Source organism: Zea mays, chromosome 8 (genome assembly GCF_902167145.1).
Source record: "Zea mays cultivar B73 chromosome 8, Zm-B73-REFERENCE-NAM-5.0, whole genome shotgun sequence".
Classification (NCBI taxonomy): domain Eukaryota; kingdom Viridiplantae; phylum Streptophyta; class Magnoliopsida; order Poales; family Poaceae; genus Zea; species Zea mays.
Window position 1 is genome coordinate 168,051,357 of NC_050103.1, and position 69,720 is coordinate 168,121,076.

Genomic DNA, 69,720 nt, shown 5'->3' on the forward strand with positions numbered 1-69,720 from the left:
CCTTGCTGGTCCTCTCCAAAGTTCCTAATCATCAAAACATCCATGGCCCCAAGCGTAAGCTCTGAAACACAATTGACTAGGGTAGAACGTACCTGGAGATTTAGCTGTCGTGCACGCGATCGTGTTATCGGTCCATTTATTGTATGTATAGAAGTGATGTCCTCATCACATGGTTTCATGAGGACTTTAGATTAATAGAAGTACTCATTCTAAATTTTCTTATTGTCATCGGTTCTGTAGTCTTGTTGTTGTAGTTGCAAGATTTCTTGTAAAGCAGACGCTCTCACTCAGGTTTCAGCACCAGTACTAATAGTATTAATATATAGCTGTGCATGATTTGACAATGTTCTCTAACCTACTACTGCCCTGAAACTGATAAGCTCCTCGACCTCAAGTTAACGAGATAAAGTTCACATCCTACAAGTCCAATTTAACTCACTAATCAGGTCTAATCCTAGTGCAATATAAAGTTCATATTCTACAAGTCCAATATATTAACTTTAAACCCAAGTATTTTGAACACATAGCTTTTCATTTGACCAGGTGACTGTTAAACTTTAAAGCCAAGTCAAATATAACTTTAAACCATGTGCTTTAAATGCAGAGCTTTTCATTGGACCATGTGTACTGTTAAACTTTAAACTCAATTCGAATATAACTTTAAACCATGTACTACATACGCAGAGCTCTTCATGTGACCAAGGTGCGGGGATAGATATGGCAATGGGTAAATACCCACCGGGTATTACTACCCTATACACATACCCACGACAAAAAAATAATTTCATCGGGTCACCCATATAAACTGGTGGTTATAAATTTACCCACATACACGTGTGGGTATAGGTCACCCATCGGGTAACCCGTATCCACAAAAATTAAACATCTATCAAAATATTATATTATACAAATATCAAGTATATCCATCTAAATATCATTACAAAATTTCTAGCACCATTTAACCATCCATTCAACACACCAAAGATAATTGGATAAAGCAGTAACACTAGGACAGTACTACATAGCACATTATATGTTCTATTATATGGTCATTAAATTGTCGTTAAGCCTTTTATGACATTATGGTCTAAAAGATGTTAAATAGTAAAAAAGATGAATGACTAAAGTCCAAGTTTATATTGGGTATTTTATACCCACGGGTTAACGGGTATAGGTGAAGGTGAAACGTTCTAATACCCGTTTACTCATTGGGTGAAGATTTTTGTCCAATAACAGACTCACGAGTAGAATATTTAGCCCATATACATACTCTAATGAAGTAAATACCCATCGGGTATCAGGTACCCATTGCCATCTTGAGGTCACTCTTTGTTCAAACAACCTTGAAGGGATAAAAATTTATCCTGACATATTTTAAACCTCCTTTTCATTCTACTTAAAAACAATAAAAACTCAAATCTAAAACAAAAAAACATTTATAGCAGAAGAAAATCAAACAATACCAACCAAATTTATTATGAGGTTGCCGACTATAGCACAATTTGATTTTGACTTGGTTCAAAAAAGGTGGAATAGCAGAAAATTCAATCAAAAGTCTGTGCAAATTTATATTTGACTTGGTTGGGGCGCGCCAGGCTTGGACAGTAGTGCAACGCCCAAGCGACACATGAGGACCTCAGTAGCAAGCTACTGTGGTGAGCCCTCCCCCACAAAAAATAAATTTAATATCGTAGTGAACACATGGTTCACATATCAGATATTAAACTGATAAGAACAGATACTACACTTGATCTTAGCCAAAAGGCCGAGAAAGGTATGATTTGCTATAAGGTCCAGGGTCGAATTTTATAAACCTCATCTGGCTCCGCTCGTCCAAAGCTTTCAGGGTGGCACTAAACTGAGGCGCGCTCCAGCCTCCAGTGCTCCACGCACATGCAGGGACGTCGCGCGCTATTTTGGTTAGCGGGTCGCTGTAGAAATATGCTCGCCATGGCCCATCAATAGCTAGCCCACTGAAGAATCCGTCGGGCCTGGAATTCACTCAGTCTCCTCGATCAGGCTTCGTCAGAGTTTGAAGCGGCCGTGCCTGATTGATCCCGCCTCCCAGACTCCGCGTCCCGCCTTCGCGCTGCAGAGTACTCCTCTCACGCCTCCGCGCGTGCAGCTCCGCCCCACTCGCGTTCCTGTGCCACGCACACCTCCTCACCTCGGGCCACCTCGCCGGCTCCCCGCTGCGGCTATCCAACCTCCTCCTGCTCGCCCTTGCGTCCGTCCCGTCGTCTTCGCGCGCCTCCCGGAGCCCGCCGCTCGCGACCTATTCCTCTGGAGCACGTCTGTCCGTCTCCACGCCCCCGCATCGCGCTGCTCTGCTTCGCGTGTGGCCGGACGCCTACTCGTTTCCCGCTATCCTCAAGGGTCAAGGCTTGCGGGCGTGCGCCTGGATGCAGGGCCGGACTCCTGGTTCACGCCGAGGCCGTGAGGAGGGGGATGGGAGTGGACATCTTCAGTCTTCACGGTGAACGCGCTCATCAGCTCTGGACCGGCTCGCGGAGGAACGTGTTCGACGAGGCGGGCGGCGCCTCGAGGTCGTGGAACACCATGGGCGCTGGGTACACCGGGTGTGGGAGATGGGGCTCGCGCAGGAGCTGTTCGACGAAATGGAGCTGGGAGACATGTTCTCTTGGGGGCCTTGATGGACGGGTATGGTGTGAAGCAAGCTGGTGCTGGTGTGGACCGTGCGCACGAGTTGTTTGATTAAATGATCGAGAGGGATTTGATGTGCTGGAACTCGATGTTCAACGGTGATGCCAGGCATGTCAGGATGAATCAGGCGAGGTCACTGTTTGAGGAAACGATGGAGCGGAATGTGATCTTGTGGACCATTTTCATTGATGGGCATGTTAGGTGCTCGGGGGCCAAGGAGGCTTTGGAGTATTTTCAGAGTATGCTGCGGTGTGGCGTAAGGCCTGATAGGGTCGCTGTCGTGGGGGTTGTTAGTGTTCGTGCTCAGCTGAGCAATTTGGAGCAAGGAAGATAGCTTCACTTTTGTTTAGAAAGGTGTTTGTTCTTAACCTCTTGGATTGGATGGTAGTGCGCTGATCTTAATATAAAATCTTGCCAAAAATACCGCTAATAAGAACATCTTGCAATAAATACCTTATATTGTTCTTCTGCTTCCTTGAGACGTTTCTTCATGCCCTTGAGTTGATAAAAGTCGACTAGGGGGTGAATAGGCAAAACCTGAAATTATAAATTTTAAACACGCACTTCACCCGATGTTAGGATTAAAAATAAATAATCTTGAATTCGGAGTGCGGAATATAGTTCCTCTTGCTATGAGTTGCTCAATCAATGCGGATAACCCTGAGAGCAAACTCCAGACAATATGAGCAAGGAAACTTTAGAGAGAGAGGGGGGAGGGGAGAAACAAATCGAGTGAAGATCAACACAAACGAACACGGTGATTTATTTCCCGAGGTTCGGTTCCAAGAAACCTACTGCCCGTTGATGAGGCCACAAAGGCCAGGTCTGTTCCAACACTTTTCCTCTCTCAATCGGTCACTTAGACCGGTCGAGCGCTTCTTCTTAATCGCATGGGTCACTAAGATCCCGCAAAGATCACCACATAATTAGGTGTCTCTTGCTAGTTTTACAAAACACTTAGAAGAATTAGAGTGAGAAGAAGAAACCAATCCAAGCAATAAGAGCAACAAGGAAAACACAAAACACCATCTCACAAGTCACTAAGCACTTGAGTTGATTTTGAAGCTTGGAGAGGATTTGATCTTTTGTTTGTGTTTTGGAGTGTATGATTTTGCTCTTTTATTGAATGATAAGTGTAAGAGGCTTGGATGACTTGAATGGAGGTGGTTGGGGGATATTTATAGCCTCCAACCACTTCCTAGCCGTTGGTTGAGTTTGTTGTAGATAGGCATACCGGACAGTCCGATGGTGCACCGGATATGACACTGTTTACTGTCCGATGCGTGCCATATCAGCCAACCGTTGGGGTTTGGAGTTGTTGATCGTTAGAGTCTGTTGTCCACTTGCGGCACCGGACAATCTGGTGTGTTCTGACTTTGCAGTTCTGACTTCTGCAATGTTCATTGTTCCTCCCATCAGCGCAGTCGACCGTTGACAAAGTTGGTCGTTGCTCAGTTGGCTCACCGGACAGTCCGGTGACTTATAGTGGACGCGCGCTGAGAAAACCCGAGAGCAGTCAGTTCGTAAAGTGCCTCGGCCTGAGCACCAGACAGTGTCTGGTGCGCCATTGCCTGCACCATTTATTGTATTTGCTCTAAACTATGTGGAGTTTCCCAACTCACTTTCTTGTTGGTCTATGTTGAACTTTATGCACCTGAGATAAACAAACAACTAGGCAAACTAGTAGTCCATATGGTTTGTGATGGGCGTCAAACACCAAAATTGATTATAGGAAATGTTGAGGGCATTTCCTTTCAGTCTCCCTTTTTTGTGATTGATGGCAACACAAACCAAAGCAAATATAAAGTGTAGAAATGTAACTAAGTTTGCAATTTGATAGATGTGCATAAGTTACTTGAATTGAACCAATTGAAAGTATTTCTAAGTATATATGGTTGTTTTATTCTAGTTTGACATTTTGGACCATATTTGCACCATTTAGCTTGTTTTTGCAAATATTTTGGAGATGTCTTTTTCAAAATATTTTTGCAAATAGCTAATGGTATAAAACTATGATTTCAAAAAACATTTTCAAGATTTTGAAAATTCTCCTTCTATTTCAAGTGCTTTTCCTCTGGCTAAATAAAAGTTCCCTTTGAATAGGTTCTTCTCTTAGCTGTCAAGATGACTTTAGACATCCAAGGCGGACTTATATATTACAGCCACTTCTATATAAACATAATTTCACTTACTTAATATACACATACTTTTTTATCAATAAAAAACTTACATAATATTAAATATATATCAAATATGTACAATATCTTAACAGTTTCTTCTAACACTTCTTGAAACAAAGTCATCAATAATGGTGTTGATATCAACCTTAACTAATATTTTCCCAATAAACAAAAGTTGTCAAATCGTCCTATCATTCTTAGCCGTTGTAGATATTAAATAGTTATTTAATAATTTTAAATTTAAAATATTTCTTTCAACTAGTGTCACTGTTATAGACATGGTAAATATGATCGGTACGTAATAAATATATCCGGATAAGAATTCATCTTTTTATATACTAAAAATTTTAAATAGAAGATATTGATGTTTCTGACAAACTTGACTTTAGCTTTTTCTTATTTTAGATTTTTTAGAGGACCAAAATTAAAGTATATATGAAGAGGACATGAGAAGGGGACCATCCGATTTGGGGGCCAGGGCGACCGTCCTGATGGCCCTCTACCCAAGTCTAACACTGCGAATCTCTACTAACTATTAAGAGCAGAGCGTAGACCGCCCCCGCCTCCGCTCGCCCGACCTCCGGGATTTTCGCCCCCGCTCGCCCGACCACGCTCGCCCCCTCCCAATCCTTCCGCGAATCGCGCCGCGTCCCCAACAATCCTGAGCACCCGTCGCAATCGGTCGGGCGGAGCGCGACCGCCGCATACTCCGCCGCGCTCACGTAGTTAAGAGCCGTGGAGAAGGGCCTGGTGCTGGAGACGGAGCCCCTGGACGCGGCGGCGAAGTTGACTGCAGAAGCGATCTGGAAGGGAAATATTCCCCGGAGGAGATCAGACGATTAGTTTGGAGAAAATGGTGGGAGTAGGGATTGGGCAGAGAAGATTAGGACTAACCGGAGAGGAAGCTACCCAGCGGCCGGCGGCTTCCGACGCAGATGCGGAGGCGATGCCGAGGAGGCGGCGGGCAGCAAGGCACGCGGCCGGTGGCAGCATGGTGGCTTGGCCGGCTGTGGGGGACGACAGAGCGGGTGAAGGAGGAGGTATCGGCGTGTGGCCGCCTTGCGAAGCCTGCGAACCTGCGAGGCCAGGTAGAACAAGCAACCTGTCTTTCGCTTTCTCCGCATCGCTGAGACACAAGCCCTACAGGCCCAATGGACCAGATCTGGCTGTCTGGCCCCAGTTTAAAATTGGGCTTAAAGTCTCTGGGTGTTGTAGACTGTTAGGGCCCGATACGGCTCTGGTTTGAGCTTGAGCAGCAGCTTCTGCGTAGAGGGAAGGGGTCGTGAACACTTTTTTAAAGAAGGAAGTATTTTCTGGTAAATGATATAGAGTAATAAGAGCCACTTTTAGTTGAGGAGCCGGAACTGCAAAAATTGATGGAACCATGTGTTTTCTCCATCTCTACTAACTATTAAGTGTCTAATGTAGACCACAGTCGTGCTCTCGCTCCATCCTCTGCGTGCATGCAATCCTTTGCGCGGCGTCCCCCTGCGTGGCCACGCATGCAGCCGGTCTCAGTCTGCGTGCAACCCCTAAACCCGCACACGCATCACGCATGCAAGTATGCACTCCATGAAAAGCTTGTGCAAATATGTAAATGTGAATGTCATTTGAACCATGGTTGTTTGCTTTAAACTCACGTCTATCTAGCCAATATGACACACATATTTTTAATTTTATATTTTATACTCAAGTATAATATAGACTTTTATTAAAAAATAGGGGAAAAATTAAAACTGGGTCGTGTTCCAGCCAACCATGATACTTTTTACATGGGTTTTCTACATCGATGGTTTGTATGATTTTCTTTGCGTTTAATATCAATTATAACTATGATAACTAATTTTAGTCGTTTTGTACCGAAAATATAGATTGGTTAAGTCGTTTAGTAAAACAACATATCACACATACTTGCAAATTGTTTTCACGTCATAATGAAATATATATCCATATGCAAATTAGCAAGTCAATTTTTAGAATAGTTCATAGCCATCCGTTCAGAACTTTATGCGAAAGAATGCTGGCTCTATGTCTGCTTATACGAAAGAATGTTGTCTCTTCCCTTTACTAAAGGAGGGTGAAATAAGTTTTACTAGCAGCGTCGTACCGGAGGTGCCAGTAGCCTTAGTGTGCCAGTCGCTCCTCAAGATGGCCTCACTGGCAACAAAATGTTCTCTGATGAGTTGACTCGCGTGCTTGACTGAGATTGTACTTTATCTCTTCTGTCAGCTAAGCTCTGGTGAATTCCTCCGGCATCAACGTTAGCACGATGGTTCGCCCAACCGAGCATGTCCCCGATTCACAAAACTATATAGTTGGGAACCTCACAGTTAGATTCATAGTAGTTAATAGTTTGCTTAAACAAACTGACGTGGTTGTTTGATCTATGCAAAAGATGGCACTGGTTGTTGGTTTTAATAGTGAAATATCATCCTAACCATTTAACTAGCTATGTCCAACATATTATGTATTTATTTCTCTAAATATTGTCAGCTGCTCTACAATACAAATTACATGGTTGCCTCACTATCCGTTTCCAACAAACTTTTTGGGGTAAAATCAAACTGAAATTCGGCGATGGCTCGTCCCCTTGCAATCGGTCTTCTACCTTTCAGTTTCTCCTCCTTAGTGTGGCTTCGCATCAATCTATGCAGAGAATTAAAGCAAATGATGTCTCCTCTGATCTTGAGAATTTTTTTGGATGACCTGACATGTTATAAGCTAAACTTTACCAGCATTTTATCTTTTCATCAGTTCCTCTACATGTAATTTCATCTCGCTACGAAATGAAGGAGGCGAGGAACCACTACCACACGCGGGGCTCCTCGCGTGGCGGCGGCGGCACCGCTACCGAGCACGACCTGGTGTTACAGTGGGGCAACCGGAAGCGCCTGTGCTGTGTCAAGGTGCAGCGCCGCGATGAGGCCGCCGCCATCGCGGCCGCCGAGAAGGCCGCCATCAGCCAGCGCCGCGCCGCGGCCGCAGCTGCCCAGCACCACCCAACCGGCCACACCCACCAGCACCACCGTGTTCTCAGGTCTGTGCCTTTCTCTAATTTGTTTCTTTTATATCGTTTCTGCCTCGTGGTGTCGATGTGCCCATTGCGTGTGCCGGCTCTCAGCATGATTGCTTTGTTTTGATGGCTACCTGTCTTTATGTAAGTAATGTAGAAATCATGCCAAAACACATTTTCCCACGACATAATAGATAAGAGGGACATATTGTGAGCAAAAATAATTTTGATAGTCACAACTCACCATCTCCTTTTGATAGGCTTAGGATCTTCTTTTTATAATTTTGACCCTATAATGCAAAATTGTTCTATGGAGGTCATGGTATATCATCATATCATGTATTCAACTTAGGGTTTACCTATTTCGATTAATAGTTACATTGAACCAAATTTTGGTCGTTCAAAATAGCAGATTTTGATATTTGTTATGATTGTTGAGTTGATTCTTGATAGCATCACTAAACAATGATCTATATGTATACAAGTGTCCCCCGTTGCAACGCACGGGTATATAGCTAGTAAACTAATAATTGGGTTAAAAAATCCATTACATTGCTTACATAAAAGTTGTCACACGAGCCAAGAAAAGACCAATGTGAGCTTAAAAATAGTGTAACACATTTATCATTAAGTTATATTTCTATATGAAAAAGGTAATTGGAAAGAAGCTACACATTACGCAGTGCAACGACCGACAAAATGTCTTGTACGCCTCTGGAAGACTCGAAGGCGCCGCGTCGGACTGGTGGGATGCCTTTAATGCGACACATGCAAACACAGATAGGGCTGGACGAAATACTCGTGGCTCGTTGGCTCGCTCGGTTCATGGTCAGCTCGGCTCGGCCCGGATCGACTCGTTTGAATTTTTTCATGAGCTGAGCTGACATCCTAGCTCGGTTCGTTAATGAGCCAGCTCGGTTCGTTAACGAGCCAGCTCGCGAGCTAAACGAGCTACCATATTCCAGCAAAACGAAACTATATGCATATCATTTACAGAATAATCGATGAACATGTTATATATACGTGAGGTGTCTATGGTCTATGAATTAAATTAATGATTAATGAACTATGTCTATGTGTTAATTTGGTCTATGCAAATATAATTATGGGTTAAACTGATGAAATGTATGTGAATTGTAAATTAACGAGTGATGAATTGTGCTAATTTGGTGTTATATTGGCGTGGTTTGTGAAACTATAAGTATAATTACTATTTTCTATTGTTAAATTAGTTTGAAATTAACTAAAAAATAATTATTATGTACATTTTATTTTATGAGAACTTGGTCCAAAAAATAAATACTTTAATGGTAATATTTTTGGTATAATTATCATGAATTTTAGAAGTAATTAAAAATATATTTATTTGTATTTTGGGATATAAGGATAAAAAAATAAGCCAAACCAGGGGGCCTCCCGGCCGAGCCGCCTCGCTCGCGCCCGACCCCTCACCTCCCCGCGCTGGAAACCGCCGACTCTTCCTCTCCCCACTCATTTTCCCACTAATGGAGCTGCCATCACTTCCTCTCCCCCATTCACTCTCCCCTTCTGTAACTCCCGCCATCGATGGAGTTATGGAGCCGCCGCAACCCTCCCCCCGCGCCCTCTCACCTTCCTCCTCCCCTCTATAAAAGGCAGCCATGCCCCCTCTCTCCCTCACCTCACCTCTCTCTCTCCCTCGCAAAACCGGCCACCGTAGCTCGTTGTACCCGGACGACGTGCTCACGTCGCGCCGAGCCCTCGCCCGAGCCCCTGCCACTCTCGGTCGCGCCTCGCCCGAGCCCCGACGCCCTCGGTCGCGCCTCGCCCGAGCCCCGTATCCCTCGGCGGTGCCTCACCCGAGCCCGCCGACCCCGTCTGCGTCGCACCGAGCCTCTGTCGTTCGCATCCCGGTCGAGCTCTGTCGTTCCGCGCACGCACCAAACCCCAGTTGTTTCGACCGCGCCCCACCTCCACGCCGTTTGTCATCACACGGTTAAAAAACACGGATATTTTTATTAATTTTTGAAATCACGTTTGAGTTAGTTCATGAATTTTGTAATCATTGTTGTAATATTAGAATGTTGTGATTTGGAATTCATGTGTGTGCGAATTATTTGGTAGATGTATATGCGTGAATTGTTATTAGTCATGACATTTGTTTACAATGATTTTAGAATATTGGATTAGACAGAAGTATGGCAAAATTTGATATACATGTGTTAGTAGTAAAAATACTAGATAGATGATTTCATAATTCAGTTTACGATGAATTTTATAGTTTACCTAGAAGTTATAATCAAAGGTTCATTTCGGCTCACTAAATAAATAACGGGAACTTCGTAACACAGAATTAATAAGTGGTGTAGAATTCATCGTAATACAAGAATTGTAGGTTAATCAGCAGTTTTAATTATTAAAATATTTTGACCTCTGATTACTATAATGACATTTTCTTTTAGAAATAAAATATAAAAGTAAAAGGAGACCATTGTTCATAATATAATTAATTAATGTATTTATGTAGAATTGGTTAAATCATTACATCTATGCTAAGTTATGTAAAATACTTTCGTAGTCAAAAGTTCATATAGCTTTCACTAGTAACAATCCAGAATAGAGTCTTAGTGGATTAATAAAATATAGATTGTGTGGAATATGCTTGTTCATGTAATGGTGCATGTTTATTTTTTGTTGTATATTTTCTTTTGTATGTATGATATGCGAATCGATATTATAAGTTAACTGTGTGGTAGAAGAACCAAACACGTTCGAAGACGACCCGCATGACACGTTTGAGCAAGTCAAGTGGATTCTCCCTCTGCATTTCTGTTTGTACCCAAGTAATGCATATAATAATGTTTACTTTTCGGATATTTTGCCTAATTTGATGATGTTTTCCTAAATAGGATTTTCTAGAAATACCAACCCTATTTCTTGATTACCCTGGGATAAGTACTATGCTTAACAAATTGTGCTACTGCTCAACTTGATAATTATGATGAAACTCTTTAATGATACCATTGTTCCGAGAATGAAATTTATATTATGATGTTAACCCGATGGTTAAACAAGATCATTTCATATTAGCTGAAACATGGAGTAACCACCCAGTATAACAGTGCAACCATGAGTGCTATAATGGCTTTGCTTTGGTAATTAGGTTTATAGACTTAGTGCTTAGCAACCCTAGCTGAAAATGGGCAAGAGGGGGCGGCAATGGTTTGGTGGCAGCTCATGTTAATATGGGTGGTAGTCTTGGCTAAGTTACCTCGCCCAGAGGACCATCAATACTGACGTGAAACCTTAGCGGGTAGCTTTGTACTAAGGATATTTTGTGAAAGCCTCATAATGGATCCCAAGCCATTTATCTCGACACTGTTTACGGGTCCATACAACCCAGTCTAGATGGAATACATGGCTTGTGGGTAAAGTTGTACCACCTTTGCAGAGTGTAAAACTGATATGTCAGCCGTGCTCACGGTTACGAGCAATCTAGACCCTCACATGATAATTGAAATTAAAGATGGAAAATAAATCACGATCCGATGATTCATAAATAGTTTTGTTTAAATGGGTTCACTTAAGTGTTTGTGAGATATAATTATGTACTTATGTTTAATTGAAAATTTTGTTATAACTAGTAAGCCATCGTTGTTAATAAAATATTGAACAACTAAAATGCTTACTGCTTAACCATAGCCTACCTTGTTAAACTTGCATTTCTCCTCCCACTTGCTGAGTCTCGACCATAAGTGAGCTCACCCCTTGCTAATATTTTGATCAGAGGGTCATGAAGAAGACTTTGTCGAGTATGTTGATGAGTACTAAGTCTAACGATGTGTCAGTCATATTTCTGTGGAAGATCGCGCATGTTTAATCCGTTGTACTTTGATGATGATACTATTTAAGACATTTATGTCTGGATGATGTAATAAAGTTATTCTACTCTTTTTTATGCATTTATTGCACTGTATTTTGATATATTACACTCGTGACGTCAACATATGTGTGGAAAATGGATCCTGACACACATATGTTATGCATTCGGTTTTGCCCCCAAAATCGGGTCTGACAGTACCCGACTCGTGAATTATTGTGGGTAAAAAATTACGGCATGTACCCGTCCGATGTATTGGTCGGGCCGGGTCGGGTTTTTTCAGATGAGTCGGTTCGGTGGCCCATGATCAAGTCTACATACGCCACTACATAATTGGATAGAGGAGAGGAGATGTTAGACATGTCAGTTCAGTAGCCCATAATCAAGTCTACCTAAGCCACTACATAACTGGACGGACGAGAGAAGGTGCTAGGGAACGTGGCTACCCTTGACTGTCCCAGTGTCTCAAACCAAACATAACCTACATTTCACATTTGCATAATTCTTCTTCACCAAGGAACATCTACATTTACATAATTCCTCTTCAAGGAACATGGTCATAGTAAAAACACGACAGGCGTGTATTGTTCCTCAAGCCAAGAAGGTGGGGGCTATAAATGTAATTTTCCCGCGCATCTCCTTCGCTGGCGTTCGGAAAACCCCCTTGAAGCCTCTCGATTTGAAATCCCACACCTCAAAACTGAAAAAAAGGGAAAAAAGGTGCTCTCGATCTAGGGAATAGGGATCCCCTTCCCGGCTTCTAGTTCCCCTCCTCGTCCAAAACCCTAGGCCAGCCTAGCGGCGGAGCCCGCGCGCCCGCCTCCAGGACCATGGCCGAAGACCACTTCTCCTCCGCGCCGTCCGCCCCGTCGGCAGCGGCGACAGCGGCGGCGGCGGCCGCCGCGGCGGTCGGGTCCTCGGTGATCCCGATCGTCAACAAGCTGCAGGATATCTTCGCGCAGCTGGGGAGCAGCTCCACGATCGACCTGCCGCAGGTTGCCGTGGTCGGGAGCCAGAGCAGCGGCAAGTCCAGCGTGCTCGAGGCGCTCGTCGGCCGCGACTTTCTCCCGCGGGGCTCGGACATTTGCACGCGCCGCCCCCTCGTGCTGCAGCTCGTGCACCAGCCGCGCCGACCCGCCGACGCCGAGGCCGATGAGTGGGGCGAGTTCCTCCACCTATCGGGGCGTCGCTTCTACGATTTCCGCGAAATTCGACGCGAGATCCAGGTCCCCATCCCTTTGCCTCATTCCATCGTGCGGGGATTGTGCCGGAATAAACAGTCGGTTTGGCTGCCCGTATTCAATGTATAATTATTATTGGTCGGGACTTCAGTGTTAGTATATCATATTGTTCTGGACACTTAATACTCCTGTTGGTTTCGAGGAATCATTCTCCACAGGTGGTTTCGGATGTGTGCATGGTCTCAGTCCATGCATGCTCCGTTACAGCCATATAATCTCACTAAATTACTCACAATAGACAAATATACTAGCTTGAAGTGGTCTTATATTAAAACATCATGAACGATGAAAATCATAAAATACATAATGGGATTATACCATGTTCATTTTAAATTTTAGGAGTGGCTTTAGTGGGGCTCTATGGTTTGGGAGGGGTAGGGGGCTCGGGCCCCACCTGCCTCACCACTAGAACCGTGAATGCTGAGTCAGTCAGGTGCTGTCGTCTCTGGTGTTCAGTGCCAGGGGTAGGGCTACGCGATCTGTGGAGAGTATATTTGTGAATTGTGAACCGGAATTTCAAATTTGAAAAGTAAGGTGTGAATAAGTTTAGTTGGGACCCAGTGTTCCAGTATTTTGATAGAACACCAATATTATCTATCTGAGTGTTTGGTATTTTGTTTCACTTCTTTTCTTTAGTTAGTGTGGGCTTGAGTTGCCATTAGTGCTCCACAGACCATTGTTAAAAGACTCTGCATCTATGCAGGCAGAAACAGACCGAGAGGCAGGTGGTAACAAAGGTGTATCGGATAGGCAGATACGATTGAAGATTTTTTCTCCAAATGTTCTTAACATTACTTTGGTTGATTTGCCTGGAATTACTAAGGTGCCAGTTGGTGACCAGCCAACTGATATTGAAGCTAGAATACGGACTATGATAATGTCATACATCAAGCACAAGACATGTATCATCTTAGCTGTATCGCCAGCAAATGCAGATTTAGCAAACTCTGACGCTCTTCAAATGGCTCGGGTTGCTGATCCTGATGGTATGTGTGCCCTGCATAATTTATGTCCTGTCCACTAGAACATTTCAGTAAGAATTGGTATCTTACAATGATCATTTATTATTCTTGCAGGTTCTCGAACAATTGGTGTTATCACAAAGGTTTTTTTTTCCTCGCCTTAATTTCTATGCTACATTTTGGCCATCCTATCTCTCCTGTGCCACTCAATGCAGTCTTGTCTGATGTTGTGTTTCTTCCAGTTGGATATAATGGACAGGGGCACTGATGCCCGGAACTTTCTGCTGGGAAATGTGATCCCCTTAAAACTTGGCTATGTTGGTGTTGTTAACCGCAGCCAGCAGGTACTTCTTTCTCTATCTTGGTTAAGGTTATTGGTTCGCACAAGTTTGTCGAACTGAAGGCCTCATCTGCATCAACAATTATAGCGTTTCCATCTTGTTGAGATAATTCATTTGTGGTATAAATTTACCGTTCTAGTGGTTCATAACTTATATAATTGTAATATTCAGGTGATTGTTTGTTGCATTCCTGTCTCTTGGCTGCTGATGTAGCGCAAAGTAGTAATAACTTCATCAAATTACCAGAGAACTCTGTATATTTGGTTAAATCAGATGAACAATCAAGACCCAAATCCTGCTTTAATAATAAAATACCTTCATTTCTTTGGTTTGCAAAAGTTTTTTTGTTTAACCTAACCTTTATCTTTTTGATAATGTAGGATATCAACTCTGACCTCAGTATCAAGGATGCTCTGGCTCGTGAAGAAAAATTCTTCCGTACTCAGCCGGTATGTAGATCTAAACTTTTGTTTTTCCATATTCCTTTTCCATAATAATGGAATTTGTTTTCTCCCCTGCTTAGGCATATCATGGTCTTGCACAGTACTGTGGGATACCACAATTAGCAAAGAAGCTAAATCAGGTATGGCTGTGACTGAGATGCCCATTCTAATGCAGGTTATGGATGTTATGATTTGAAACTAATCCATTTATACGGTTTCAGATTCTGGTCCAACATATAAAAACAGTTCTGCCAGGGCTTAAGTCACGCATAAGCAGTCAATTGACTGCTGTTGCCAAGGAGCTTGCTGTGTATGGTGACCCTGTTGATTCAAAGGTCTGTTTTGCATTAATTTTATTTTGGGTAGTAAAACGATAAACTGTATAACCTGAGTCTTTTTGTTTGATGCATCTTAAAGCCCGTCTGGTTCATCAGTATTCCTGTTTTTTTTTAATTTCTTTCTGATGGTCCATCAATATGTTTCGTGGTTGCAGGCTGGTCAAGGTGCTAAGCTTTTGAACATACTAGCTAAATACTGTGAAGGTAAATATGAACCATGTCACTTTTTCTAAGGAAACTATGTGTGCCCCAATAATAGTTAGAATTGCCTATTACTTTCATGTGTCTTTATATTTTTAAACATTAAATAACCTATGTATACTGTAGCTTTTTCGTCAATGGTGGAAGGAAAAAATGAAGATATATCGACAACTGAACTTTCTGGTGGAGCGAGGATCCATTACATTTTCCAGTCTATCTTTGTCAAAAGTTTAGAGGTGCTTAACCGCACAGTTGTTTTCATTATACGTTAAGTGTTATCATGAGTATATGAAATATATGTCTTCACAGGAGGTTGATCCTTGCGAGGATGTTACAGACGTAGATATCCGCATGGCTATTCAAAATGCAACTGGTCCTAGAAGTGCTCTGTTTGTACCTGAAGTAAGATGCACCTGCCTCTTATTGTGTGCATTATTGAGGCTCAGGCTCACAGCAATTATCATTGAAACATTTAGCTGACAATTCTTTGCTAACAATCACTTAAAGGTTCCATTTGAAGTCCTTGTACGTAGGCAGATCAGCAGATTGCTTGATCCAAGTCTTCAGTGTGCACAGTTCATATATGATGAACTTGTAAAGGTATATACTCTCTCCATTATTTTTTGCCTTCCTCGAGCAATTTATATGCCTGTCTTGGCGCAGTGGTAAAGCTGCTGCCTTGTGACCAGTTTCGAGTCGTGAAAACAGTCTATTGCAAATGCTGGGAAAGACTGCATACTATAGACCCAAATGGGTCTGACCCTTCCTCAGACCCCACGCAAGTGGGAGCACATGCTCCGGGATGCCCTTTTTTCTCGAGCAATCTGTCAGCCTGTCTTGGTGAACAGAACATCACACTACATTTCTTAACTTTATGTATCTAGATGGCGTGAAAGTTCCCTATAATGGGCCAAGCCAATTGTAATTTGTCGGGAACTGAAACCTGTGCTTGTTTGATCACTTTATCTACAAATCATTTAACTTATTGCCATACTATTTCTATTGTTATTTCTCATGACTTTACTCTTCTGCTGTATAGATGAGCCATCGCTGCCTTGCAACGGAGTTGCAGCAGTTTCCTATACTCCGCAGAAGCATGGATGAAGTCATTGGGAAGTTTTTGCGGGATGGACTTAAGCCAGCAGAAAGTATGATATCACACATTATTGAGATGGAGGTGCACACCCTCTTTCTTTATGGTTCTGAATTTATCATTTTCCTGGTAGCTGTTTGACATCTCAACTTGCTTACCGATCCTGGATCTGAAGTTCCAAACCTACCACCGAGCTAATTATGAACACATCAAATTTTGTGACTAATTTAAGAATAGGGGAAAATCTGTGTGATTTCAGCCATCCTAAATTTCTAATTCTAATGTACTGTTTGGATGAGGGATTGGTGTAGGAACTTTTGGGATTTAGTTCAGTTTTGTACTGAATCCTAGGAAGTTGGATCTTAGAACCTTCCTTTCAAATCGACTAAGTTTATTTAGTCATTTGTATGATTGTTTGCTCGCATTGACCTTTCTTGTTTTCCGTATTCATTCACTAGCAACAATATTAATTGTGCAGGAAGATTACATAAACACATCGCACCCAAGTTTTATTGGTGGCAGCAAGGCTGTTGAGGAAGCACAGCAGCAAGTTAGGTCTGCCAAAACGTCTGCAGTGGTAGTAAGAAAGGTATGCATGGTTATGTCTACTGTTATAACAGATTTTTTATGGTAATGAATGTGGCCTGATGGTAGAATGTGTCCTGGCTGGAATTTATTTGCCTCACATTTTTGGCGTCTATGATTTGTACCTTTCAACAATTTTGGAATGGTTCATGTTGAGGAGAAGAATAGTCTCTTGTGCTTCAAAATCATAATGGACATATCTATACTTAATAATAAAGAGGTAAAATTTGAGCCCATTTTTTGGTCTGGTCTTACCCCTAATTCTGTGCGCGCTTCCATTGTTTTATTGCATTTGGGCTCGAACTCAAACACATGTCACCCGCCTCCTGAAATTCTGGTCGCCTCCATCCGCCCCATACAAACTGCAATTCATGTTGGTCACAAGCCCCAATCCAAGCAGATTCGTAGGGAGGCGAGGGGCAACTGGCAAGCGGAGGAGGATAGGGGCAAGGGGGCGCCCGTGCACAGGATGTGGCCGACGAGCGAGTAGGATGGGCCATGTACTCCATGTTGGCGTGCTCTGCTCTGGCATAGCATGGTGAAGAACCTGGACTCTTGAACTGCTTGCTTCCCGTTGAAGTTCACAATGGGTGTGATGGGTGGGAGTGGAATAACGAGCTAGTGATTGGAGTAGTGCGGAAGGAGGCTCGGAGTCGACCACCCAATCGGTGGGAGGGAGAGGGTGGAGAAGCCACAGGGTGCGCGGAAAGGGACAGGGGAGGGGCTGTGACAAAGTCACTAGTAGGGGAGGGAGACAATAAGGTTTCGATCGCCAGGGAGGTAACCACAGCTCTAGGGAAGACAAGTGACCTAGGCACGTGGCGACCCGCATGTGGGTGAAGCTCGACGCAGCCACGAAGGACAGGTCTCATGATGCGATCGAAGGCCACGAAGGTGCCCCAGACAAGCTGGTTGTCGTGGAGGAGGGCACACAGCGAGCCCCGTGGAAATGGGCGAAGCCAGGAGGGAGTCGGGCAAGCTAGGAGTCACGAGAGCAGCCGGCGAGGCAAAGCTTATGTATGGCGGGGGTGAAGCCATGGAACGGGCGAGGAGGTACGACACGGTGCCCAGGCGAGGGGACATGGTGCGACGAGAAAGGGAGGCCGCGACGGCTGCTAGCACAGCGGCCGCGACGGGGGCGGGGCTGCTCAGGGAAGTGCCGCACGTCGGCGGGGAGGCCAAGCAGGGGCTGTGGGCCGACAGGATGAGCAGGGGACCTCGCGCCAGCGGCGGCGGCCAGGCATGGGGCGAGCCCGGCGGCGTGACCGGGGGGCGCGGTCGGGAGGCGGCCTGGCAGTGCGAGGTCGCGCTGGCGAGACGGGGGCATGGTCTCGGAAGTGCGGGGCGGCCCGGGGGTGCAGACTGGCAGCGCGAGGTCGTGCCGGCGAAGTGCATGCCGCCGGAAGAGCACCAGGCGGAGGTTGCCGGCGAAGGGGCTGACGGCTGGGAGAGGTAGCCGTCGGCCAGGCAGTGGGTCGGGAGGGTGGGGAAGGAGAAACTGGCTCTGGTACCATATTGAGAACTGGAACTCAGTGTATTGCATAGAGGGGTTACAATATATAGAGACAGGCAGCCCAACATTGGTGCCGGCCCACACACAGAGAACACACTGTCTATATATATTGGTGCAGCCCAACATTAGGGTTAGGGTTTCCTGTGTCCCTATATATTGTAACCCCTCTATGCAATACACTGAGTTCCAGTTCTCAATAACAATGGCCTTGAACTGCAGCGCATGGTCGGGGCCATCCTGCAGGCACGTGTAAGCCGACAGGTTGAAGCAGCTCTGCTGCACCAGCTCCTGAACCTATTATGCAGAAATCTTGTGATGCTAGAACAGGAGGAATTGGAATTATGACTTTGGGATGCTGTTGCAGAATGTTTTAGTATGGCCATGCTAGAACTTGTGATGCTAGAACAGGAGGAATTGGAATTATGACTACTTGCAGGTTCTTGTTTAATGGGTAGGCCTACTGTTTATCTTTGGGACGCTTCAAGCAAGTTGTATTACTTGTATGAAAATTTTGATCCTCTTAGTCTGCTACTACTTCACATTTAAGTCCGGCATTTTATTGTGGGGAAAATAGTTTTTGTCACATAGTTTGCGAGTTAATTCAGTCCAAACCTATTATGCACAAGTATGAAATATATGTAGTAATATTGAATTGCAGGATGGAGTGGATTCACAGGTTTCTGAGAAAACTCAAAAATCACGCCCGATATTGGGTAGAAGTGGTGTAAATGGAGTAGTTACTGACCACATCCAGGTTTTCTCATCACCATCTTTTAGTAATTGGATGTCCATTTGGTGGATTTTTTGTGCACTCGTATCATGACTTTACCCTTCCTCTGTTTTTGTCGTACATTGTTTACCAGGGGGTACGGCCTGCTGCTGAGGCAGAGAGACCAGGATCTTCTGGTAAGAAATTTATTGCAAACACAAGTGTAACAGTATGTATTTAAACATTAGAGAATTTATATTTATGAGTTTTTCCATTGTTGAGTTTTGTTTTGTTTTTCGTTATGATCCCTGTGCATTTTACCCATCTGATGTTTTTGCAACCATGTGTTAAGTTCAATTACCTGATACTACTGTTTTAAAATATATGACCTTTAGTACAAGGTAATGAGTTCAAAACTCATTAGCTTGCCCTAAACTTAGAAATGGAGGGTGCGCCGGCTTATTGTTTATCAGACAATGTATCTCAGTCCAATTGCCTTGTCTTTTTGGCCTAGTGTTTCTGAAACCATGCATCTCAGTCCAATAAACTATTATTTTTAGGTAGTGGAAGCACATCTTTCTGGAATCAAATATTTACTTCCAATGAGGATCGAACACATGCTCCTGCAAGAGATAACACAGCAAACAAATCTTATGCTATGCCTGCCCCTAATCTGGATCATTCATTCTCCACTATACAGTTAAGAGAGGTGAGGTATCTTATCAATTTTCTCATTAACGTGATTCAGATGCAGTGAGTGTTTGACAGAGATCCTTTTCGAACAGCCACCAGTCGTCCTGAAGCCTTCAGAACACCAGTCTGAGCAGGAGGCACTTGAAATAGCAATTACAAAGTTGCTATTGAAGTCATATTACAATATTGTCAGGAAAAATGTGGAGGACTTCATACCAAAAGCAATTATGCATTTCCTGGTATGAGAGATTCTTATCCAATTGTCCTTTATGTGCGCATTCCATCTCTGTATGCAATCCTTGTGCTACTTTTAATGGCATGGTAGGCTTAGATGTCAGTGCTAAACTACTAATGAACATTGGATTTACCATTCTTTTGGCCTCAACTACTATCAAGTGTGGTTACATACCCTATAACACTGCATTTCTCTTCGAAACACTTAAGCAAGCACTATAATTTTTTTTGGATTGATCTTGCAACCATATGAAGGGCGGGCCTGGTGCAGCGGTAGAGCCTACCGTCTGTAACCGGAAGGTCCCGGGTTCGAGCCCCAGCCTCTGCATATTATGCGGGTAAGGTTTGGCGCTTAAAGATACCCTTCCCCAGACCCCGCACAGTGCGGGAAGCCTACGGCACTGGGTACGCCCTTGCAACCATATATATCAATTCCTCTTTCTTGAATCAATTGGTTTTTTCATCAGTGCTAAAATTGCATTCTACCGAGCAGACATGCTCAGATAAGTTCCCAGCTTTCTTCAAGAAAGAAAGCTGAGGGATGGAATGGATTTGTTAGACCGCTTGCCACTCTTCTCTGTTTTCTTGACTCAGCTTTATATGTCTGCCGCGGGTAGGCAGGTAGCTGAGCAGATTGTCTTGTAAATCTACGTCCTTTTCATTTCACCAATCTGTGGCATTGATTCTGTTGCAGGTTAATCACACAAAAAGGGCACTGCATAATTACCTCATAACAAAACTTTATAGGTGAGATTACTTATTTTTACTCTTGTTTAGAACACACCCTATTCCATTTATTTACTCTTGTTTAGAACACACCCTATTCCATGTAAGCAAAAGATGATTTGTGCACTTACAACTTTGCTCCAACCTCTTAAATATATTGCCCAATCCAGAGATGATCTTTTGGAAGACTTGCTCAAAGAACCTGATGAGCTAACCATAAAGAGGAAGCAGATACGTGAAAATCTTAAGGTCCTTCAACAAGCTTACAAAGTATGTTTTCGCAGTTCTTTAATTCGTACATTCAGAAGTCTTGGCACCACTTCATCTCACCAACACTAGCTTATCACCTCACGTTTCTTCTGCACCATGCAGACTTTGGATGAGATACCACTTGACGCAGAGGCAGTAGAGAGGGGTGGTGGATACTCCCTCGATTCTGATGCGATTGGTCTACCAAGGGCTCATGGGCTTTCTTCATCCCTCCACGGATTCAATGATGGAAGCTCATCATATTCAACCCCGAAGCAGTCAAGGTCAAGGAGGCCAAACCATTCTGGCGAGCAACTTCCTTTCAACCCCGCAACGAGTGGCAATGGTTTTTGATGCCACCCTACACGATGGCCACCCAGATTGGTTATGGAACCAACCATTGCAGCAAGCACACCTTACTCTGCTCCAAGTTTGTTGGCACCCGTAGATATATGTTATTTCTAGTTAAATTCTTTGCAGCGTTGCGCTGATGAAGCCTGGCATGGTGCGAGTTTTGTCATTTCGCCTTTTGTACAGTATATATCTTTGCCCAGTCATTTCGTCTTGAAATGGTATCAAGTGATAGGTATACTTTTTCTTCGGACCCAGGGAAAGCAATGGAAAAAGTTATACTAGGTGCAGCACCCAGCGTCTGAGTGACTTGCCACGGATTTGCCTTGCAAAATAGACATGGTTGGTATTGTGGTGGCAATAAAATGTGGCATGAAATAGTTTCCGTTTCGTTAATGTTTTGTCTTGATTTAATACGCCTTTGTTAATAGTTGTGCATTTGTACATCAGCATTAATAACTGTGGGATATTTTTTCGTTCATTTCCCTGTTTTTTTATCCAAGCCCCAGGGGTCTCAGGGGCTTGTTCGGTTATTTCTATCCTGTGTGGTGTGGATTGAATAAGACTGGAAAAAAATTATGAAGGATTTTGATTTATTTGGGATTTAAGCCCACTCAATTCCATGCAATTCATATGGATTGAGAGTAAAATAAACAAGCTCTAATAACGGGCTAAGCTTCTCCAAAAAGAATAACTCTCAATCAGCTAAACATCTAAAATGCTAACTGACGAACTGATTTAAATAACGATTAGAAGAGAATTATATCTCCATTTAAAAGTAGTGCTCTGCTTCCTGGTGTGAATCTTGTTTCTTGTTATATTCTGGTGTGCAGATCTCCACTCTTATCATATTACTTAAAAAGTATATTTCCATTATTCAGATGAGGGATGCCTATAGTGGCAGTCAGGTTATATTATTGGAAAAGTATATTTCCATTATTCAGATGAGGGATGCCTGTAGTGGCAGTCAGGGTAGTACAACAGCACACCTGCAGTTAAAACTCTAGCGATGACATATGTTGGGACTGGACCGAAACTCCGAGAACATCAACGTAGAAAGACCTTTAGTGAAGATGTTGGTTCATCGAAACATGGACTCAAACATTATCAATGGTGATACACTCACGAATGAAGTGGAGAGGTCGATCTAGATATGCTTCGTCCGCTAGTTGCTAGACATGGTTGGTGGAGAGGTACACGAAGTTTACATTGCCACAGTAGACGAGGGTGCTCCTAGTGAGGGGATTATGAAGCTCCATTAGTCGCTGCCGAAGCTAGCACGTCTCAATCATATTGTTAGCCACGACACTCGAGCAGGAGACGACAAGTTGTCGCTTCGATGACCAGGATACAAGGCTGCCACCCAGGAACACAGTATAGTCAAAGGTAGACCTACGCGTATTTAGTCAACCCATCTAATTAGTGTTGGTGTATGAAATGAAACGAAGTAGACGACAAGGAACATTGGAGAAGGTTGTAGTCGAGGGTGCTCTGGAGGTACCGAAGAATCTACTTCATAATGGTGAGGTGTAGCTCCCGTGGATCATGCATATATAAGCACACTTGTTCAATGGTATATGGGATATCTAGACTGGTGAAGATGGGGTATTCAAGAGCGCCAATGAGACTCCTATAAGCAGTGGGGTCACTAACAGAGGCGCCATCGTCAGAGGAGACCTTGGAAGGTGTATCCACTCAGGTGGAGCAAGGCTTGCAATTAGCGATGCTAGCCCGCTCAAGGTTATCCAGAGTGTACATTCACGGAGGAACATGTTGCGAGACAGGTGCTCAACTATACTTAGAGGTGACAATGAACTCTAAATTTTACACTATAAGATTGAAGGATCAGATCGGATTAGGAGCGGACTATATTTTTATTCATTTTAAACTAAAATTTACTTAGAGCCCAACATTTTATGAAGAAACATTTAGATCACGATACATTACCACCCCTAACTATAATGCCCAAGAAATAGTGAAGCTAATTCAGACCCTTCATAGCAAACTCCCGCTGCAAGGCTGAGATAGTGCGTTACAAGGGCGGGACTAGAGGCCGTGAGGACAATGTTATCGACGTACAGAAGTAGACACATAGTGTCACCACTGGCGATAGATAAACAACGATGAGTTCTGACTTAGCCTCATCAAAGTCCAGCGAGACAAAGGAAGCAAAGTGACCATACCAAACTCAAGGTGCATGCTTCAGATCATACAATGACTTGTTGAGTTTGCATACAATGTTCAAATGAGCTGAATCTACAAAAACGATCTGCTGGTTGCAATACATTATCTCAGTCAGAGTGCCACGAAGGAAGACGTTCTTGACGTCCAATTGATAGACAAGCCAAAACCAGATAGAGCCATAGATAGAACAGTGCACATAGTGGCTAACTTCACCGTAGGACTGAAAGTGTTATCATAGTTAACTCCAAGCCACTGACCCGCCAAGGATCTAACGAGACTTGTATCGGTGGAAAGAGCCATCGGCGTGCAGCTTGTGTGCAAACACCCACTTGCCTGTCACAATGTCACCACGGGTGGTACGCAAAACCAAGTCCCCGGTATGATTAGCAAAAAAGACCCTTTCATTCCGAGCCGACGCTTTTGGACGGCTACATTTTGAGTGACTAGAAATAGAAGATGAAAAGTTGAAGATTCATCAGTAGAATAAAAGGGTCCACGAAGCATATCAGAAGAGTCGTCTAACCATTGAAATATGCGTGTTTTCTGTTTATTTTTATTTCATACTACAGAACTGAAGTTGCTGATCTATGATATAATTTCCTGTGCAGGCAAAAACTTGGTCTAGCTGAGAAAGTTTCTGTAATTACCCTGTGTCATATTGGTCACTTGATTGGTTCGGACGATGCAAAATTCCTCATAACAGACATGAGCACTCATTCTGAAGTTCTGGATCAATGCCTAAGATTCACAAAAATACAAAATCCGCAAGGTGGATCAGCCTTTTGTTAATCTACTTAGCCTTCTTTTTTGCTTTCTTCTTTTTCTTTTGACCAGCTTCTGATTCCCGTTTGAAGATAGCCAGAATTTCAATGCTGCATTAACAAACTTCATTTAGTACAATTCAAAGTAGACAATATACACATCATAAAATAGATTGGTTCGGTAACCAAGGGCAAACTTCTTTAAAAAAATTCAGAGTACAACACAAATGAATGATCAATTTTACTAAAAAAACTCAAGTATGTAATGACACAAAACAACTGCCAATTAGGACAATCATAGTAATTTTGAAGTTGAAGCTAATTTCTATTCTTGCAACATAACTTGGAGAAATGTATAATGACATTTGTTGCAGTAAAATATGCCTTGGTACTTTTTAGTCAAATATGCATTGGTACTTGTCGGGGATGATAATTAGGGGTACCAAACACTGATTTCAAGTCGGGCGACCAGCTAGTCGACCGACAGGACCGACCAGGCGCCTAATCGCGATTAGGGCGACTAATCGGCCGACTAATCGGTTTTGGTCGGCCTCTGGTCGTCCCTAGTCGTCCTATGTATATTCCTAGGCATATAAGCCATATATATATATGTATATATGTATTTCTAGGCATATAAGCCATATAGAACTGAAATTAAATTGGAAGTTCTTTGCCCACCTTCATTATTTGCTTCTCCAACAGATCTGCCAACATATTGGCATTTGCTACCTCACTTGATGCATCAACAGAACCTAGGAAGTATGTCCCTGCTGGACTGTTGGCAAGGAAGTTGATCAAATGACGTTGTCTTGTGTCGGTCCACCCATCTGACATAATTGAGCAACCATATTCCTTCCAAGCCTCTTCGTGCTTATCTCTCAATGTCGATGTTCTCTTCACTGCCCTTTCAAGCCAAGGTACTCTAGCCTCATGATACGATGGGCCATGATATCCAGGACCGTACTGACCAATAGACTCCAACATAATCTCCCAACTTCTTGAGTTTACGACATTCAATGGAATCTTGTTCTCATACAGAAAATCAGCTACATGGTCGTCAACAATTTGCTGTGCTTGTGTCCCTTTCTTTGTGCAGTGCTCAAGGGTGGACTGAGAAGTTTTGTTTTTATGCCTCTCTGCAACTACTTCTTCTGGAGTCTTGCAGAGCATGGCACTCACTGATTTGCTTGCCTTCTGGGTACTTGGTTTTGGAGGAGCAGATACAAGAAATGAGGACATGGCAGCTTGGGCAATTTTCTTTTTTGTTTGCTTGTTTTTTGTCCCAGAACTTGGTTCAGGACCTTCATCATCTCGCTCTTCTCCCTCTTCACCTTCTTCAGTATTAGCAGTAATCACAAGTCTCATGTTCCTTTTTAGATACATGTGCATTTCCTTTGAAACCAGTTCTGGTACTCTAGCACACTTCATGGTGTCACCAAACCCACCGGCAAGATGCTGCTTGAACCTTTTGATTCCGGAAGGAACAATCTTCGAACAGAAAATACACTGAACAAAATCCTTCTTCGTTGTGTCTGGCCACCACCCAAACTTCCATCCTGGGTCCTGTGACCTTGCCTTTCTTTTTGGGTCAGTTGCTTGTGCACTAAGCTCAGGAGGGAGTGCTGCAATAGCCTTTTCAGCAAGGCTTTTTGAGTCTGCAGCAGCTGATAATGCCGAAGCAGGGCCTGTGCTATCAACATTTGAGGTCACGGGAGGAACAGAATCACTTGCAGTTGCACTGCCACTACCAACCACATTGGACCCGGGGAATAAGACCTCAACATTAGCACCTCTTCGTCCACCGGCAGCATGAAACTCTGAACATGTCAACAGATAGAGGTCAAGTCAATACTAGGCACTAGATATGCTGCTGCTGGGCTGATGGAAACTGGTTGGCAGAGATGAAGCTAAGTACTATTGAAGTAAGGCAGTAGAACATAGAGGTATAGAACACTAGATGAGCAGGGCCAGGGCAGACTGCGCAGAATGCAGATTCCTGGCAAAACTGTCGTGCTGCGCAGAATGTAAAACTGCAGAGTGCAGAGCGCAGACAAGGGGGAAGGAGGGGAGCAGGGATGACCTTCGGATGACGAGCTCATCTTGTTCCTTGTAGATGAGCAGGGGGCAGGGACGACCTTGAGAGGGGCAGCCGCCGGCGATGGTGGATGGTGGAGACTGGAGGCTAGAGCAGCAGCCGCCGGACAGAAACTTGAGAGGGGCGCAGGCACAGGGAGGATTTAGGGTTTAGGGCGCCAACAGATGTATGCACGATGCGGCTACTGGGCCAAAAAAACGGTGAAGCCCAATAGCACAGCCACATTTAGCCCACGCGCACTGGTCGACCAGAACCTAGCTAATCGGACGACTAATCGACCGATTTGGACGATTAAGCGACGATTAGGACGACCAGGAAACCTGATCGCGTCGTCCCTCTGGTCGACCGCTTACAGGCGACCAGCCCGACTAATCGCGATTAATCGCGATTAGTCGGACGATTTGTAAACAGAGGTACCAAACTACAACAACAAAAAATGCGCTTAAAGCGGACACCCTCAAAGTACGTCCTCCGAGGACCGAGAATCAAGAACTCCGCCTCGCCCGAAGTCACCCTCGAGGGTCTGCCCAAAACTTCGCTTTGCCTGAGCCCGATCTCGGACAGGGCGTAAATGCGAGCAGATCTCCGTCCCGACCGAGGATCCCCTACACCTGAGAAGCTATGTCCGCCTCGCTCGAGCCCATCTCGGGCGAAAGGGACAAGACCCATGGCAAGTCTCCCGAAGGTCACCAGGGAACAACCTCATTTAATGCGCGCACCTACCCTGCACAGGGTTGCAGGTGTACAGTGGTAACAAGACCATGGTCTTGTCAAAGATTCACCAATATGATTACACACGCGCCGCTGTACACGCACGCCGTCTGCCAGCCTCTGACGGGACATGTAATACGACAAAAAAACGGACCAGCCCTCGGACGCAAACTCCGCCTCGCCCGACGTAGAGCTCGCCCACAGACATAACTCCGTCTCGCCCGAGCTCGACCTCGGCTACCTGCTCCCCCGCTAATCCTGTGAAGGGTCACTCCTTCGAACTGTGGCAAGCGTCAACGAATCTTAGGACGGGCTCGGTCGCGACCTCGGACGGATCTCCGCCTCGCCCGAGCCTGGTTCTGACCTCTATATCTGTGACGGAGGTCACCCGGGTACGCGACCGAGCCCTCGGCCTCGGTTCTGAGCGGGAAACAAGTAGGCTCAAAGTCAACAATGAAGTATAAGGCCATGTTGTCCACAGGACATGAATACACTCCCCACAGTAGGAAGGCAGCCCCTTCTACAAGGTCACGCTCCCCTTATGCGTATAAATAAGGTAGTCCATGGCTCCTCTAGGGGGCAGGCGAACACTTGGCAGTCTTTTCCTACATTCGATATTGGAACTTGCCTCAATCATATTCCGGGACTTGGGGCATTCTCCTCTCCCGCACAGCTTGTAACCCTTACTACAGGCAATTCGGTGCGAGCAATATAAGCTTCATCCTCCCTCTGCTCGAAGTAGGGCGTTGCATTGCCCGAACCAGAATAAATCGCTTGTGTCAACTCGCATCACCATCTGGATCCGGGACACGCGGCATCACTTTACTAGTTGGTTAGGACCACGAGTCCAAACACCGACAATACTTTTTAGTCAAATATGCCTTGATACATTCTAGTCAAGGAGCAGAAACAGTTACCTATCTGTGCCAGGGAAGAAGTTAAAAGCATGAGCATTTTCCAACTGCCAGGCCTTGCTGGATATCAAGCTTTTGCAGTCCTGCACAAGAAATGATTACATATATCAGAACCCGTTACAAGACTGAGTTCCAAAGGATAAAAGATTGGCGGCTGCATAAATGAGGTTCTGGGTCTTAATGAAACTTAAGCATTCAGTACCCTCTTAAAACTTTCCCATCCACAGCTAATGTATATGAGAGTTTCAGGCCACGTTTCATTGCCCTCTTCAGTTGTTGTATTATCAACATGAACTGCAGCCTCCCTTGCCCGTAAGATCCATGGTCTCTTCTCATCCTTAACCTTTGCAAGCGAACTGTGTTCAGAAAATGAATATATTATTAATAACAAGGTTACCACAAGAAGGAATTCAGAAAGAGAAGAAAAAAAAACAACAGCACAGACATATCTTATTACTGGAAATAAAAGCAGGGAAGTACAGAAACAATATAATACTATAAGCTACACCTTTTAGCCTTGTATGCCTTGCGCTCAGACAAAGCAACTTTCTGTAAAGCGCTGATAACAGATGGGTGCAATCCTTTCCTTGGTGGATCCACAATAACAACACTTGACCCTTCAAGCCAGTGCGAAGGTTCCTGGTACCAGGACACAGAATTGCATATTCCAGTGAAAGCCAAAATAAGATATAACCACAGTATAAACACAAAACTGATTGCTTACAACTGAAGCATCGGTATTGTGCCAAGTAATGGTGCAACCCAGGTTCGCTGGAAGTCGGCTTGCTGATGTCTCAAAAGACATCTTTGACTGTTTGTTAATCTCGATACATTTCACAGACCTGGAAGTAGAATAATTTTCATGAAAAATAGCTGGATAGGCAAGCATGCAACCTTAAGATAATATGCCAAAAGTAGGCATGTCCAGTTGGATATGGACAGCACCAAGCTGCAGCATGAAGTCCATAAGATTTTTTTATAAATACCAGATCTTTCCACAAATATTTCTTAGGAAAACTAAAGGAAAAATTCTACATAACCCCCTCACCTTTAGGACTTGTTCGGTTAGGCCGATCCAGAAAGGGATTGTAGGGGATTAAATCGCTCCAATCTCCTTCTGGATCGGCCTAACCAAACAAGTCCTTAGAGGGTAGTCTACTTCACCCCCTCACCTTCAAAACTAGTTTAATCCCCTCCGTTTTACAAAACTAGACAAATAATCTCTTGGGCTGTTTTTGTGAGTGGTGTCATTGCAGTTCTATGATCTAGCATTATCCAAAATTTATATAATTTTGCACACAAGTTGATAATTATATATTATATTTGCCCTATTTTTTATTTTTCAGAACAACAGTTTAATTACTAAAAATAAAAACTACATGAAAAGAGCTTAATCTTGTTACCTAGATTCAACTCTTATCTTATGAGGCTAAAAAAATTATTAGAGGTAAATAACAATACTACTAAACTATTAATATTTTGCTTGATTTTATTAAGTTAAGTGACCTTTCTTCTAAATCAAGTTAAGCAACATTTCGTCTAATTACTAACTAAATCAATTTTACATTTTTTAGAAACACTTAGCAAACAGTAATAAAACAATTTTCAATTTTTACACAACCCTTCTCTCAGTTTAAATAACTTACATGAATATTTTTAGAATTTTCTGAGGACTTCAAATATGAACTCATAACTTACACAAATGTTTCTTAAGACTTTATAAGGGTCCACATTTAAAGTCCCCAGAAAATTCTAATAATACTTGTGTAAGTTATTTTAGCTGAGGGCAGGGTTGTATAAAAACTAGAGACGTTTTATTACTATTCGCTACGAGTTTCTAGAAAAACAAATGTAAAATTGATTTAGTTAGTAATTAAAAGAAACCTCACTTAACTTGCTTAATAAAATCAACCAACATTTCAGTAGTTTAGTAATAGTATTAGTTACATCTATAATGATGTGTAACTCTCCTGCGTGTTCGAGAAAAGTATTAGTTCCATCTATTGAAGTTTGAGCCTCAGAAGATAAGAAATAAATCTAGGATAAAAAGATTAAGCTCTTTTCATGTAGTTTTTTTTGTAATTAAGCCGAAGCTTTAAAAAGTCCAGAAAAATTAGGGAAAATATAATATTTGATTGCCAACTTGTGTCCAAAATATATAAATTTTGGATGTTGTTAGACCACAGGACTGAAATAGACAAAACTAGTGCCACAGTGACAATGCTATGTCAGTAGCCAACGCACCACCAGCAGTAGCTAGAGCGATGGTGGCAATGCCACATCAGCAAAACCACACACTAAAATTGTTCAGGGGGTTATTCGCCCGGTTTTGTAAAGTTGAGGGGTTAGACAACTGATTTTGAAGGTGAGAGTGTGAAGTAGACTGACTTTTAAAGGTGAGGAGGTTATATAGACTTTTTTCAAAACTAAAATTAGTTTGTTCCGTGCTTACAGCTGAACCAAAAAAAAAAAGGTCGCTTAGGGCCAAATCACATAGGACAGGACCAAGACTTGGGCTCTAGGCTTTGCCCTTTTCATCCCAGCCTTTTGCAAATCTAGTCTGGGAAAGGCCTACGATATCAGTGCTGGTATTGGCTTGCTTAGCAGTCTACAACTAGGGGTGGTAATATGCTCTAAATTTTACACTATAAAATTTAAGGATCGGATCATATTAGGATAAGACTCTATTTCTATTCATTGTTGAACTAAAATTAATTAATGGCTCAAACGAATCGTGAAGGAACATTTGAATCGTGATCTGTTACTACCCCTATCTACAAATATATATAACACCATGTCAAAAGATTTCAACCAAGAGACCATATTGAAGCAAAAGCTCTTAGAATCAATGCATGCATTAAGATACTGCATCGGGTTGTAGATCTTTTAGTATGCAAATCTATTGCATCTGTCCTCACCAGCATATGTGAAAAATAACATCCTCTTAGCATGCATTTATCTGCTCACCTACATTTCCTTGAAGCAGCAACTGATAGGCCAATAACACCAGCCCCAGAGTACAAATCAACAACTGTTGAACTACGTGGTACATACTTGTTCAGCTTATGCAACAAAGAGTTAAATGACTGCAAAAAAAACAGTGTGATAGCAAGGAAATGGTACGAGAAAAATTACATGAGATAGCTAACACTAAATACACTAGCTTCAAACACATTTTAGATCCTTGCTCGAGCACGCAACAAAACAGGTGGCACATGTACTCGGGGGTATCGAGTAGCTTGCAGCCAATTGAATTGTCAAGATTTTTTTCTTGAAATTTAGCACGGTATATTTGGTGAAATTGTACATGAGTATGGGTAATTTAAGTGCACATACCAGAGTATTAGCCTGGCCAAAGCTACAAGGATCCAGAGAAATATCAACTCCCCCATAACGCTCCCACATGTCCCTCTCCCCCTTAAGATGTCTCCATTTATGCCCAAAAATTATCTGCAAAACGACACATTGTTATAAGGAAAGAAATAAAAACATGTTCCTTACAAGATAGTTTGGAGTTGGTTGCTCAACAGATCTGGTAGCTTATCTTTGACCAACACAAACAGTTAAAAGTAATAATGACAAGGAAGAACGACATGGCCGTACACGTACATCATTCATCTTCCGATCAGAAATACAAGTCCATCTAAGTTTATCGAAAGTCAAAATATTATAACTTTAACCATCTATATAGATTGTCAACACAAGTTTGACATTACTAAATTCATTATGATTTTTTTTCATTATAATAACTCTTTTCATTTAAGATAGTACATTTTGTGTAGATATTGCTAGTCAGAGTTAAAAGTGTGACTTTGGACAAACCTAGATGGACTTGAATTTCGGATTGGAGAAAGTACCGTTTGCATACATGTGAAGTAGAATGTAGTTATCCTATATATGACAAAGAAAAGTGATCTTGGTACACCTGCAACACCAGCTCCAGCCCAGTGCACCTTCACCCAAGGACACGAACCTACTCCAGCGGAAGCACGAGATACAGCATTGCTGCTTATATGTGGGGGCAACAAGGCCTGAATCTGTTCATCTGCTGACACGTGCAGTGGTTACCACATGTCTATATGGATTATTGACTAGTCCTAACTTCATCTGCAAACCTGGTAATCGCTATGCCAGTAGCTCGAAACAGAATCTCAGCATCACAGTATGTTTTATTGTCTTAATTCCTTTACACAAAACTACAACTATTTACAGTAGCTGTAATGATTGTTAGAGTACCCGCTTAGGGTTTTGGGGTTAGCCCCTTGTAACTACTGTCACACCCTTGTGTAACGGGACAGGCCCATCATCTATCAATATATACCAGTCCCTACCCTAGTTAGGGTTAAGGGGGTTCATTCTCCAACTATGATAATGCCAATGAGTTGTGTATTTTTTACAAGAAACAATATAAGTATAGACATGGTTTACATCACAAAAAACTATGATATGGATAGCTTACGTTGCTGGTTGATGTCTGAAAATTGGCCCATATAGAATGAATGAGATGGACACTACTTTTTGGCCCACCATTTGTCCACAAGTACTGTCACAAAAGGTATATTCACAATGATTTAGTGATACAGCGTGCAAAGCAGTGGAATGTGTTGGGACAAAGTTCTAACAGAAAGGTGAGAAGTACTCCATTGTTGCAGAACCTCAGTTTCAACAACTTACTTCTATTATTGAAGTCAGCTTCTCTGCGTTCTGGGAGCGCTCGTCTCTTGAATTCCAAACCAATGAAACTTGAACTTTCCCTGCATGGCACTGAGATTTTCTATCACTTTGATCATGGGGATCATCACATGAACAGTTGAGTAATAAGGCTAACCTTGCTCGTATCTTTTATCAACCGGAATAGATGTGTTATATGTTGTCACGGCCATCTGAAGGACATGGCAAAACAAATAAATTTCATGGCAGCAGGGAAGCACTACATGCGATAGGTATCTGCACTCTCTATTAGAAGATTCACATTCTCACTTGACACTGTCAAGTGTACATGCTGTCCCTAGAAAAATATAAAGTTCCATTCAAGTGGTTATGTGTTACTTTAAGAAAACTAACAATTACCTGAACATATCTGAGTTCACCAGCTCCAGCATCTTCATCAAATGGCTGAATACTTAGCTCAGTTATACCTACAAATCCAATATATTAGGCTTCACTGATCAGATCGAAGACAATACTTCTGCACACCCATTGAAGCAAAGCATAAAGCAACAACAGAAACATACCTTGCCTTAACAACTTAACAGCAGCATTAATGCTTGGGTGATGAGCTGAAAAAAAGGTGAAAGAAGAAACAAGGATTATAAATTGCAGTTACCATACTATGGTCCTGTTTGGAAACAAGGATTCATAAAAATGTAGCACGTTAGAATCCTGCTATATGGCTAGGATAGATAGATCAATCTCTATTAGGCAAGGATTTTCCGTGAAGTTCTCTCACTGGCCCTCTCCCGTTCTTGGCCGGTTCACCACCAACTTCCTCCCCGAGTTGAACTTTATCCTTGAGCCTGACCCCATGACTCCCTCTAGTCAGCCACATCTGTTTTTTACCAGCGGGTTCACCCGCGCTGCACCCGCCAATGGTACCCCCGCGTCGCCCCTGTTCATCCAGACCTCCTTCGACCTGCCCTGCCGCCCTGTATCAGATCGCGTGTGCTCCGTCGGGCCACTAGTAGCCCCAGCGGCCCTGACTTCGACCCCACCCTCGCCACCGGGGACCTCCACAGTGCCCTTATCGACGTCGGCATCTCCTAGCTACGTTGACCTTGTGCACGTCTATCAACAACATGCACGGGCGAGTGCACCGCCCCACTCCTGGGCCGAGCCGAAGGTGTATCATCCCCCCCTTCTTCATCGTGACACTTGCCACGTCCACCCTATGGACTCAACGCTCAATGGGCCATTGGGGTTCTTCGTCCCGTAGACCGTCTTGTCCTCCCCCACGACATTCTCTTTGTCAGTCTCTCCCGTGTTGTCTTCTAACCGTAGTGCTCTCGCAATCCTCGCTAGCGTCAAACTATGGAGAAAGAGTATCACACCCTACTTGCAACCATACTTGGGACTTGGTTCCTCGTCCCCTAGGCGACAGTGTGGTGACTGGCAAGTGAGTTTGGACCCATAAGCAAAAGGTGGATGGTTCTCTGGATAGGTACATGGGTCGTTGTTTCTCCGGAGCTTCACTCAGCGCCCTGGAGTTGACTATGATGAGATGTTCAATCCAGTTTTAAAGCCTGTTACTGTACGTGCAGTTTGCGAACTGGCCCTCTTCCACTCTTGGCCGGTTCGCTCACTAGAATAGATAGGTCGATCTCTGTTAGGCAAGGATCTCCATTAATAGATAGATCAATCCCTGTTAGGCAAGGATCTCCATCAATAGATAGATCGATCTCTATTAGGCAAGGATCTATGTTGGTTGGCTCTGTTTCTATAAACCCTACGCTATCATTGTCTATATATGTGTAACATCATATCTCCTATAACACATCGATAGCCTTTTTATCACAGCATACCAGAAGTGACACGAATTTTGACGAGTTCCTTACATAAATACTTAGAATTCATGATAAAATAAATCATCAGCTAACCTCTGCACTCTGGAATATCTATAACAGCATGCGTCCCTTCCTGGTATAAACCAATCAACGGGTTCTCTGGTGTTCCACGAACAGCTAGCTTTGCTCGGCACCGCCATTGGGACTGAAAACGCATGTGTCACATTTAGCAAGGTAGTTGGTCAGATAATACACAAATACAAGCATGGATGGTTGGACGAAACGTTAGCTTCAAAATTAGAGGTTCTAACAGTAATGTACTAGTAAATTATAAACTACACATCGACTAACCTAACCACGAAATTGAGGCAGAGTATAACAAAACGCCCAAACAGCGTATATAACTTTAAAGGAACTAGGACGGGATGCAGCTAGAATTTTTAGAAACTACACAGTTAGATAGGGTGCACGTACCAGCCTGCCCCTGCTGAAGGTGAAATCTCCGACCCCGTGTCCCTTGAAGAAATTCGCCACCTCCTGCAGCACCGGCGGCTTGTCGAGGTCCACCTCGTGCGTGCACCCTGAGCACCTACGAATTGGTCGAACATAAAATTAGTTCGATCACACGCACGAGAACTCCCCCTCTCTCTGTGAGTCTGTGTGCGGGTTTCGGCGGAGCGCGAGACGCACTTGCCAAAATGGACGCAGTCGAGGCAGGTGGACGAAGAAGACGCTGCAGAGGCAGTGGAGGGAGGCAGGAGTGTGGCGACGGCCGCTGGTTTTGGCGCAGCGGGCTCCAGGCGGGGCGGCAGTGGCGTCGTAGCAGGCGGAGGCGGAGGAAGGCGGACGCGAGTGTAAGGTGGAGGCGGCGGCCGAACGTGGGTGGTGCGAGGAGGAGGCCGCGTCGGGGTCGGGGTCGCGAGGCGCGTGGTGGACGGCGTCGGCCAGGGGGGCAGCCCCGCCGGGGGAGGCATGGCTCACCGGCGGTGGGTGTACCACTGTACCGTATGCAGGCGGGAACCGGGAAGTGAAGAGGGAAACGTGGGGAGGGGATAAGGATTAAGGAGGGAACGACAGACTCCAGATATTTACTACAAACCATCTTTTTTAAGATTGACGAAGTTATTTTATATGCATATTCTTGCTGGGTATTGGAGGCTTGGAGCAGAGGTTATTTTCAATGGGCTGAGGGCCCAAACCGGTCTTCTTCGGCGAGATACAGCCCAGCAATCCTGAGTCTTCGAGTTGCCGGCTCCCAACATGAGCCATGACATGAGGTGACACTGACAGAACGCACTCCAGCACCACGGCACCACGCCATTTTATTGTTGTTTGCTAGTAGTGTATATATAATTACGGTTGATGTCGCCTTGTTTGAGTCTTCAAAGGTTTTAAATAACCAGCTATAGCGGTCGATATATATATATATATACACTATATGTATTTAGAGCCCTGGGCTCTATTTAGCTAGAGGAAGCCCCAGCCAAATATGAACGCACGTGCATTCACAGCCGACTGACCTTTCGGTTTCCATATAAATACCGACGTGCATCCCGCGATTAGCTCCTTTGCTCCCGGCTCAGTTTCCATAACCGCAAAACCCCAACCCCGCCACGACTCCGGGATTCTCCGGCGATTCTTCCATCCCCGGCGACTCCGCTCCCCTTTCCGACGACTCTTCCAACCCCTCGCCGCTCGCTGTCGATCCAGTCGCAAACGACATTTGAGCGGCGCGTCCTCGGTGTCCCCAATCCTCGCTCCAATATTCGCCCCGCTGCGTCCGGCGACCGGCGAAAACCCTACATTCTCCGGCGACGCTTCTGCTCCTTCGCTCTCCGCCGACCCGACTGCTTCCACGCTCTCCGCCATCCTCAACATTCGCCGCCGTCAACGGGTACCGCTCCAATTGGTAGTCCATCCCCAAACATTTTCGGTCTGTTCTTCCCAACCCTAGCTCGCGCGCATTTCATTGGATCGAGTTCGACCGTCAACAAACTAGTTGTTTTTTGTTCATTTTGCATTGTGTGGATCACGGCTAGGGTTGAAATTAGTTATGCAGTTGTTGTATTACATTTACGCACATTTACACAGTTGGTTACGCACACTTACACAGTCGGTTACGCACATGTACACAGTTGGTTATGCACATTAGGTTACATGTTTATGCACATTAGTTAAAGTTTTTTGCATCATATTATGTTCAATTGGTAATTGGGTGGTCATCTAGTTGTTTTTGTGACTGCATACACTTATTTATTCCATTATTGTTATAGTTAATACATTGTGTGACAGCATGTATTGTTTTATTGGATCATATCCAGTTTTTTATTATTTTAAAACAGACATTATTTATTAAACTAGTTCACAGTTAATACAGATTGTTTATAGCAAGTTTTGTTCTGCTCAAACATATCAGTTTGTAGGCAAATTGTGTTTTATGTTTGCAACTGTATGCAATGGTATGCAACATATTCAGATTTTTATGAACGTATAACAGGACAGAACATATATGCTACTGTGTTTCATGTATGCATCTGTATGCAACATATTCAGTTTGTTATGCTGGTATATCAGGTCAGAATATGTATGCATCTGTGTTTAGTAAATGATCAGCCAACTAGTTGTTTTTCATAGAGTATATGTTTTATATAGAATTTCATATCTGTTTAGTGCATACATTTATGTATTTCAGATGATTACAGCTAATACATTATTTGGTTACAGCAAGGTCTATTATTCACTTATTTTTGAACAGTTCAGTACATGTTTTATTGAATCATATACAGTTTTTTATTATTACAAAACAGACATTATTTATTACACTAGGTCACAGACAATATAGCTTGGTTATAGCAAGTTTTGTTTTGCTCAATCATATTCAGATTTTTTATGCAAATGTGTTTAGTAAATGAGCAGTCAACTAGTTGTTATTCGTAGAGTATATTTTTTATTTAAAATTTCATATCTGTTTAGTGCATACATTAATGTATTTCAGAGCATTACAGCTAACGCATTATTTGGTCACAGCAAGGGCTGTTTTTATTGAAATATATTCAGTTTTTCCTAATAATTGAAACAGTTCAGTATGTGTATGCAAATGTAAATAGAGAACAGTATATTCAGATGTTTTAAGTTTGGTATTTAAAACAATTAGGTTCATTGATTCAATCATACCACACCATAAATACATATGCATATATAACATTTTATTTTTTACAACATTGTATATTATGTATGCAGCTTTTAATTTAAAAAAATGAAGCAAGTCGACCGTCCTCCAAATAACCCCAAGCGTATAACAATCCAGTCAAGCCAGGAGTGCTTCAGTGTTGACATTCCCTCTGCAGAACAGCCTAATCCATGTCCAGAAGTTGAAAATCCTCCAAATGCTGACAGTCAAAATGTGACCAATGAAACAGTTCAGATTGATTCTGATGAAGATGACTTCATGCCAGCTCTGAAGAAGCGTAATGTTTCTGAAAGCCACACAAGAGTGTTAAGAAAAGTCGTGACAAAGAGGATTAAACATGAGGAGCTACCCCGACAGGTTAATGTTATGCATACCCTACAAACAATTTCATATTTGTAATGTTCTGATTATTTTTTTCATAATAACAAAATTATTTCATGTTGTATATTGTTTAACAGAGGCTTAATGTGAGGTGCAACCCTCAAGATGTCATTGCAAGCATTAACATTTTGAATGAAAGACAACGTGAGGCTATAAGACGTAAAGGTTTCTCTTCCATTCTTGATATGACAGTAGATGCGCTGTGCAGTAGATCACACCTCCAATGGTTGATGGACAAGCTAGACCCCAAGGATATGACAATACGTCCTGGTCCAAGAAAGGAACTCAAGATCACAAAGGACATTGTTCATCTTATTCTTGGCGTGCCAAATCATGGCGGTGGTAAACCTTTGGGTATTGATGAAGCAGTTGCAGCAAGCAACTTGAGGGCAGAGCTTGGTGTGGCCAAAGATGAGTTCAATGTGGCATTTCTACAGGATCGTTTAAGGAAAGGCGAGGATGATGACCTTTCAATCAGATGTTTCTTCCTCATTCTATTCAACTGTTTGCTGTTTCCAACTGCTAGCTGGGGCATCACATATCATGAGGTGCTTCTCACAGAAGAAATGCACCGTTTCCATGAGATCGACTGGTGCCAGTTGATTTTTAACGATCTATGTGAAGCTGCCAAGAAGTGGCAAAACCGAATCACCACAAATGTCTCCACGACTATATATGGATGCTCCATTGTTGTCCTTGTAAGTATAGTGTTTTTCCGTATGCACATTTATTTCATTTTTGGTTGCTAACTTTTGGTAGTTATGTAACATGTTTTACGATGTTGGTTATGTCTACTTACATAGCTATTGAACATTGTAATTCTTTTTATGTAGTTGTATTACTTGGATCACCTGCATACAGCCGCTGCCCCCCATAATAAGAGTGGCACACCTCGCATTAAATTTTTTGATAAGAATAGCATAAAAGCTTTGACCAAAGCTGACAAGAGGAAGGTCGCCATGGGGCTGAATCTTTCGGACACTGTGAAGTAAGTTATTCATATTTTCACAGTGGGTTATGCACAGTTACACAGTTGGTTACTCACAGTCACTACAATTTTATTTCTAGTTCCGAAGCTCGACGGAGACATGCTATGCAGTTGGACCTAAGATTGATCGCCAATCTGAGGCAAGTTTATGATGTATTATATACATTGTTTATGATTATTTATGGAACAAATAGAATAGGAAGGTGGACATGGATTCTTATTAATTTTTGCTGAACAACCAGCCGGAGTGCAGGACCAATATTTTTGATGCACCGCGCCCTGGTCCCATGCCTCGGCCAACTTTTAACATCAAACTTCCATCTATCAAAGAGATGATGTCAAGTAAGATCAACGATCTCCCACATCGTCATCGATCTAAATTCACAGATATTCTTGCTGCATATGACTTGGAGGTTGACAAGTCATGCGTAGCCATAAAAGACAGCATTGACAAGATTATTGAGAAGCAATACGACATAGCAGACAAGTTTATAGAATTGATAGACGAGGTACTACGTGCCGAGTCTGAAAATTTGGAAACGAGACTGATGAGCCACATCAACCAGGGAATTCGGCTGATTCAGCAGGTATTCCTTATTCAGAACATTTTATCTTTCGACATGTGCATACGTTTTTTGTTATAAGTACAGTTAACAGCTTATGTTTTTGTCAAGTATACACAGCAACATTTGATTTATAATGCAAGTTTTGACATATATTATTTTCAATATAATTGTGTACAACGACACACTGTTGATGCCACCCAGCCCACACCCGATATGCCATCCCAAGCTTCGCAGCTTGAGACCCAACTGGGTGGTACTCAGTTTGAAGAAATTCACGAAAGACAACAGCATATCCGTAGAGTCCTTGAGACGTTTCCCGACGAATCGGATGTGGTTTCAGATCAACAGGTAATTTGTCCAACGACAATACTATTTTTACTCATTATACGTACATGTATGCATACTTCTTTTTAGCAGTATGCGAACCACACTTTTTTGTCAACAGGATTTCTGTTTTGATGTTCGAAACATAAGTTTGAGGAACACAAATATCACACCTCAAACCACATCAGCTTGCACCTGCTTGCCCAAATTTGACGTGACACCGGAAAAAAAATGTTTGTTAGCAGTCCATGTCTCATGTTATAATTACATTTTACTATACATACAACACAGTTATACTAATTATATACATTTGTGTAGAGAGGTGAAATGGCAACAGAGGAAATGGAACACAATGACAGTGGGCCAGTTTTTGACCAGACCCCAACTCCTCATGTCAGTATGATAACATACATATTACATAATGCTTATTATGATATTAAACTGAATTTTTTAATGTTCAACCACTTACAACCATGTTGCATTTCAGGTTGATACACTCAAAGGTACTACAAACTCTGGATCTGATCCACCCCTTACAGAGCAAGAGTGTATTCGTTCTCTGTGGGATTTAATTTGTTCCAAGGACATTGACCAAAGCAGGTACATGCTACCCAAATTACGAATAACGTATTTATAAGTTTGGTTCATTTATGTAATAAGAATCTATAACTTTGTTCACCATACATGGTTGTTATTGATTACGGTGAATACAGTGCAAACTGTATGGATATTTATGAATCTTTCGCGGAGGACAAATGTCTTGAGAATGTCTTCATGCAGTGTTTCATTGAGTGTGTTCGTGATGATTCTAAAAATCATCGTCGAACTCTGACATCTAACAGATTAATACTTGATGTCAACGTTGGGGTAGGTTCTTCTTCACAGTTATTGTAACTATACACATAATATACTTACACACTCTATTTTCTTTATAGGCTCTGTTAAATTTTGAAGAACAGGAACGTCACAGCAAGAATCCTCAGCCGTTTGATCAAAATGTCTTACAGAATTGCTTGCACAACACATTGCCTGCTTTGGTGAATCTGGATAAATGCAAGTCGGTAAGTCCCATTAACATTTTGTTCCCAGTTTCATCAGCTCATTAACTATACATTTTAATTATCTTGAAATTATAACAGCAACATGTAACCTATATTTACTTTTCTCATCAACAGATAATGGTACCTATGCTTAGCAGGGGTCATTGGACACTGTATGTGATCAATCTACACCATCGGGTTATACACATTTTAGATTCGAATCCCTATGGTATACAACTTGGTGGCACCGAATGGAAGGACTATCATTATGATCCAATTTATTTAGGTGGCAGGAAATTCCCATGGGCTAGGGTGATAATGAGTAGGTTGAGCAAAGCGTTACAACACGTTTGCCCCAACGCAGAATTTCCTAAGTTTGGTAATTTTCCATTGGATATGCCATCTAACTGCCCAACAATGAGGACAGCGTCAAATGACTGTGGATTTTTTGTAATGAGTTACATGAAGTCTTATGATCACAATGCAGGTGTCATATCTTCTTTCAATCAACCAGTAAGTGACTGTGCTAACTGTTTCTATAATCCGGTTGCCATCAGCTGTATATGTTAGCTATAGACGTGTCTAATGCGCGCTATGCTTTTATTGCAGGACAATTCCCGAGACCTACGTGCTCATGCCCTTCATCAACTCACATTCCATCGCATCAACAAGGCGTTGCCACTTCCATTAGATATCCAGAGATTTATGTTTGCGCGCAATTAGTGAACTATGTCAGAACTAAGCAATGGTGTGGGCAATGTACCGTACTGTGGTATTTTGGCCATTATTGTTAGTTAACAATTGTAGGAAGCTTCCTTATATCTGCTGTTTCAGAACAATTGTCATGCTACTTTGTCTTAGGGGTGTTACCCAGGATGTTTCTGTGAACTTTAGTTGGCTGGATACTTATGGTTATGTTGCGAATATGTGAACATCAGATGTTTTCCCTTCTGTGTGCTTTAAATATGATCTGTTTTTATGTTATGAAGATGTTATATGTATACCTCATTCTTTAATATTTCCATCTGTTCATATGCGAGTATCATCCAGGCTATATACGATGTTTCCTACTTCAAATTATGCAACATTAGTAAGCAATATACGCTCTATTTATCAGATTTCAACAACTTTATATCTTAGTTTATTCGTATCAGTTACAACAGACTACTCGCGCGCCTGACTCACTGCTGTCGTTATCAACAGTACTGGTATATAGTTTACAATCCGATCATCCCACAAGTTATCTACGATGTTTTGTAGTTCCAGTTACGCAACATTATTAAGCAATATACGCACCATTTATTAGATTTCAATATCCACCTCTATATAAATCAGTTGCCAAACAAGCAAGGTTTATTGTACAAAACAAATTAATCGTATCTCATACAACAGTCTAATCACTGTCTGACTCACTACTATCGAAATCATTTGCGTGTTATTTTGATGTTGTTGTCTCATTCCAATCAGGAGCTTTACTGCCACCCTTGTTCCTAGATCCTGGAGGTCGTCCTCTCTTACGTCCAGCAAGGCTTGCCGACCTTTGTCTATTTTCCTCCATTGACAAACATGTCCTACTGTTGTGACCATCAGCAATTCCACACTTCTGACATTTCCTGGTCATTTTTTTGTACCTTTTGCTCCCAATTTAATAACCCTTTCTTCACTCCCCTTTATTGTTCTTCCTTTGGGTTTTGAGTTATTTGGTCTTGCCAAGCTTATCCCATCGACTGCAAATTCCAGTTTCTGCAATTCAAAAGTAAATACTTCTCAGCATATAATATTATGTAGTCCAACATACAGTATTATACCATTATTACCTTTCTGGCATGATCATTTTGTTCACTGACACCACTAACATTCATAATTGCGTGATCATGCAAATTAACCTGTAATTGACAACACATTATGTTAAGCTCAATCATAACCCAATAACTCAAACGTATAAATCATGTATATGTATAACTGCAAATCAGTATAGTTGTTAAAGATATTACCTCTTCTAATGGACGTATTGGTATATGTATTTGATTATTGGCCACACCTTGTCCAAGTATATTAGATACGTCTTGAATTTCCTGAAAATTTGGATGAAAGATCAATATACATCATTTACAAATAAACATTCACAACAGTACGATCCAAACCTTGTTATTCCTTTCGTCAAATTCACCATCTTTTTCGTTGTCTCTATTGCCTTCATCATCGTCCTGAGATTTTATTGTTTCACACCTCATCAATATAATATGATTAATAATATGTTACAACATACATATTAAAACATTACATACCTGTATACCATCTCCTCCACTAGTTCCACAAGTTTCCTCAACGTCTATATCTGTTTCCAAACGCGATAGTACTTCGAGAAGCTCATCCATTACTGTTAGGGCTCTATCATTTCCTGCTTTGGATAAACTAGCATGATGCACTACTTTCATTGCCTTTTTAAGCAACATCTTCTGTCTATATGACTTAGTTTCTCCATCCTTCCCCTTCAAATTCCTATCATCTCTTGAAAACGGAACATCTTGCCTCGCAGAGGTGGTGTATCTTTGTAAAATATATTCTTTCGGTATCCGGTCAATCTGAAGATGCATAAACGCGCGTAGTACATGTACACAGAATAGCCCTATAAAACAATAACGATCATAAGATTTTGTTCATATGTTTTCAATGTATATATTTACTATTTAGTACTCCATACCTGTATGTTCCCAATGTTTGCATTCACAAGTATACTTTCCTGCATCTTCATCAGCTGTGACTTTGAATTGGTGCTGTCCCCAAACAATTTTATTCGATCTAGTTGTATGTTGCACTACCCAATCATTTGCACCCCCTTCTTCGTCGTGCATTATCTTGAATGCGGTTGCATATTTCAAAGATTCCTGGAATCTACACATCACAGCCCTTGTGTATGCTCTTGCAACCCTTATCTCAAACATGTATAGCGTGTTCGTTTCCTTTTGACCCTGTGGCATATATAATGCAAATTAGTTTACACTTATATTAAGGTATCAATATACGACATAACAATTTTATCCTCACCATGCTTCCCACTGCTTCTTTTGACTCTTTCATCTTTCTACTGTGTAGAAGTTTCATCATTTGCTTGGCGAATTGATGAAGCGGAGTATTTGCATCGACATGTGCACTTTTGACAAGCCTGTTCATGCTTTCGCTACGCTGTGTAGACAACATTAGACCACAATAATGATTTTTGAAAAAAGCAGGCACCCAATCCTTACGTATTCCATACAGCTTATCCAGAGTACTGTTATCGTGCAGATCAAAATCATCAAGTAGCATTGACCATGCAGTCTCAAACTCCAACTCAGTCAAAGGATGATGTATTATAGATTGAAACCGTGTCTTAAAGTCCATTTCCTCAAATCTTGCATACAACTCGTTTAGAAAAGGCATATACCTATTTTGCACATGCCATAGACATAAACGATGTATTGTGTGTGGGAAAACCCTCTCGAGGGCTACTGGCATTGCAGGATCTTGATCTGCAAACATATATGACAAAATTGTACGAATCTTATTCCATGTTATATAAAGAAAATAATATCTAATTTAAGCCATATTTGATGTATATACATTTAATTCATTATTATCAGTCGTACCTGTCAGCATCACTCGTGGCCCTTCGGTTCCCATGCATGTTTTGAAGGCGTTGAATACCCATTCAAATGTATCAACAGTTTCATCCCCCAACAATGCGAAAGCAAATATAATGCAATGGAGGTGGTGATTTGAACCAACAAACATACCTAGTGGTTTTTCATACAGATTAGTCTTATGTGTTGTGTCAAATGTAACCGCATCACCAAAATCCATGTAATCCCCTTGCTGGCTTGCATGTGACCAAAATATGCTCAAAATCTTGCCTTCTTTATCCAATTGGAAGTCAGAAAAAAATTGTGGATTATCCTTTTTGCAGGATGCAAAAAAGGATAGTAGCTTTGCCACATCATTTGCATTTCTTTCTCGTTGCTTTGCCTTTTTCCTGAAATTATTGTGAAAATTTAGCATTAGGCGGAAACAACAATCAGCAAATATCAATTATGAATATCAATCGAAACATATCATAAACTTACAGGTTATACATGTCCTGTGCTGTTACAGGCACACTCTCAGGACCACCGTGCATTTCTGATACATAATCCATAATACAATGTTGCGGGATTCGACTCTCTTGCATTGAACTTATGAACTCCATGTATTCAGGATCATGCGTCTTGTTGCATTGTAATTGATTCTTTTCGGTATCCTTTTTAAAAAATTCATGATTATGATCCAAGTGCAACAGATCAATACGCACTGATATAACTGTCTCTTTTGCATCATCATAAATTTTTTTTAAGTTTCATACCGGCCTTGCATTGTGTCCGTTTCGAACTGGTACTACGTACCTTTGGGGTTGATATTCCCCTTACTGATCGTTTGCCTTCCATCGAGCAATTCAAACACTTACAATTTTTCCGTTCCCTATACTTTTTCAATGGAAATCCAACTTCATATACATACCTACTATAAAATTTATATGCTTCATCCACCCCACTGAATGTCATACCAACTTTAGGTACTAATCTCGGATCAATTGTAACTTCTTGTGCAAAAAATATAAATTATATCATCTATGGTACCCTACTTATTTTTATGTTGTATGTAGATCATAACAATTTTCAGGCAAAAGTTTCACAGTGTATGCATAATATAAATACTGAATGTCACACCATCTCTAGCTGCCTTCTACTGTATACAATTCAACGTACAATACTGAAAATTCAAATCAGTTCAATATTACTTACATGTCTCTGCAGAATCACTGGTGTGTCCTGTTCATGATCACCAATAGTACGCATAGTATTAAGGCACTGTCCTCCTTGATTTACTGTCATCCTCGATGCCTCAAATATGGTCTGTTCATCAACCCCTGGGGCCCTCAAAGCTGCTGGTGGAGTAATTGCGTCTACAGCAGTAGCTGATTCTGTATGCGAAATTCCATCTGACGCTAACTGGTACCCTCCTTGTTCTTCTTCCTGCACCATTGTTACGATATCCAAGCATTGATTTTGTCGATGAACAGACGTCGGCGTCGCATACTCACTTATGGACTTGTTTCCCCATGGCGCCGCCATCTTCCAGAGCAAATACGCCCTTCACCCAGCAGCGGACTATCAAATGATGCGTACTCTCCACTTTTTTGGAAGATTATGATTTTTTCCCTGTACCATGCGTATATCCAATATCGTGGACGCATATTTCACGGCGCATATCCATTACCCGCTGAATTTTAGGATCGTGGCCGCGCTGATCGTGGGCGATCTGATCGGGGGAGTAACAGTCATCTATGCAATTTTATACATAGATTTACGGTGTCGTAACTGTCTGTTTAAATGCGCTTCCCCCTTTTACGGGTTCCACGTCACCGATCCACGTACGAACACGTGGCCCACGTTGGTTTACGCATATTTGTACAAGCTATTATACTTGCATAACTGTAGTGCATTAAAACGGGCCGCCTGGATCGATCCATTCGGTTCGACCACGTTCGGCTCGTCTGGCTGGGGCTCCGCGCACCTATATGAAGCCCAGGGCTTCCATTACCATCGCCCTATATATATATATATATATATATATATATATATATATATATATATATATATATATATATATATATATATATATATATATATATATATTAGCAGCGAAAAGTTACACCGTTTAGCTCGATATATCCTGATATATCCAGCTATATCACGGTATATCACGATATTTGCACTTTTTGGAAGTTTGGGGATAAACTCAATTTCCGGCTATTTAAAACACTGGTCTTTATACCACTTGTTATTAAGAAAAGCTGATGACTAGAATGACCACTTATGTTATAATATATATCGAGCTTATTATGGATTTCTTAAATATGGGTTGAATTCGAAAAAATATGATTCCGTAAAAAGGGACGAAATAGACTCATGTTTCTATCCCCGTTTTTATATTTTTTTTCTATTAATACAAAAACCGACTAGTCAAATATGGAAAACGGTACGGATCAGAAAGATATTTTTTTTAGTCCGTTTTCAACCCTACTACGCCTCGGAATCAGAGGAACCGAACGGTGGAAGAGTACGCCTCGGAATCAGAGGAGCAGCGAGGAAGCTGAAGGAGGGGCGAATCTAAGCCCAATTGAAGCATGTAAGAGAGCCAATCTCATCCGCTGCTGCTCGTCTGCGCACTCTGTGTCTGTTATTGACCCCCAGATTGCTGTGTTGATGCTTCGATCAAAGTTTTGCCTGTGCCCTTTTTATCTGAGAAAAGGAATTGACTTTGATGCGGTGGGGCGACGGTTTCAGGAGGGCGTCGATTAATCGTCCCCCGACGCCGAGCGCGGAGGAGGATCGGGACAAGCAGCCTTCTCTCGGAGAGATCATTAACATCAAGGTAATGACCAGTACTGTTCCCCATCTCGCTGAAATCGAGCAAGGAAATCCTTGATCATGGGTGTGTGTGTGTGTTTCACGCTCGGGATTAGAGTTCTTGAACCTTGATGCTCACTCACAAGCTGGAGTTCCTCAGTTTATGGTTGGTGGTCCAAGTGGGTAGTCTCAGTTAGATTTGGTTAGGGCTTGGCTGTAAGAGGGGAGAGGTTTTGATGTAATTGAAACGATAGGGAACTATTTGGTGGATCAACTATGACGGCTATTGCCGCTGCTGTTCCTTGGGCAATGAGGTGGGTTTTGATCTTTTGATTTGTGAAGTTGGTAGAGACTGGGGAGAAGGAGAAGCTAATGGAGCTACTCCGCGAGCGACTCGCTGAGTGCGGCTGGAGGGATGAGATGAAGGCACTCTGCAGGTTTGACTTCTCTCGCATCAAACTCAAATATTATTCATGCTGAGTGTATTCTTTCTTGCTACTAACAAATTACGTTTATTGATTCATAGTAATAAACACATGCATCCAATGATGCTGAGCAAGTGCTTCACATTCCTAAGGTTCTGATATTTGCATTAGCATATGAATTGTTTGCACTTCTTGAGAATGCATGATGTTTTTTCCCCAACTTCTCAGTGGTCCTCTCAATTTAAATGCCTTTGACGATTACAACTGAATGCATGTGAAAGGCACACATTAATATGTCACAACCCCAAACATTGTTCTATCTTTCTCAAATATGTGCAGCTAAATTCTGAAGCAAAAGTGTGATATCCTGGCCCAAACCTTAATAGGGTTGATAGAATACTCAACAAGTTGCATCTTCTTTTTTGAAAGTCTATCTCGAAAGAACCTCTCTTTAAGAGTGCTTGGCCCAGAGTAATCTTGAGATGGGTGATCGACTGAGAAGTTTTCTCTGATGCGCATGAATGAGGACAAAGTGCACATAAAAGACTCATGTTGGTCTGTGTGGATGATCTATGGTCTTAGAGAGCTGTCAGGAGTAAGTATCGTTGGTTCGAGAGTGAACGGGGCATTACAAATGGTATTAGAGCCGACTCTCGCGGTTTCATGGTCGTGTGGCGCTAGGGGTTCGGCCATATGATGCATGGCGCTTGTGGGCTTAGAATGGTCACATGGCATGACATATGATGACACTAGACATACATACATGACCAAGAGGGGAGGTTACTGGCTTGGGGTTGACCGACGAAGACGTCGGTTTTCTAAGAGGTGGTGGATTGTGATATCCTGGTCAAAGCTTAATAGGATTGATAGAATACTCATAACAAAAAGGTGCATCTTTTTTTTCAGGAGCCTATCTCGAAAGAACCTCTGGATTAAGTGTGCTTGGCCCACTAACTGGAAAGTCTTCTCGGGTGTGCGTGAGTGAGGACAAAGTGCGCACAAAGTACTCTTTTTGTCTGTGCGGATGGTCTATGATCGTAGAGGGCTGCCAGGAGTAAGTATCGCCGGTTCGGGAGTAGATGGGGTGTTACAATAAGTAGTTTCTTCATTTCCTCGTGAAGAAATGACCTGAAGGGGTTCATTTGCTTCCTAATAAATTGGGAATTTTTGTAAATCTTATGCAACTCAAGTTGGTTTATCATGGAAACTACTTATGGTTAGTTCTCTCAAATTTTCTGGTAAATAAATAATTGCAATGATTTTACTAGATGGCTATTGCAGCTGCAATTATTGCAACCCATGCAAGTGTGCAATATTTGCAATTTGTTTAAATTTCGTGCTTTCCTTTTCCTGAAATTATATTATTTTCAAATGAACTTGTGTTGCAAAAACAGGTTGTGACTTGTGAGTAACCCACTAAACACTTGCACGCTAAAATCTTCTTACTGACAGGATTCATCTGGTTCATTTGCTTTGTTCAAATTCTATGCTAAATGCTCATTGCAGCCAATCAAATTTATCTAATTCTGATGTCTTCAAAACCCTAGGCATTGGAGACCGTTTTGCAGTTTGACACTTAACTGTAGCTACCTCAAACTGCCTCATTAGAGCATTCTGAAATGTGTGTTACATTACACACTCCATAGGTTGACAATAAAGATGGCGTGGTTTTAACTGGATAATATGTATCCTTCCCAATGCTTATCATTCTCTTTCGACGCGTCTCTGTTTTGTCCTTTTGTGTACTGTGTAGGGCCTATGCAAGGAAGAAAGGAAGAAATAATGTGACAGTAGATGACCTCATTCATGTTATTACTCCGAAAGGAAGAGGTCAGTGGTCTTTTCTGCCCCTTGATTTCTTTTTCCGAATGCATTTGGAATTCTTTTCACAAATTTCAATCTGTCAAAATATAATTCACTATGCGCCTTTGCATGATTTATCTTTCTTTGCCTACTATGACTAAACCTGGAGCTAAACAAATGGACAGTCGATGAGACATTTTGATTGAAAGTTTCCTATCCTTTTTTTCCCTTTTGCCACATGAAATGCTCATTGTTGGGCAGTTGTACACTTCTACTTCCCTGGTTGAGAAAAATTGTTCATCTTTGTACAGTTGTACTGGTCCCTCTTACACTGTTCTCAATTTACTTCTCATGTGAAACAGCATCCGTGCCTGATTCAGTGAAGGCAGAACTCCTGCAACGCATCCGGTCCTTCCTTATGTCTACCACACTTCGGTAGTCATTTGTCGCGACGGTTGGAGCCTATATGTACCATTGTAGGATCATTGGGAAGTCGATCTTGTTGGGGACCAAAGGTGCAGGAAAGCAGTGCGTAGGGGAATATTGTGAGCATGAAAAGAAACAGTGTGATCTTCATGACACTGTCGACATGTTCCTCGTCAGGCGCAGGCGGTTGGCGTAATTTCAGGTGTACCAATAGAGTTGTAAGTTGTAACCCCTGAATACTGTATTGTTAAAGCAACCTTCCACCTTGTAATGCTACATTGTACTATAACTGCTCAGCGCTGATGCTTAATTTCACAATTAGAAAACAGAAACGCAATCTTGATATAGATGATAACACGCATGTGAAACCTGAAACCCTGACTGGGTCATCTTCAATTGTTTTCTTTTTGGCATCCGTTCGTTGGTTCGGTTGTGTGCGTTGCCATGTTTGATCCAATGGGTTCATGGCCACTGCTAAGATCCACTGTTCTGTCTCCACCATGTGAGTCTGTGTCTAACATCAGTTTCAGTTAGGCTTGCACCGTTGCACGTTGAGAAACAAAAGGATTTTGGAGTTCTTGGGGCTCTAGGCCATCCTTGTGGTTAAATTGGGAGTTGGGACAGAAATGAAATGATCACTGCACATTCTAGCAATTAGCCTTGTCATAAGTTCGATCAGCGCTACAAAAACCAGGAATCCTCAATGACACAGGTGTCAAATAAAAGCATGTTTTCTTATTTTTAAGGGCCAGTTTGGCAGCCGCGGTTATTTTAGCACAGGAGAAAACTCCAGCGGTGGGTTTTATCCATATATTCATTTTTCAGTGGGTAAAAACCCCGGATAGGACAATTCAACCGGTGGTCGTTTGGAAGGAGCAACTGCCATCCAGTTTAGTACAAAACTGAATGCATACACTAACGCATACTGGTGACATTTTTCTGTATGCCATTCAGTTTGGGGCAGTTTGCATACACGAACGCATACAAGAACAGTCACCATGCATACACGGCATACAAGAATGCATACAGAAGCAACCAGGTTTTAAGCAAGAATGCATACATAATGCATACAAGAACAGTCACCATGGTTTTAAACCAACAATAGAAGAATATCTCAAAGTGCAACTGTCATTCAGTTTAGTGCAACTGCCATACAAGAATTAATTTAAACCAGCAATACAAGAACTATACTGAACCATAGGTTCAAGGCATCATTTCTCATAAGGTAGATGGTTCTCAGTGATCTGCTTGTCCAAAAAATTACTGGGAAAATCATTCCACCAACAGATTAGTGCAACTGCCATTCAATTTTCCATAGGTTAGAGCTGAAACTGAACTACAATCACCATAACAGAACTGCAGTTGTCTGAAAAAAAGATAACATGCAACTAAGATTAGTACAAGGGAACAAATAACAACTATAGTATCTAGAATATCTCAAAGTGTAGTACCTTAAATGTTCTCAGCAGAAAAAAACAGTGAGCAGAAACAATTCTATTTTGCCACTTGTTAGCCATGCCACAACCTTAGCATACGCTAAACCTTAGTAATACCAACATGTGGTAATAAATGAAACAAACTCTATGATCCTAACATCTTAATTATATGATATTCGAATCATTTGTTGGTTTCAAATGTCGCAAGAAACAATTAATGACCATATAATATAACCTACACAACAACAAAATAATTAAATAAATCATAATTATTCTAGCCACTAATTTGCTTTCGGAGCCTATGAAGTAGTGAGAAATCCAGGAGGCAGGGCCATGTTTGTTTCGGCTTCTGGCAGCTTCTGGCCACCAAAAGCTGCTACGGACTGCCAAACGCTCAGCTTTTCAGTCAGCTTCTATAAAATTCGTTGGGGCAAAAACCATCCAAAATCAACATAAACACATAATCGGTTGAGTCGTTGTAGTAGTAGGAATCCGTCACTTTCTAGATCCTAAGCCCTATGAACAACTTTATCTTCCTCCACATGTAATCGTAATGATACTCAGATTCTCCCCACAGCCAGATTCTCCCCACAACCAGATTTTCAGAAAAGCTGGTCAGAAAAAAGCTGAACCAAACAGGCACGAAGTGGCCTACGCCTACCACCATAACTCCACGAGCAGGCAGCACCAGCAACGGACCATTCCACAGGCAGCACTATGTTTTCTAGGAGAGTAACCAAATGCTGAAGTCGCGAGTCCAAGAAACGAACAATTCCAACTAGGAATGACAATCGGGCGGGTAGTACATGGATATATAGTTCGTGAATCCATACCCGTGAGACAAAACTCAACCCATACCTATACCCATAAACGTTCGTGGGTATGGATTTGTATCCAGTGGATACCCATTACCCGCCCGCCCACTATAATTTTAGCATTCAACACTAAACAACAATTTATCACATTTGAAAATAATTACCATTCCAGCAACATCAAATGATAATTTTAGCACCAAACAAAATATCATGGATAAAAAATGAAAAATGAGAATTAATGATAATATATTAAATTTAGTTAACCCACATGTCATATATCCATTGGATAATGGGTATGGATACTAGATATCTATACCCGCGAAAAAATTATCCGCGGATACCTTATTATATCCATAACCGTACCAACGGATACCAAATTTCACCATACCCATATCCAATGGATAATTATCCGCAGTTATTTACTCATACTCGTACCCATTGCCATCCCTAATTCCAACCTGGACGCGGCATGCACGATAAACCGCGAGTGGCCTTTTCTGATGGAAAGTCGGTGGATCGACACGCCCGCGGGTTGTCACGACTCGAGGGGGAGGCTTGACTGGTGCTATGCGGTTTTTCCTACCCCGCGCAAACCTTGTCGAGATCAACAAGAGCAGGCGGGAAGGGGGCGCAGTAAGGCACAACAAGATGGGATCCAGAGCAGGATCAAGATCTATAGAAGCTGACCTTGTCGAGGGAAGGGGGATAGCGTTAGAGAATATGTTGGAGCGGCGGCGGAGGTGCTCACGGGGATGGTGTCGAAGGAGGCGCGCGTGGGGATGGGGCTCAGTGGAGACGGGACGAGGACAATCGAGAGAATCGCCTGGCCTCCCAAGGTCAGGGTTGTTTCCCAGTGGAAAACAGTTTTTCTTGGACGAATCTTCGTCTGATTGTGGGCTGCCAAATGACACAAATCAAAAACCCATGGACAATCTTCGTGTGGGCTTTCTTCCTGGGGAAAATACCGGAAAATCGGCTGGGTTTTGGTCTGCCAAACCAGCCCTAAGAGGAAATACTCTGCTGGGAAAGACGTCCCCACGGTATTATATTAAGAAGAAGCTTAATCAAAACGTCAATCTAGAAAGGTCATGAAAGTTGGCATCCTGTATTAGGACTAGAAATAAAAGTGAAAGTAGAGGAAATGGAAGAACTATATGTTGTAGTGATCTATGTACATATTTATATAAGGGGAAGAGGTGTAGTGAATAGGTGTCTAATCCTAGAATCAACTGTTCATTGCATCCATGCCAAAGGACACACCCTTTGTTTACAAGTAACTGCCTAATCTATGTCTTGATGTTGTCTTGATAATGGATGGATGAGATCATCTCCTTTGGTGGATAGGTGTCTTTGTGAAGAGACAACTTTTCACAACAACTTGTACAGCATGAGGGTCTACCCCTATAGACCGGATATTTACTCGTGCTTTGAGTCCTCCCAACCCCTACATAAGGATCCACCCCTAATAGGTTAGTCCATCTCATATAGGTGTACATTCGGGCCGCCCGGCCTGGCCCAAGCCCGAAAAGGCCCGTCTTGTTTGAATTTCGGGCCGGTCCGGCCCGTTTGAATTTCGGGTCGTGCCGGACCGGCCCACGGCCTGGCACGCAATTGATTAAACGTGACGGGCTCATTTCGGGCGACCCGAAATTCAATTTTTGGTCCAAAATTCACATTAGGGTCCGGAATTCACATCAGAGCCCTAAATTCAAAACAAATTTAATAAAACAAATAAAAGATAAGACAAATAAATTTGACCAAAAGCAAACTTAATATTTGTATGAAGTTACCAAAGCTATGCGATGAATACCTCGTTTACAAATCATTTTGTTAGAAAGAAAAAGAGTATAATCAGCTCTATACAAACTTCATAAGTTCAGTTCATTATCTAATGTTCATAACAAAAGTAAAATTACATTACATACTCTAATTCAAAGCTACAAAAAAACATCTAACTAGCATTATCTCTAGCTTTGTGTTCTTTATCAAGTACATGAAAGTGTGCGATGAAGTGTGGTTTTAATAAATACTAGTCGGTTGCCCGTGCGTTGCGACGACTTATAATAATACCCACGTAAACTATCTATAAAAAAATTTAAGATTTTTTATTGATTGTCTCCGCTCTTTGTATAATATTTTTTGATTTGGCTAATTGATGTTATTGTTTACTCCATGCAATATGTCTTGGTACAACACGACCAATGAAGTGAGCGATTAGAAAGAGTTCACAATGACTGATGAATGAACAGAGATTATAAAATGACATAATTCCATCGTACAGAGACCAAATAAGACAAAATTTGTGAGCTAAAGTTTCTAAAATAAGTCTCATGAAGTCAAACTTATAAAAAAGATAGATCAAAATATGGAGTGATTGCTAAAGTCAGGCATCAATAAAAACCGGATGCGCTCCATATAAATTATGATACTTCGTAGCAATTACTAACGTTTAAAACCAACAAATAACCTTTTATTTTGTTGTTAGTGTGATAAATCATTGTTACTCCATCCAATTCAGCAACCTCAAACATCATGTAGTCCATTGCGCCAATGTGGTCTCAGAAACGACCTAATGTTTGCAAAAGCCAAGAACGTCGTGCCGTGCTTGGGCTATAGCCTCAGCCTGTAGTGCTGGCCCGACCCGACACGATTAGTTTTTATTTTACAAAAAAAGTATATACCTATATACAATTTATATTCAATATTAAAAACATCTTAGCATGATGTTCTACTGGTTAGACAGCTTTACCCAGTGTCTCCCGTCCTTCTTCCATCAGGACATGGGTTCGAACCCCACCTCCTGCATTAGGAGGCCGACATGACGTGTCTGGACCATAGTTCTGGCCCGCGTGCGTCTAGCCCGTGCCGGACGCCGTTTGGCCATCTATATAGACGTACAACAGATTAATTTGAAATAGTTGTGAGGGGTTATTTGTAAAAAGATGACGCATGACGATCGTTGAAATTGGTGCTTTAAGTATAGTATAGATTAGTCGGTTGTCTGTGCGTTGCGACGGCTTACAACAATACCCACGTAAACTATCCACCAATAAAATTTTAAGATTTTTTATTGATTGTCTCCGCTCTTCGTATAATATCTTTTTATTTGGCTAACTGATGTTATTGTTTACTCCATACAATATGTCTTGGTACAACACAACCAATAAAGTGAGCGATTAGAAGAGAGTTCACAATGACTGACTGAACGAATAGAGATTATAAAATGACATAATTCCACCATACAGAGACCAAATAAAAGTAAGTTTGTGAGCTCAAGTTTCTAAAATAAGTCACATAAACATAAACTTATAAAAAAGATAGATTAAAATATGGAGTGATTGCTAAAGTCAGGCATCAATAAAAACTGGATGCGCTCCATATAAATTATGTTACTTCGTAGCAATTATTAACGTTTAAAATCAACAAATAACCTTTCATTTTAGCGTTAAAAAATAATCCAATTCAGCAACCTCAAACATCATGGAGTCCATTGCGCCAATATGGTCTCAGAAACGACCTAATGCTTGCAAGAGCCAAGAACGTCGTGCCATGCTTGGGCTGTAGCCTCGGCCCGTAGTGCTGGCCCGGCCTGACACGACTACATATTTTTTATTTTACAAAAAACGTATATACATATATACAGTTTATATTCAATATTAAAAACATCTGAGCATGATATTCTATTGGTTAGACAGCTTCACCCAGTGTCTCTCGCCTTTTTTCCATTAGGGCATGGGTTCGAGCCTCACCTCCTGCACCGTGTTTTAACATTTTACGGTGCTGACGGGCTAACGGGCAGGCCGACATGACGTGTCTGGACGAGAGTTATGACCCGCGGGCGTTTGGCACTAAACACGCCCATGGGCCGCAACCTCAGACCAAACCCGGCCCGACACTAAAATATTTCGGACCATGTTGTGTCTGGGCCGTGTTTTTTTCGTGCTTTGGGCCGGCCCATCAGGACCCGAACATACACCTATAATCTCATGTTTTTTTTAACCTCGGTCTGAAATTCACTACCACTGAAATTCAAACTCAGGACCTAAGTAGTGCTACTCATACCACCTAACCAACTCAGCTAGAGACCCTTTTGTTTTTTAGAGAAAATTAAAAGGTCCACTTGGAATAGAATGGAGCAATGAACAACACATTTGTCTGGCGTCAATCATGCAAATGCAAGTGCCAAGAGGACAGCTCAGCTGGCTGTTGACATTTGAGATTCGATTAGATATATATACACAGGTAAGGGCAATTGATAAACATGGTGTGCAGAGCATTTAACTAGTAGCTATTATCCACTTGATTACCCTCTCTCTATACATACAGTACTCTTAATACTTCTCCTTTACAGTATAGCTCAGGGCATGAGCCGTGAGGGCACTGGAGCCCCACTGTCAAACAGCACATGGCCTAGAGCTCATCTTCTGCGCCCTCTCACTCTCATCTAAGGTCAGGCTATGAACAAAGCTCGGCAGGCAACAGCGTCCGGTGTACCACGCCTTCTCCTTCCGGCTCTTGGCGTTAGCGACTGCGATCGGAGTCGTCACAGTGCTGCAAGCGGAGCTGGATGTGGATTCAGACACCGGCTTCCCATCTGCGGCAACAGACCGCAACTGCAGCTCCTGGTCGGTGCTTTCTTCGGGGCCGTTTTGCATTGCCTCCTGCAGGAGCTCAGCTAGCTTCCTCCGTCCAGTTGGAGAAGGCTCCGGTGATTTGGAACCGTGCGTGTCTGGTTGAAAGATGTTGCTCATCACCGTCTGCGCTCTGGGCTGATGGATGGGTGTGCTGCCACGAGATGGAGTGAAATCTGCATAAGGGCGCAACTTAAGATTATGCGGCAACTGAAGCAAATCACATGGGATAAACTTGGGTGCATCAGAACTCCCTTGATAATGTCAAAGCCAATAAATGAATATGTTATGTTTCCAAGATATTGCTAGAGTGTAGAGTGATTGATAGAGGACCACATGGGATAGGTTATGAAACTAAAGGTGGGGGTCCATGTCCATAATGATAGCGCCCAAAGACAAAATCAAAGGCATCCACTTTTTGGCAATCAAAATATAAATTAGGTCCATTAGATTCTAGAGACAGATAAAGCTGTATCCTAAAGGAACAATCCACATTGATCATGCTTCTGGTATAGTAATAGGAGAACCTAAAAAAGGAAATGACACGATCAACTTGACAGCTGGTGCCAAAGAAATCTCAGTATGCAGGGCCAGGGTATGAGAAGCTATCTCTAAAACTAGATTGAAACTTCTTTAAACATTTATAGTAAATAAACGTGTGTAAAGGTTCGATTACCTCCATTCACGCTGTAGAAGTCATCCTCGCAGTCGGAATCTAACCAAGCTCGAGATTCGAAGAACACTTCATCCTTGCTACCTGGAAATTAAATTCCATATAAAATAGTAGTAATTTTTGTATACGCGTTTGACGAATTTCAGCTAAGAGACTAATCAAAGAAGTAAGGAAAAACAGAAACACAGAACGATTATTTACTACTTGGCAGGTTGATAATTCAAGAGGTAGCAATTGATTTTTGGACAAAAAAACTCCTTTTCCATTACAAGAAACCAAAATCAGTAAGCATTTTCCGTTCAAGATCATCCGCGCCCCTACAAAACTAACTGATCGCCAGAAGCGATTAATGCAATGATTTCGTTGCCAAATCCTGAAATCAAGAGCCCAGTATATGAATAAACAAACCAAAAGGTTTCCTTTTAACGTAAAGAACTGACTGCTCATCTGCTCTTTACGGAATCTTTACCTCCAAAGATCTTCAATAAACAACAGTAACTGATTATAGAAGATAAAATCGGAACATCACTTCAGAAAAAGACCAAAAAAACAAACACCCATCCATCACGCGTACCAGAATCCGGGCTCTTGGGGTTCAACTCTGCCCGCTGCTGCTCAGCGTCGACCTTGGACTTGAAATCAGCAAAGTCATCGTCACCGCCGCCGCAGCCGCCCTTCTCGTTTGCAGCTTCCGCCTTGGTGGGCGAGTCAAGAAACTGCTCCTTGGGGTACCCCGGGTCCTTGTGAACTGAAGCGCAAGCACCCATCTTCACTTTCTCCCCTTTCAAGACGCGGCAAGAAGCATGTCTGTGCGAGTGCGAGCGCGGACACGGGGCAGGTTACTCCTGGCAAGAGATCCCACGGAGAAGGAATCAAGAAAGGAGTACGAGGGTCAAGGATCAACGTGGGGGAGCAAAAGGTGAACACACGAATGCTCCTACAGCCTACAGGGAGGAGATGAGACGGAGGGGAGGAGGGAGGCGAGGAGCCAAAGAGTGGGCGTCTTTTACTAGGAAACAGTGCGGCGACGCCGGGGCGGTCATGCCCTCGCTTTTTGAGAAATGGGCGTGGGAAAAAGAGCTGGGGAGCAAAGACGACAAAAACATTGGCGATCCACGGAAAATTTTCCGATGGTGGAATTTTCACACGAGGTGTAGACTATCTCTGGCGCACTCTATATCCTTATCTCACTCTCTAATTTAAACTACTCTGTATAAATAGTGCATATACAGTATAAAATAGTGTTATATACATCCGCATACATGATGTTATTAGAGCTGGCCTTAGGGCATATACAAATCGCAATGTTACGGTTTCCAAACACTAGATACATATAAGATGCAAGATGCGAATCTAATACAGCAATATAGACCCATTTGCCTCTTGAATGTTAGTTACAAGATCTTCACCAAAGTCGCTACAAACAGGTTGAATCTAGTTGTCGGTGTTTCGAGACCGAGGGTCCCTAAGCCGACGAGTGAGTGTGCCGCGTGCCCCAGCCCAGATGGGTCGAGCGCGTGGGCGAGCGCGAAGGGGAAGCGAGGTGGCCGGAGACGGGCGTGAGAGAGGTGGAAATCCCACGGCCTTCGTGTTCGTCCCGCGCCCAGGTCGGGTGCGCTTGCAGTAGGGGGTTACAAGCGTCCACGCGGGTGAGGGAAGCGAGCGGCTCCAAGAGAGCGTTTGTCTCGTCCTCGTCCCCCGCGGCCAACCTTCTCTAAGAAGGCTCTGGTCCTTCCTTTTATAGGCGTAAGGAGAGGATCCAGGTGTACAATGGGGGTGTAGCAGAGTGCTACGTGTCTAGCGGGGAGAGCTAGCGCCCTAAGTACATGCCAATGTGGCAGCCGGAGAGATCTTGGCACCCAGTTGGTGTGATGTCGTGGCCGTCGGAGGAGCGGCGGAGCCTGGCGGAGGGACAGCTGTCGGAGCGGTTGAGTCCTTGCTGACGTCCTCCTGCTTCCGTAAGAGAGCTGAGAGCCGCTGTCGTCACAGAGCTTGCGGGGCGCCATCATTGCCTATCTGGCAGAGCTAGCCAGATGGGACATCAGTCTTGTTCTCTGCGGCCCGAGTCGGCTCGGGGTAGATTGATGATGGCGCTTCCTGCTGACGTGGCTGGCCTGCGCCCTAGGTTGGGCGTCGTGGAGGCTCCTCCGAAGCCGAGGTCGAGTCTGTCTTCCTTGGCCGAGGCCGAGTCCGAGCCCCTGGGTCGGGCGAGGCGGAGGTCGTTCGGCAGAGGCCAAGGCGGAGTCCGAGCCCTGGGGTCGGGCGAAGCGGAGTTCGTCGTCTTCTGGGGCTGAGCCCGAGTCCGAGCCCTGGGGTCGGGCGGAGCGGAGTTCGCCGTCTTCCGGGACTTAGCCCGAGTCCGAGCCCTAGGTCGGGCGGAGCGGAGTTCGCCGTCTTCTGGGGCTGAGCCCGAGTCCGAGCCCTGGGGTCGGGCGGAGCGGAGTTCGCCGTCTTCCGGGACTTAGCCCGAGTCCGAGCCCTGGGTCGGGCGGAGCGGAGTTCGCCGTCTTCCGGGACTTAGCACGAGTCCGAGCCCTGGGTCGGGCGGAGCGGAGTTCGCCGTCTTCCGGGACTTAGCCCGAGTCCGAGCCCTGGATCGGGCGGAGCGGAGTTTCCTATGGTGCCTTTGGCAGGGCCTGACTGCCTGTCAGTCTCACTCTGTCAAGTGGCACTGCAGTCGGAGTGGCGCAGGCGGCGCTGTCCTTCTGTCAGACCGGTCAGTGGAGCGGCAAAGTGACGACGGTCACTTCGGCTCTGCCGGGGGGCGCGTGTCAGGATAAAGGTGTCAGGCCACCTTTGCGTTAAATGCTCCTGCGACTCGGTCGGTCGGCGCGGCGATTTAGTCAGGATTGCTTCTTAGCGAAGGCAAGGCCTCGGGCGAGCCGGAGATGTGTCTACCATTGGAGGGGGGCCTTGGGCGAGACGGAAATCCCTCGGGGTCGGCTGCCCTTGTCCGAGGCTAGGCTCGGGCGAGGCGTGATCGAGTCGCTCGTATGGACTGATCCCTGACTTAATCGCACCCATCAGGCCTTTGCAGCTTTATGCTGATGGGGGTTGCCAGCTGAGAATTAGGAGTCTTGAGGGTACCCCTAATTATGGTCCCCGACAGTAGCCCCCGAGCCTCGAAGGGAGTGTTAGCACTCGCTTGGAGGCTTTCGTCGCACTTTTTTGCAAGGGGACCAGCCTTTCTCGGTTGCATTTTGTTCCGGTGGGTGCGCGCGAGCGCACCCGCCGGGTGTAGCCCCCGAGGCCTCGGAGGAGTGGTTTCACTCCTTCGAGGTCTTAATGCCTCGCGTAATGCTTCAGCTGGTCTGGTTGTTCCCTCATGCGAACTGGTCGTAGCCCGGGTGCACGGTCGGGGCCCAAGTTCTCGGGCTGGTATGTTGACGCTGTCAACGGTTCGGCCGGAGCCGGGTTTGCGAGAGCAGCCCCCGAGCCTCCGCACAGGGCGAGAGGGCGATCAGGGACAGACTCGGCTTTTTTACATACGCCCCTACGTCGCCTTTCCGCAAGGAGGAGGGGGGGAGAGCGCCATGTTACCCTCGATGGGCACCGAACATGGTGTCTCCGGTGAGCTGCAAGCGGGTAATCCGAGTGGACGTCCGTGCCCCGTTCGTTGGGGGTCGGCTAGGGGCCCAGAGGCACGCCCAAAAGTACCTGCGGGTGATCTGCCGGACCCGGTCCCCTAGCGACGGGGTCCGAGGGCTCGATGCCTCCCTCCGATGGGATTCCGTTACAAGATCGCTCCCGCTGGTCTCGGAAATGTCCTAGGGTACCTCGGGAGCGCAGCCCGAGCCTCGGCTATGTATCGAACGTACCCCTGGTCATCCCTCGCTCGGCGTCTGAGGCGATTGTGAACCCTTCGGGGCCAGCCTTCGAACCCCTGATCAGTAATGGGCGCGGAGCCCGAGTAGCCTGAGGCGGCCGTGGAGCCCTTCGGGGGGCCGGCCTTCGAACCTCTGACCAGTAGTGGGTGTAGGGCCCACGCGATCTGAGGCGGCTGTTGAACCCCTCGGGGGGCCAGCCTTCGAACCTCTGATCAGTAGGGGGGCCGGAGCCCGGTTCCTTCACAGGGAAGGATCCTTTTCGGGGTATCCCCCTTTCCCGGTCCCTGTTGCAAGAGATAGAGAAAGAGGAAAAAAGGAAAAGGATACGAAATCGAACGACGTGGCGTACCTTTTTTGGCGCGGTTATTACGGCGAAGGCGAAGCGTCGCCCGCTTCTCCCGCCAGAAGCACCGCCTGTCCTGCCGTGGAGTTAATGCGACGGGGCGAGTGGTTGGCGGGGCGGCCGTTGCGCGTGCGCGAGCCGTTTGAGGAACGGATCACAGGCGCCCTGTCTTCTCACCGTGAGAGGGGGTTCTCTCGCTGCCCCCGGATGGGACGTGAGCCTGGCCGACGACGTGACCGCTGCTCCCGCCCGCCTACCACCGTCATTATTGTCGGCCCACTTTCGGCTGCATTGATCGTCGCGCCATGCTGGCGCTGCTGGGTCGTGCGCTGGGTCGCCTCGAGTCGCGGCATTGGTTCCGCAACCGAAGAGGCGCGGTGGTGGCGCAAGTGGCGGTGCAGTTGCTTGCATGCAGCATCCGGCGCGCCGGTTGCGTGACGCGTGGGCCTGGGCCTCCATGTCGGCGTGTTGGGAGTCGGAGAAGCGCGTCCACCTGGCGCGGTTGCATGCCGCCTGCATGGTTGTCCGCCCCTTCCGCCCGTTGGTCTGGGCAAAAGTGGGGGGTCACTTGTAACCGCTGGGCGGTTGTGTGCACCCCGCGCGGCGGTTTGGCTTCTTCTGTTCTGAGCCGGTTTGCATGACATGCGGGACCCAGCCCCCGCGCCGCAGGGGAAGGCCTTGGAGCGTGTTGGAGAAGACTCAACCCGTGACGGTTGGGGACGCACGTAGGGAGAGTTGCCTTTAAAAGGGGGCGGCCCCTTTCGGAAGGCGACCATGTCTTCTCGCTCCCTTATGCATTGCGTCTCTCCACCTTCCAAGCCCCGGGATGGGGGATACCCGCCGTCTTTTCGCCTCATCGTTGGAGGAACGCAACTCCGTGGGAGTTGGTACCTTTCAGCCATCGTTCGGCTTCAAGGATTTTCATCATGCAGCCCGGCTGCACCCCTCCACCGGCGGTCACCCAAGATGGTGACCTCCGGCTTGATGGTGGGGGAAAGCGAGCCGGGCTGCGGCCTCTGCCCCTCCCTCGGCCTCAAGGATTTTCGTCATCCAGGCCAAGATGGAGGATGAGGCGAGTCGGGGGGCTGCCCCCGCGTGGGTCGGTTACCCTTTTCTTCCCCTGGCGTCTGGGGGAGAATGGCATCCTCCAGTTTCGCGGAGACTTCCTCCAGCCATGCCGGGATAGGTGGGCCGCCGTCACTCGGCTAGGGCGCAGCACTACGCCCTCCGTCCGGACGACGGTTGCACCGCGTACCGCGAGGGCGGCGCCCACGCTCTGGGCGGTTCTAACTAGGGCGAAGATCTGCCGGCGCGCTTCGAGGCGTCGGCAGCCTGGGATGGCTTCTCTACCGATGAGATTGCCAACTCCGCCAGTAGCCCTGGGTCTCCGTCTCCCGGCCTGAATGGCTGGCTCTCGTCCTCAGCGGGTGAGAGTCCTTCTGTTGTAACACCTGCCCCGAAGCCGCTGCTGAAGCTGCTTCGTCGCCCGGGGCGGGGGTCGTTGTTGTCGTAGTCAGAGCGGGCGGCGGCGAGCCGCTCGTCAGTCTTCTGTTGCTCCGCAGGCCCACCCCTATCGAGTGGGGTTGTTCGTACCTGCGGAGGGGGAACCGGAGTTCCGTTTGTAATGGCACTTTGAATGCCAATGTTTTTGTTCTTCGTGGCTGTCGAGGCCTGAACATGTATGTAATTTTGTCACAGAGCCGTGTTTTTTCCTCATTTTCGAGCACTAAGTCTCGCCTGTTGATTATCTGAACCGCTTCACCAAGCATGAGTCGCCCCGTGTCAAGGTGACGAGTGAGGTATCCGTATCCCGGAGGCGTAGGAGTCCCTCGGCTCGATCGGCCTTGTTGTCTGAGGCTCCTCTAGCTTAGTTAAAGAGACCCCTTGGCCGCTCTTCGACGAGCCGAGGCCAGGGGTAGCGATATCAGCATGAACAGAGGCGGAGTTGGCTCGAAACGAAACCTGGTTGGCCGAAGCCTAGCCGGGTTGTCCGTCAGCGGGACCGACGTCGGAGTTGATCAGCCGAGGCCTCGGGCCGGGCTGGCGCCCTTGGAAGATGGTTGGCCGAGGCCCCTGAGGTGACCGGCCGAGCCACCTGCCCGGGCCGGATTCCCGGAGAAGATCCTGGCGGCGATGGCCCGGGCGGGGTGATGACATCGTCCTTCGGAGTGGAGGTCTTCGGACCGCGTCGCCGTCCGAGGCTAGGTCGAACCTCGCCGAAGTTGTCGTCGATGCCGAGGGTGCCGCTGCCCCCTTCCAGCGTCAAGACCCGAGCTTGCAGGATCAGATTGTCTTGTAGCGTGTGCCTTCTGCGGCCGCCGAGGCCAGAACATACACCCTCGCTGCGTTGTAAAGCTGCGTCTCTTTTTCTCTTGTTTCGAGTATCTGGACTTTTTGTCGGTAACATGGATGTTTGTGCGAGCGAGAGTTGCTTCTCGCGGAAGGTGATGAGTGAGGTATCCGTATCCCGGAGGCGTGGGAGTCCCTCGGCTCGGTCGGCCTTGCCGCTTACGCGTACTTTCACCCGTCCATGAGGCCCTGTCACCGACTCAGTCGAGAAGGCTCGAAGGATCGCTTCGGAAGAAGAGCTTCCGAACGTAAAGACTTGTTCGGTCCGCGGAATCACTTTATCCGAACGCGAGTTACTTATCGCAGAAGGTGATGAGTGAGGTATCCGTATCCCGGAGGCGTAGGAGTCCCTCGGCTCGGTCAGCCTTGGCTGCTTACGTGTACTCCGTCGTTTTCAGGATCCACTTTTCGAAGTAGTCAGAAAGCACGAAAGACATTCTGGCGGAAGAGATCTTTTTTCGAGGAAAATTTCGACGCAGAGGGGGTCCCCCCCCTTTTAGCCCCCGAGGGAGGGTCGGGCTTTGCCGAGGCGAGGTCGACCCTTCCTTGATGACTAAACTTTGCGTGGGTGTGAGGTATATGAACAACTTGAAAACATCTTAAGGGTAGAAGCGATGTAGCTGTTGGATGTTCCAAGCGTTGTCGTAGACCTCGCCTTGACTGTTGGCCAGCTTGTACGTTCCGGGCTTCAGAACTTTGGCGATGACGAATGGCCCCTCCCAGGGGGGCGTGAGCTTGTGCCTCCCTCCGGCGTCTTGCCACAGCCGAAGCACCAGGTCGCCCACCTGGAGGTCTCGGGGCCGGACCCCTCGGGCGTGGTAGCGTCGCAGTGACTGCTGGTACCGCGCCGAGTGTAGTAAGGCCTTGTCCCGAGCTTCTTCCAGCTGGTCCAGCGAGTCTTCTCGGCTAACTTGGTTGCTTTGATCGTTGTAGGCCCTCGTCCTCGGGGAGCCGTATTCCAGGTCAGTGGGCAAGACGGCCTCGGCCCCATAGACTAGGAAGAACGGCGTGAAACCCGTGGCTCGGCTCGGCGTTGTTCTCAGACTCCAGACCACCGAGGGGAGTTCCTTCATCCATCGCTTGCCGAACTTGTTGAGGTCGTTGTAAATCCGAGGCTTGAGCCCTTGTAGAATCATGCCGTTGGCACGCTCTACTTGCCCATTCGACATGGGATGAGCCACGGCGGCCCAGTCCACCCGGATGTGGTGATCCTCGCAAAAATCCAAGAATTTTCTGCCGGTGAACTGGGTACCGTTGTCGGTGATGATGGAGTTTGGGACCCCGAAGCGATGGATGATGTTGGTGAAGAACGCCACCGCCTGCTCGGACCTGATGCTGTTCAGAGGTCGGACCTCGATCCACTTGGAGAATTTGTCGATGGCGACCAGCAGGTGCGTGTAGCCCTCGGGCGCCTTCTGCAAGGGACCGACGAGGTCCAGACCCCACACAGCAAAGGGCCAGGTGATGGGTATCGTCTGTAGAGCCTGAGCGGGCAGGTGGGTCTGCTTCGCATAGAATTGGCACCCTTCGCAGGTGCGGACAATTCTTGTGGCGTCAGCCACCGCCGTAGGCCAGTAGAAGCCTTGCCGGAAAGCATTCCCGACAAGGGCTCGAGGCGCTGCGTGATGGCCGCAAGCCCCCGAGTGTATCTCTTGCAGGAGTTCCTGACCTTCGGCGATGGAGATGCATCGCTGGAGGATGCCCGAGGGGCTGCGGTGGTAGAGCTCCTGCTCATCGCCCAGCAAGACGAACGACTTGGCGCGTCGCGCTACCCGCCGAGCCTCGGCTTGATCGAGGGGTAGCTCTCCTTGGCGGAGATATTGCAGGTACGGGGTCTGCCAATTTCGATCAGGCGTGGCCCTGCTCCGCTCCTCCTCGATGCGCAGCGCCTCGCCCTCAGAGGCCGAGGGTACCTCGGGCTGAACCGAGGGCGCCTCGGGCCGAGCTGAGGGTGCCTCGGGCTGAGCCGAGGGTACCTCGGGCTGGACCGAGGGTGCCTCGGGCTCGGGCGTGTCGTCGATCTTGACGGAGGGTTGATGCAGATCCCGGGAGAAGACGTCCGGGGGAACCGTTGTTCGCCCTGAGGCTATTTTTGCCAGCTCGTCCGCCGTCTCGTTGTAGCGCCGAGCGATGTGGTTAAGCTCGAGCCCGTAGAACTTGTCTTCCAGGTGTCGAACCTCATCGCAGTAGGCCTCCATCTTCGGGTCGCGGCAGTGGGAGTTCTTCATGACTTGGTCGATGACGAGCTGCGAGTCACCGCGGGCGTCGAGGCGTCTGACCCCTAGCTCGATGGCGATCCGCAACCCGTTGACCAGAGCCTCGTACTCAGCCACATTGTTGGACGCCGGGAAATGGAGGCGTAGCACGCAGCGTAGGTGTTTCCCGAGGGGCGAGATGGAGAGCAAGCCCGCGCCGGCTCCCGTCTTCATCAGCGACCCGTCGAAAAACATGGTCCAGAGCTCCGATTGGATCGAAGCCGTCGGTAGCTGGGTGTCGACCCATTCAGCTACGAAGTCCGCCAAGACCTGGGACTTGATGGCCTTCCGAGGGGCGAACGAGATTGTCTCGCCCATGATTTCCACCGCCCACTTTGCAATCCTGCCCGAGGCCTCTCGGCACTGGATGATCTCCCCCAGGGGGAAGGATGACACCACAGTTACCGAATGAGACTCGAAGTAGTGTCGCAACTTCCGCCTCATCAGGATCACTGCATACAGCAACTTCTGAACTTGTGGGTAGTGGATCTTGGTCTCGGAGAGTACCTCGCTGACGAAGTAGACTGGCCTCTGAACGGGCAATGCATGCCCCTCTTCTTGCCTCTCGACCACAATCGCGGCGCTAACCACCTGAGTGGTCGCGGCGACGTAGACCAAGAGGGCTTCTCCATCAGCTGGGGCACCAACATAGGCGCCTTTGTGAGGAGCGCCTTCAGGTTCCCGAGAGCTTCCTCGGCCTCAGGGGTCCAAGCGAAACACTCGGCCTTCCTCAAGATGTGGTACAGAGGCAGACCTCTTTCGCTGAGGCGTGAGATGAAGCGGCTCAGGGCCGCGAGACATCCCATGACCCTCTGTACGCCTTTTAAGTCCTTGATGGGCCCCATGCTGGTGATAGCTGCGATCTTCTCCGGGTTGGCTTCGATGCCCCGCTCGGAGACGATGAACCCCAAGAGCATGCCCCGGGGCACCCCGAAGGCACACTTCTCGGTATTGAGCTTGACGCCTTTCGCTTTGAGACATCGGAATGTCACTTCGAGGTCGGAGAGGAGGTCGGAAGCCTTCCTTGTCTTGACTACGATGTCATCGACGTAGGCCTCGACCGTGCGACCGATGTGTTCGCCGAACACATGGTTCATGCACCGCTGGTACGTCGCGCCCGCATTCCTCAAACCGAACGGCATGGTGACATAGCAGTACATGCTGAAGGGCGTGATGAAAGAAGTCGCGAGCTGGTCGGACTCTTTCATCCTGATTTGGTGATACCCTGAGTAGGCATCGAGGACGGACAGGGTTTCGCACCCAGCAGTGGAATCCACGATTTGATCGATGCGAGGCAGAGGGTAGGGAACCTTCGGACATGCTTTGTTGAGACCAGTGTAGTCTACACACATCCGCCATTTCCCCCCTTTCTTTCTCACAAGCACAGGGTTGGCAAGCCATTTGGGATGGAATACCTCTTTGATGAACCCTGCTGCCATTAGCTTGTGGATCTCCTCGCCTATCGCTCTGCGCTTCTCCTCGTCGAATCGGCGCAGAGGCTGCTTGACGGGTCGGGCTCCGGCCCGAATATCCAGCGAGTGCTCGGCGACATCCCTCGGTATGCCGGGCATGTTCGAGGGACTCCACGCAAAGACGTCGGCGTTTGCGCGGAGAAAGTCGACGAGCACTGCTTCCTATTTGGGGTCGAGCCCGGAACCGATCCGGATCTGCTTGGAGGTGTCGCCACTGGGGTCGAGAGGGACGGCCTTGACCGTCTCCACTGGCTCAAAGTTGCCGACATGGCGCTTCACGTCTGGCACCTCTTTGGAGAGGCCTTCCAGGTCGGCGATGAGGGCCTCGGACTCGGCGAGGGCCTCGGCGTACTCCACGCACTCCACGTCGCATTCGAATGCGTGTTTGTACGTGGGGCCGACGGTGATGACCCCGTTGGGGCCCGGCATCTTGAGCTTCAGGCAGGTGTAGTTGGGGACGGCCATGAACTTCGCATAGCATGGCCTCCCCAGTACCGCGTGGTAGGTTCCTCGGAACCCGACCACCTCGAACGTCAAAGTCTCCCTTCGGAAGTTGGAGGGCGTTCCGAAGCAGACGGGAAGGTCGAGTCGTCCGAGGGGCTGGACGCGCTTCCCGGGAATGATCCCGTGGAAGGGCGCAGCGCCCGCTCGGACGGAGGACGGATCGACGCGCAGGAGCCTGAGGGTCTCGGCGTAGATGATGTTGAGGCAGCTGCCCCCGTCCATCAGGACCTTGGTGAGCCTGACGTCGCCGACGATGGGGTCGACGACGAGCGGGTATTTCCCCGGGCTCGGCACGTGGTCGGGGTGGTCAGCTTGGTCGAAAGTGATGGGCTTGTCGGACCAGTCTAGGTAGACTGGCGCCGCCACCTTCACCGAGCAGACCTCCCGGCGCTCTTGCTTGCGATGCCGAGCCGAGGCATTCGCCGCATGCCCACCGTAGATCATGAAGCAGTCGCGGACCTCGGGGAACTCTCCTGCTTGGTGATCTTCCTTCTTGTCGTGGTCGCGGGCCCTGCCACCCTCGCGGGTGGCCCGGCCCTGTGGAAGTGGCGCCGAAGCATGACGCACTCCTCGAGGGTGTGCTTGACGGGCCCCTGATGATAGGGGCATGGCTCCTTGAGCATCTTGTCGAAGAGGTTGGCACCTCCGGGGGGCTTCCGAGGGTTCTTGTACTCGGCGGCGGCGACAAGGTCTGCGTCAGCGGCGTCGCGTTTCGCTTGCGACTTCTTCTTGCCTTTCTTCTTGGCGCCGCGCGGAGTTAACGCCTCGGGAGCATCTTCCGATGGGCGGCCCTGGGGCTGCTTGTCCTTTCGGAAGATAGCTTCGACTGCCTCCTGGCCAGAGGCGAACTTGGTGGCGATGTCCATCAGCTCGCTCGCCCTGGTGGGGGTCTTGCTACCCAACTTACTCACCAGGTCGCGGCAGGTGGTGCCGGCAAGGAACGCGCCGATGACATCCGAGTCGGTGATGTTGGGCAGCTCGGTGCGCTGCTTCGAGAACCGCCGGATGTAGTCCCGGAGAGACTCTCCTGACTACTGTCGGCAGCTTCGGAGGTCCCAGGAATTCCCGGGGCGCACGTACGTGCCCTGGAAATTGCCGGCGAAGGCGTGGACCAGGTCATCCCAGTTGGAGATCTGCCCCGGAGGCAAGTGCTCCAACCAGGCGCGAGCGGTGTCGGAGAGGAACAGGGGGAGGTTGCGGATGATGAGGTTGTCGTCGTCCGTTCCACCCAGTTGGCAGGCCAGGCGGTAGTCCGCGAGCCACAGTTCCGGTCTCGTTTCCCCCGAG

General features: G+C 45.3%; 6 protein-coding genes and 1 non-coding gene across 11 annotated transcripts; 4 read left to right on the top strand and 3 right to left on the bottom strand.

The window, feature by feature from the left end:
* Window positions 1–1,581: 1,581 nt before the first annotated feature.
* LOC111590057 (U2 spliceosomal RNA) lies at window positions 1,582–1,778 on the bottom strand. The gene has a single exon (XR_004852345.1). It is a non-coding gene; the product is annotated as a U2 spliceosomal RNA (small nuclear RNA).
* Window positions 1,779–12,426: 10,648 nt separating this feature from the next.
* LOC100279900 (Dynamin-related protein 3A) lies at window positions 12,427–21,814 on the top strand. The gene is made up of 20 exons (NM_001352973.1): window positions 12,427–12,942; window positions 13,661–13,943; window positions 14,034–14,062; window positions 14,162–14,263; window positions 14,641–14,709; window positions 14,784–14,843; window positions 14,925–15,038; window positions 15,197–15,245; window positions 15,369–15,478; window positions 15,552–15,644; window positions 15,750–15,842; window positions 16,282–16,419; window positions 16,814–16,924; window positions 19,092–19,187; window positions 19,297–19,339; window positions 19,703–19,851; window positions 19,928–20,074; window positions 20,764–20,816; window positions 20,966–21,065; window positions 21,168–21,814. Exons 1-20 carry the CDS (start codon window positions 12,547–12,549, stop codon window positions 21,396–21,398), a joined length of 2,466 nt encoding a protein of 821 aa, NP_001339902.1. The 5' UTR covers window positions 12,427–12,546; the 3' UTR covers window positions 21,399–21,814.
* A 1,755-nt stretch (window positions 21,815–23,569) lies between these two features.
* LOC100276021 (uncharacterized) lies at window positions 23,570–35,655 on the bottom strand. 4 transcript variants are annotated; one of them, XR_556725.3, is made up of 16 exons: window positions 35,251–35,655; window positions 35,035–35,149; window positions 34,654–34,765; window positions 33,295–33,339; window positions 33,131–33,198; window positions 32,889–32,943; window positions 32,735–32,814; window positions 32,520–32,603; window positions 31,397–31,510; window positions 31,028–31,122; window positions 28,785–28,902; window positions 28,569–28,699; window positions 28,263–28,416; window positions 28,064–28,143; window positions 24,227–24,451; window positions 23,570–24,022 (listed from the first exon to the last, which is right to left on the bottom strand). XR_556725.3 is itself a non-coding variant. In NM_001149912.2 (15 exons), the coding sequence occupies exons 1-15, from the start codon at window positions 35,532–35,534 to the stop codon at window positions 24,370–24,372; spliced, it is 1,641 nt and encodes a 546-aa protein (NP_001143384.2). In that variant the 5' UTR covers window positions 35,535–35,576; the 3' UTR covers window positions 24,218–24,369. The 4 variants fall into 4 exon arrangements, 1 of the variants encoding a protein (NP_001143384.2); XR_556724.3 differs by having other exon boundaries at window positions 31,028–31,146; XR_002263932.2 differs by lacking the exon at window positions 23,570–24,022 and adding an exon at window positions 25,019–26,157 and having other exon boundaries at window positions 24,368–24,451; window positions 31,028–31,146.
* Window positions 35,656–37,805: 2,150 nt separating this feature from the next.
* On the top strand, window positions 37,806–39,123 carry LOC103636351 (uncharacterized). Its single transcript, XM_020543214.1, has 3 exons — window positions 37,806–38,107; window positions 38,209–38,829; window positions 38,965–39,123. The coding sequence occupies exons 1-3, from the start codon at window positions 37,817–37,819 to the stop codon at window positions 39,121–39,123; spliced, it is 1,071 nt and encodes a 356-aa protein (XP_020398803.1). The 5' UTR covers window positions 37,806–37,816.
* A 1,595-nt stretch (window positions 39,124–40,718) lies between these two features.
* Window positions 40,719–41,995, top strand: LOC103636353 (uncharacterized). The gene is made up of 4 exons (XM_020542719.2): window positions 40,719–40,876; window positions 40,945–41,070; window positions 41,185–41,562; window positions 41,659–41,995. The coding sequence occupies exons 1-4, from the start codon at window positions 40,733–40,735 to the stop codon at window positions 41,770–41,772; spliced, it is 762 nt and encodes a 253-aa protein (XP_020398308.1). The 5' UTR covers window positions 40,719–40,732; the 3' UTR covers window positions 41,773–41,995.
* A 5,100-nt stretch (window positions 41,996–47,095) lies between these two features.
* LOC100282361 (uncharacterized) lies at window positions 47,096–50,524 on the top strand. Of its 2 annotated transcripts, XM_008656745.3 has the most exons (6): window positions 47,096–47,253; window positions 47,412–47,499; window positions 47,817–47,911; window positions 48,001–48,051; window positions 49,653–49,729; window positions 50,065–50,524. In XM_008656745.3, coding segments are annotated over exons 1-6 (390 nt in total). In that variant the 5' UTR covers window positions 47,096–47,251; the 3' UTR covers window positions 50,142–50,524. The 2 variants fall into 2 exon arrangements, with proteins under 2 accessions (XP_008654967.1, NP_001148745.1); NM_001155273.2 differs by lacking the exon at window positions 48,001–48,051 and having other exon boundaries at window positions 47,171–47,253; window positions 50,065–50,399.
* Window positions 50,525–56,550: 6,026 nt separating this feature from the next.
* On the bottom strand, window positions 56,551–58,700 carry LOC100274189 (uncharacterized). The gene is made up of 3 exons (NM_001320113.1): window positions 58,258–58,700; window positions 57,687–57,767; window positions 56,551–57,186 (listed from the first exon to the last, which is right to left on the bottom strand). Exons 1-3 carry the CDS (start codon window positions 58,448–58,450, stop codon window positions 56,774–56,776), a joined length of 687 nt encoding a protein of 228 aa, NP_001307042.1. The 5' UTR covers window positions 58,451–58,700; the 3' UTR covers window positions 56,551–56,773.
* Between the last annotated feature and the right edge of the window lie 11,020 nt (window positions 58,701–69,720).

Coding starts and splice junctions, on each gene's coding strand:
- LOC100282361 (XM_008656745.3), top strand. Junction 48,052..49,652: donor AAGTGCTTCACATTCCTAAG/GTTCTGATATTT, acceptor TGTACTGTGTAG/GGCCTATGCAAGGAAGAAAG. Junction 49,730..50,064: donor TATTACTCCGAAAGGAAGAG/GTCAGTGGTCTT, acceptor CATGTGAAACAG/CATCCGTGCCTGATTCAGTG.
- LOC100279900 (NM_001352973.1), top strand. CDS start 12,547: ATGGCCGAAGACCACTTCTCCTCCGCGCCGTCCGCCCCGTCGGCAGCG. Junction 15,843..16,281: donor TATATGATGAACTTGTAAAG/GTATATACTCTC, acceptor TCTGCTGTATAG/ATGAGCCATCGCTGCCTTGC. Junction 21,066..21,167: donor TCCTTCAACAAGCTTACAAA/GTATGTTTTCGC, acceptor TGCACCATGCAG/ACTTTGGATGAGATACCACT.
- LOC100274189 (NM_001320113.1), bottom strand. CDS start 58,450: ATGGGTGCTTGCGCTTCAGTTCACAAGGACCCGGGGTACCCCAAGGAG. Junction 57,768..58,257: donor CCCCAAGAGCCCGGATTCTG/GTACGCGTGATG, acceptor TTTAATTTCCAG/GTAGCAAGGATGAAGTGTTC. Junction 57,187..57,686: donor CTTCTACAGCGTGAATGGAG/GTAATCGAACCT, acceptor GCCCTTATGCAG/ATTTCACTCCATCTCGTGGC.
- LOC103636351 (XM_020543214.1), top strand. CDS start 37,817: ATGAAGCAAGTCGACCGTCCTCCAAATAACCCCAAGCGTATAACAATC. Junction 38,108..38,208: donor ATGAGGAGCTACCCCGACAG/GTTAATGTTATG, acceptor ATTGTTTAACAG/AGGCTTAATGTGAGGTGCAA. Junction 38,830..38,964: donor GATGCTCCATTGTTGTCCTT/GTAAGTATAGTG, acceptor CTTTTTATGTAG/TTGTATTACTTGGATCACCT.
- LOC100276021 (NM_001149912.2), bottom strand. CDS start 35,534: ATGCCTCCCCCGGCGGGGCTGCCCCCCTGGCCGACGCCGTCCACCACG. Junction 33,340..34,653: donor AGATATTCCAGAGTGCAGAG/GTTAGCTGATGA, acceptor CCTTTTTTTCAG/CTCATCACCCAAGCATTAAT. Junction 28,700..28,784: donor ACAATACCGATGCTTCAGTT/GTAAGCAATCAG, acceptor TCCTGGTACCAG/GAACCTTCGCACTGGCTTGA.
- LOC103636353 (XM_020542719.2), top strand. CDS start 40,733: ATGGATATTTATGAATCTTTCGCGGAGGACAAATGTCTTGAGAATGTC. Junction 40,877..40,944: donor TACTTGATGTCAACGTTGGG/GTAGGTTCTTCT, acceptor TTTTCTTTATAG/GCTCTGTTAAATTTTGAAGA. Junction 41,071..41,184: donor ATCTGGATAAATGCAAGTCG/GTAAGTCCCATT, acceptor TCTCATCAACAG/ATAATGGTACCTATGCTTAG.